This window comes from Polypterus senegalus, chromosome 5 (genome assembly GCF_016835505.1).
Source record: "Polypterus senegalus isolate Bchr_013 chromosome 5, ASM1683550v1, whole genome shotgun sequence".
NCBI classification, from domain to species: Eukaryota; Metazoa; Chordata; class Cladistia; order Polypteriformes; family Polypteridae; genus Polypterus; species Polypterus senegalus.
Window position 1 is genome coordinate 109,147,606 of NC_053158.1, and position 72,089 is coordinate 109,219,694.

Below are 72,089 nucleotides of genomic sequence, written 5' to 3' on the forward strand. Positions count from 1 at the left end.
CAAAGGTAAAGAAATATAATCCAAAAGAAATTGCTTTTTTTTATACGATTATATCAATTAAGAAAAATAGCAAATGTAAAGTTGTCTGTGCTCTCCTTCGTGTATTAAGAGGGAGGTAAAGATTTAAATCTTGGCTCAAAAGAGGACCTGAAAAAGCGATTTCTAGCGCAATAAGCAGGCCCTGCGGTTTGGTGGTTTGACTTGTTAACTTTAATATTAGTTGGAAGGTCAAAATGCAAACTAGAAATCAGAAGGAAAGTTTGAGCAAAGGGCAGGTGGTTTGCAAACATGAAGCAAATAACTCATGTAAATAAAAAAGAATGATTTATATTTTGCAACTTTATATGCACATATAAAATGATACTTTGTAATGAACTCTGAATTCTTGTAATCTACAATAAATAATTAATACCTCTTGACTTTTTGTAGTTTATATAGTGTGAAATGTAATATCACAAAAGTTATGTCATGTAGTGTGATGAAATGCAGTGAACGACTCCTTTCAGGGTTCATCAGCCGTGAGTGCAGGAGCTCTGAAAGCACAAAAGGGTCACCTAACTCTGTGGTGGCATTTGGGCAATTCATTTCAAATAAATATGAGAAACCTGCATTTTCTGAGCTGTCTTTTGCAATTATAAATGCTGCTGGTGAATGAATGTGGCCTGAAAAAGTTGAAAGCTGATGCTATCACAAGCGCTGATGGAAGGCCATATCAGGGTTTGAAATTCATCTTTAGGTAAAGGTGATGTATTTGGGGGTGGGGAACAATGAAAGTTTGACTTTATAATAATGTTAAGTGAAAAAGGACGAGATATGCTGTTTCAATCTGTAGAAAACATACATCCACCCTTGGGTGTAATAGCTGGTATTGCCCCTTCAAGTAGACATTTCCTAAAATGGTCTACCAGTGTCTAACATGTTGAGAGAATGTTCCTCCCGATCCTCATGAGCTGGGTGATGTTTGAGGGGTGTCTTTTCAAATTCCCCCACAGCATCTTGATCTGATTCAGATCTGGGCTTTGACATGACAACTCTAGAAGCCTCCGTGTCTTTCTTTTTAGCCACTCATGGGATGTACTTACTTTTTCACATGACTATAAAACTTGTGTGTTTCATAAGAGCAGAAGTCTAGGAATGCCAACCAGTTTCCTTGTCAGCATGGCGTTGTCCCCTCTGCTTGATCTTATTGTTTAATTAGCTTGTCTTTATTTTTCTGTCATGGTGCATTTAGAAAAGTGCAGCGATTACATTCATAAACTTTACAAATATTTAAACTTGTAAAAGTGGAAACACTGGCTTCAGTTCAGTTATGTGTAAGAAAATAGCTGAAAAGTTAAACTGTTTCAGAATAACGTGTGCCGATTGAATTTGTTGCAACTGCCTTCCATTCTACCTGTGTCTTGTCATGCGTCTCCCCTCCCTGCTGAGATGAATGAATTCCTTCATTGCTTTTCCTATTGACAACAGGATTGATCAGCGATATTTTCTATGCATCTTTAATATATATTTTTTAGAACATTTGACAAATGAGGGGACCATTGAGTCCATGACGTTCTGTCTCCATGTCCATCAAATAACAATGCTGTCACCCCCCCAGGCTTCTCCATGTGCGTGATGAGGTAATTTATGAAAGCCAGCAGCAGGATTTTCTTCGACCTAGAAATTCCGTTAGCACAAGTTGTTGAAACCGCATGTCCTTTCAGCTCTTCTCTAGCACTGAACCGCCACATTAGCTCAGCCTACTTGTGGTGACGCCATTCACTTCAGTACTGTTGGGAATTTCCTTTACATTTTCTGCACCCATCTTGAATTGTGAAAAAATGTACAATAACCTGTATATTCTGGCCAGGGTTAAGAAAGCAAATAGAAACTCCGTGTAGGTTATGACTGGCAGCAGGAGCTTACATGTGTGATGTTGTAGAAAACACAGCAAAATCAAAACTTGACAACATGTCTCCTATCTCTTCTTACTTGCAGTGAGAATGTCAGAAACCGGACACACTTCATTTATTTTACACATCTGAGCGGCCTGTTCCACAGACCATAGCAGCTTAATGAAGGCGGCTGACATTCCATTACATACAAATGTCTCTTTATAGTTATTTCTGTTCTGTCTAAATTTTTCAAATTCTGTGGCTATAATTATTATTTGCACATCTCAAAAGAATGAGTGGTGCCTAAGAAGAAGTCAGAGTTAACCTGAAATAGTCGAGGATAATGGAGTACCTTATCAAGTAACAATAGATTAAGATTTTCTTGTAAATACATCGTTAAAAATAATGATCCTCTTGACACTCAAAGTCAAATGTTTATTTCTACTGTTCAACTCCCTCTTCTCCATTACCAACATGTCCTTGTTCCTTCCTGCTTCCTCTGGTCCATGCCAAAGTGGCCACTATTCCAATAAATGGAATTAAATATTTCTGCGTCTTCTACCTTCCAGTTCCTCCAGACCTTCTTGTACCTTTTCCATCACTATCTCATCCCCAAGTTTCTGTGCCAGACTCAGTGCTTCCTTGTAGAATTGCTGAGCGGTGTCATGCTGACCTGCAAGACACAAAGAGACGGATCACAGTGAAGAGCGACAAGGCCAACACATGGACTGTTTTAAACCGATCTTAGGCCAACATTCGAGCAAACAGCTTCATAAACAGAGTTGCAATTTATTACTTCAAAACCATAAAAAAATGCACTGAACTCTGTGAAACTTTGTGCTTTATAATGTTCTTAAAAGCCTGTAAAAGTGTACACACTTTACGGAGAAGCCCCCTTTTTTTTTTTTAAGTGATTACATATATAAAACCTTGATGCATATTTTTAGGGAGTCACTGTGGACTGGGAATTTCCAAGGGCCTGGTAAATGTCAAATAGTATCCCATTACATAGAAAGGATGACCAGGCAGATCCAAGCACCTATAGGCCAGTAAGCTGAATGTGCACACAACTGAGCAACACGTAACAAGAACCGTTATCATGTCCTGGCGGAGCTGGACGTTGACTCTGATAATTCTGAGGTGGTAGGCAGGGTTGAGGAGCCCCAACGGGCCACCTCAAAACCAGTTCCCAAAAAGAGAGAGGTAGTGATAGTTGGGGACTCAATCATTAGGGGATTGAAGCGCAGGTGTGCTCCAGAGAGAGAGTCTCGACGGTGTGTTGCCTTCCGGGAGCACAGGTGGGAGACCTCCCTGGAAGGGTGGATAGGCTCTTGGCCAGAGCGGGGGTGGATCCAGTTGTCATTGTCCACGTTGGAACAAATGACATACATAAGGGTAGTCTGTCAGTTCTGCGATCCAAATTCAAAGAGTTAGGTACCAAGCTGAGGAGCAGAACTGACAAGGTAGTCTTCTCCGAAGTTCTGCCTGTGCCACGCGCCAGTCCAGGTAAGATTGAGGAGATTAGAAGGCTTAACGCGTGGCTCAAATCTTGGTGCAGGGTAGAAGGGTATAGGTTTATGGGGCATTGGGACTCCTTTTGGAACAGATGGGACCTGTTCGCCGTGACGGGTTACATCTGAACGGAGGGGCACCAATGTATTGGGGAGGCGTATGTGTAGGCTAGTCGAGGATTGTTTAAACTAGGGAATGGGGGCAGGGAGTTTAGGACAGGCCAGATTTAGATCTATACATGGAAGAACAAACAATGGTGTAGAAATAAAAATGCATAGTAATGTAAATTTTAAGCAAACACGTAAAGATAGAAGGATTAACACATTAAAAATAGCTTGCCTTAATGCTAGAAGTATCAAAAATAAGGTAAGTGAGTTGGAGTTGTATGTAGCAGAGCACAATTATGATATTATAGCAATAACGGAAACCTGGCTAAATAACAAAGATGGGGATGAGTGTAACATAGAGGGATACACATTTTTTAGGAAGGATAGACAGAACAGAAAAGGAGGTGGGGTTGCTGTTTATGCCAAACAGGAATTAAATGTAAGTCATCTTCAGTTGGATGATGAGCCCCATCTTAGTGAGGACATGTGGCTTCGCCTGGAAAATATTAGGGAAAAGGTCTCATTTTAGGAGTGTGTTATAGACCACCCAATTCAGACAGTAATTTCAACACACATCTTTTAGTAATATCAAAAGGCAAGTTTACAGGGGATATTATAGTCATGGGGACTTTAATTATCCAAATATTAACTGGGATAACCTTACAGATGGAGGAGCACAAGAGCAGGAGTTTTAGAAGTAATCAGCGACTGTTTTTAACACAGCATGTTAAAGCACCAACAAGGGGTGAAGCCTATCTGGATTTAGTATTCTGTAATAATCAGGATAGAATTGAGGGTGTAGAGGTGATTGAACCACTAGGGTCAAGTGACCATAATGTAATACAATTCTCAGTATTTTGTAAGAGTACAGATGCAAAGACTAAAATTGTTAAGTTGAACTTTAGTAGGGCTAATTTTGAGCAGATGCGACAAAGTCTAAGTAGGATAGACTGGGATAAGCTTTTAAATGTGGAGACAGTCGAGGAGCAGTGGAACAGGTTTAAAATGTTTTACATGTAATGCAGGACAGATACATACCTAAATTTGGAAGTAATAGGAAACTAAAAAATCTCCACGATGGATTAATAAAGATTTAAAAAGAAGTTGCAAAGGAAAAACTGCTGTATAAGGCATATAAGACTAATGACTGCAAAGAGAACCGTAGCGTATGAGAACATGAGGGCAACCATTAAGAAGGATATCAGAGAGGCTAAAAGACAGTTGGAGAGGAATATAGCAGATAAGGCGAAAGAAGACCCCAAGAGATTCTTTCAGTATTTTAGTAGTAAAAGAACAGTTAAGGAGGAGGTCAAGTTCATCAGGAATAGTAAAGGGAATTAAAAGATACAGACAATGAAATAGCAGATGCCCTAAACTTACATTTTTCTGAGGTGTTTACAAGTGAGCAAGTGGATAACCTGCCAGAGGTAAACACAACTACTAAGGAGGTACTGAGGGATTTGGAAATTGTAGAGGGAGAAGTGCTGCTCAGATTAAATAAGATGAAATCAAACAAATCACCAGGCCCAGATAATATTTATCCTCGTGTTCTTAAGGAGGCTAGTGAGTACATATATAAACCCTTGACACATATTTTTAGGAAGTCACTGTGCACTGGAGAGATTCCAAAGGACTGGAAAATGGCAAATATCATCCCATTATATAAAAAGGGTGACAGGGCAGATCCAAGCAACTATAGGCCAGTAAGCTTAACAAGCATCACAGGAAAATTAATGGAAGGAATTATTAAGGATAAGATTGAGCAACACATGACAAGGACAGGAGTTATTCTGAACAGTCAGCATGGGTTCAGAAGGGGAGGTCGTGTTTTACTAACATGTTGGAATTCTATGAGGAGGCAACAAAAGGATACGATCAAAGTGGAGCTTATGATATTATTTATCTGGACTTTCAGAAAGCATTTGATAAGGTGCCACATGAGAGGTTGGGCATCAAGTTAAAAGAAGTGGGAATTCAGGGTGATGTTTTTAGATGGGTGCAGAATTGGCTCAGACACAGGAAGCAGAGGGTGATGGTGCGAGGAACCTCATCAGAACTGGCTGATGTTAAGAGTGGTGTTCCACAGGGGTCAGTGCTAGGGCCGCTGCTATTTTAATATATATAAATGATTTAGATAGGAATATAAGTAACAAGCTGGTTAAGTTTGCAGATGATACCAAGATAGGTGGATTAGCAGATAATTTGGAATCCGTTATATCATTACAGAAGGACTTGGATAGCATACAGGCTTGGGCAGATTTGTGGCAGATGAAATTTAATGTCAGTAAATGTAAAGTATTACACATAGGAAGTAAAAATATTAGGTTTGAATACACAATGGGCGGTCGAAAAATCGAGAGTACACCTTATGAGAAGGATTTAGGAGTCATAGTGGACTCCAAGCTATCAACTTCCAAACAGTGTTCAGAAGCCATTAAGAAGGCTAACAGAATGTTAGGTTATATAGCACGATCTGTGGAGTACAAGTCCAAGGAGGTTATGCTCAACCTTTATAATGCACTGGTGAGGCCTCATCTTGAGTACTGTGTGCAGTTTTGGTCTCCAGGCTACAAAAAGGACATAGCAGCACTAGAAAAGGTCCAGAGAAGAGCGACTAGGCTGATTCCAGGTCTACAGGGGTTGAATTATGAGGAAAGATTAAAAGAGCTGAGCCTTTACAGTTTAAGCAAAAGAAGATTAAGAGGTGACATGATTGAAGTGTTTAAAATTATGAAGGGAATTAGTACAGTGGATCGAGACTTGTATTTTAAAATGAGCTCATCAAGAACACGGGGACACAGTTGGAAACTTGTTAAGGGTAAATTTCGCACAAACATTAGGAAGTTTTTCTTTACACAAAGAACGATAGACACTTGGAATAAGTTACCAAGTAGTGTGGTAGACAGTAAGACGTTAGGGACTTTCAAAACTCGACTTGATGTTTTCTTGGAGGAAGCAAGTGGATAGGACTGGCGAGCTTTGTTGGGCTGAATGGCCTGTTCTCGTCTAGATTGTTCTAATTGTTCTAATTGAGTCTTATTGAACAGTCAGCATGGGTTCAGAAGAGGGAGGTCGTGTTTTACCAGCATGCTGGAATTCCATGAGGTGGCAACAAAAGGATACGATCAGAGTGGAGCTTATTATACTATTTATCTGGACTTTCAAAAAACATTAGCTGAAGTGGCACATGAGATTATATATATTGTAAAAGTCGAATAAGGAGACAGCAAAAAGGTTTGGGGTTTTCCGGCCCCGTATATTGTAAATTCTCCATTGCAATAAACTGGTCAAAAGATATAAACAAAGGTTCATATGCGCGACGCCGGTGGCCATTTTATATGGGAGGAGCCGGAAGTGGAGGAATGCTGGGAAGGAACCATGAGGGAGGATGGGACTGCTGACGTCAGGGAAGATGGCAGAGGAAGGGCGGAAGTGGACGCACTGCGGGAAGGCTATGATGGCGGAGTGTCTCTTTTCCTGGAAGACAAAGGAGAAAGGTTAGTACCCCGCCACTCCCTGCCAGCGAACGTCTTTCAAAGCGGTTTAAGGTCCGTCCGTGGCCACCTACTCGCGCATGCGTGACAATATATATCTATATCTATATCTATATATATATATATATATCTCTATATATATCTATACTAATAAAAGGCAAAGCCCTCACTCACTCACTGACTCATCACTAATTCTCCAACTTCCCGTGTAGGTAGAAGGCTGAAATTTGGCAGGCTTATTCCTTACAGCTTACTTACAAAAGTTGGGCAGGTTTCATTTCGAAATTCTACGCCTAATGGTCATAACTGGAAGGTATTTTTCCCCATATAATGTGATGGAGTCTTGAGTTGGAGATGGCCGTGGGGGGCGGAGTTTCGTGGGACATCATCACGCCTCCTACGTAAAGCACGTAGAGCACAAGGAAGAACTCCAAACAGCGATCAGCACAAAGCGCCATTTCACAATTGAGAAGGCAGAAAAACATTATGAAGCAAATGATGCATACAAGCATATTCATAAGTACAGCTACTGCGGAAACAAAGCACGGCGTGAACCGTAAGTTTATATTAAATTAAGTTCATAGGCTACCGCTAGCGTTTGTAATTTAGTGCCTGCCCATATAAGGCCGTCCATAAGCGGCAATCCAATATAAACACTGCCGGTAAATGTTCACGGGTGAAGGACTGTGCTTATGCAGAGGAAGATGAGATGGTCAGGGTGGTGTTTGGCACAAACTCATTGAAACTGCGAGAGAAACTTTTAAGTGCGGGTCTTAGCTGACATTACGAGATGGCACCACTACAGCTGGGAACCTTGATGCAAGAACACCAAGCGGCTCACGTGAACTGGCGCAGTGCACAGACAAAAGCAACAGTTCCAAAGAGTGCTGAACAAAAACCGAATTACACAATTGAGAAGGCAGCAAAAAAATATGAAGCGTCTTATACATAGAATCATATTCATAAGTGCAGCTACTGCAGAAACAAAGCACACGGTGGAAAAAGTGAATGTCCTGCTAAAGGAAGACAGCGTAAAAAAAACAAAAAACCCGTGCATGCAGTTTGTCACATCACAGATAAAAAGGAAGACGAGCTGTTTATTGATGCAGTAAGAAACTAATCGATGAATGAAACCTCTTATCTTTACAACGATTGACAAACACGGAATGTAACTTGAACACATCACATCCTACAAATACGAGCCTGATTGAAAGAAATAATGATAATCAAATCCTTGATGACAGCAACATTCAATAACACTCACAAAACAATTACTGTATATTGACAGTCATGTTACATTATTTTTAAAATGTTCCCTTTTCTTTTTCATAACTTCTACTTCTCCACTGCGATACACGGGTATATATATAAATGTATATATATACCCGATCTACAATAAATACTCGCATAGACAAGCCACACGCTGTGGCTAATTGTAGAGTCTTAAGCCTCTACGCCGACATTAGAGGTTCGATTCGAGAGGGATGTACTGAGTATGTACGTACGCTACCCGATTCATTTTACCTTCGCATCTCCTTGGTTTGGGACGTATGAAAAAATATTAGGTTAACGCAGAATCATATTACGTTATTTTTAAAATTTTCCCTTTCTTAGCACAAGCACAGCTGAGAAGCTTTGATGCATGTACTCCATAACGCGTTAAAAATAACGCATTTAATCACACTTTCAATTCCAAGCAAACGGGAACTTTTGTCAATGCATGATTTCCTGGTACATCCATTACACTGATGCACACATCACAGCTACAAAAATGTTTCGACTTCCCGAGCGAAGCCTTGATAAAAGCATGGTTTTGTGCACACTGAAAACCAAGCAAAATTACATGCATTACAGAAAGGGGACTTTGTGGCTCTTACTGGGGATCATTGGACTTCCGTGACCGTTAGTAATTCTAAATACATCTAATTACAAAATGTTCAATGATCACACTGTTTTAGTCTAATGTACAAAATAATTTTGGCTAATGTTACTCAGAGTTTAAAGAGTAAGCTGGTCAAATTACCTTTTATGTTTCTGACTTTATTTTTTTAAGAAGAAAAACTGCACTTTATGGTGAAATTTTGGTTATTATTATTTAAAGACAATACTATTCTGCAAATGTACTTAAAGTACTTAAACTACCACTTTATTTTTAAGTCTGCCCAATTTTAACCAGGGATGATATTTTTGTTTCTGTTTTGAATTCAAATGCAGTTTAAAGGCTTTTTTCAGAAATTAAAACAGCTTCAGTTTACAATATTCATGTCCATGTCTATTATTTGATTCTGTAAGCCCACTAAAACCGTTTTAAATAAAAAAAAACATTTGCGATTTGGGGCAAATTTCGTGTCGATTACATACGATTAATCAAGATTAATTCTTACACAGCCTCTAATTAATTGGATTAATTTTTTTAATCGAGTCCCACCCCTAATATATATATGTAGATATATATATGTAGATTTGTATATATATGTGTATATACAGTATATATGTAGATATGTATATGTATATATATATGTATGTGTATATGTGTATATATATATAACTGTATATACTGTATATGTGTATAGATGTGTGTGTGTGTGTATATCTATCTATATATATATATATATATATATATGCCAGCAACACTCATATCAATGACAAAACAATTACATTAACAATCATCTTACGTTATTTTTAAAATGTTTGCTTTTCTTTTTCATAACTTCTTTTAACACACTACTTCTCACTTGAAGCTGGTATTCTCTAGTTATTATTATATATATATATATATATATATATATATATATATATATATATATATATATATATATATATATATCTATATATCTATATCTATATCTATATATATCTATATCTATATCTATATCTATATATCTATATATATTATCCAACCCGCTATATCCTAACTACAGGGTCACGGGGGTCTAATCTAATATATAGATATCTAATATAATTCATATAAATAAATGATTTGCATAGGAATATAAGTGACAAGGTGGTTAAGTTTGCAGACGATACCAAGATAGGTGGATTAGCAGATCATCTGGAATCTGTTGAATCATTACAGGAGGACTTGGACAGCATACAGGCTTGGGCAGATGATATTTAATGTCGGTAAATGTAAAGTATTACATGTAGAAAGTAAAAATGTTCGGTTTGAATAAACAATGGGAGGTCTGAAAATCGAGAGTACACCTTATGAGAAGGATTTAGGAGTCATAGTGGACTCCAAGCTATCAACTTCCCAACAGTGTTCAGAAGCCATTAAGAAGGCTAACAGAATGTTAGGTTATATAGCATGATCTGTGGAGTACAAGTCCAAGGAGGTTATGCTCAACCTTTATAATGCACTGGTGAGGCCTCATCTTCAGTACTGTGTGCAGTTTTGGTCTCCAGGCTACAAAAAGGACAAAGCAGCACTAGAAAAGGTTCAGAGAAGAGCGACTAGGCTGATTCCAGGTCTACAGGGGTTGAATTATGAGGAAAGATTAAAAGAGCTGAGCCTTTACAGTTTAAGCAAAAGAAGATTAAGAGGTGACATGCTTGTAGTGTTTAAAATTATGAAGGGAATTAGTACAGTGGATCGAGACTGTTATTTTAAAATGAGTTCATCAAGAACTTGTTAAGGGTGAATTTCGCGTAAACAATAGGAAGTTTTTCTTCACGGAGAGAACCATAGACATTTGGAATAAGCTACCAAGTAGTGTGGTACACAACAGGACCACAGGGACTTTCAAAACCCAACTTGATGTTTGGACTGAATGGCCTGATCTCGTCTCGATTGTTGTAATATATAAAAATAAAATAATATAAAATAAAAAAATTCCAAGTAAACTAAACAGTTACGACACCTTGGTGCATCAGAATGCCGGCCATGTTCACCAGAAACGCATGGTGCTGTGGGTGCCCAGTCTCCCCTACCAGGTCGAGCACCTTCTTCATCTCCTTATAAGCGTCATCATGGTGGCCTTGCAGATCCAGCACAGTTGCCAAGTCATTCATGAGCACCAGACTCTGTAAAAAGCCAGAAAGGTGCAGATTTCAACAGCATTTTTCACAACATGATTGTTGTTTAGTTCACCAAGCTCTAACTTTTTCAAAATATGTACACAGAGAAATAAAACTTCACCGTGATACTCTGCATTGGTGATTTCTATAGGTGGTAATGATGTAAAATGGAAATAAGGTGGCTCCCCAGAGGGGGTTGAATACTTTTTCAACCCACTGTATATTAGCAGACATAGGATACTCCATGTTTATGCCTATAATATTTGGCATTTAATTTAAAAAAAAAAAAACAACAGTAGCTCTACAGGAAAGACAAGAAACGCCATCATCAACACGGTTTGCCTCTTTTTTTACTTTGCAAAGGGAAGACCAGATAGGTGAGAAGTTGGCAGCAGTTGGTGGATTAGCTGCAGTAAAGAACTGAACCGAGGCTGTTCTGCATGCTTCTCGCACCCATCTTTGGTATAGCTGTGTGTACTGCTCAGTGGAAAACACCACACTGATTCTTAAATCTAGGAAGATAATCTCCCATAACTGATAAAGGGTATTAAATGAAACCCTCGAAATAGAAAAACACAGAACACAAATAGTCATATCAGACGGAGATAAGAGTATTTAATTTTTGAACATTGCTTATTGTGAGTTATGATGCACTCCTCTTCAGGTCGGTAGTTTTGCTGTCTTGTTACTTGCTTTTTTGATTTTGGGTAGAGGGTCTCTTTTTTGAAAACTACCATTTTTTTGTCTGGCTTTGATTTCTGCCTTTCACCTGATGCTGTCAGATTAAGAAGATCTGATCATGAATCGATGGATACATTTTTTAGAAAAAAGTGAATTCTGTTTATAGCAGGTGGTTATTTTTGCAAGTCCATACAATGTTGAGGCCCAATATTACAGAATCTTGTCATCTTTGAAATTATCCTGGTATTTTCATAAATGATAATATATCATTCACCTTTACTTGTAGGTCAGTTACTTGAAAACTAAAACAAATAGTATGAACACCATACATACATACATGGCCTCTCTTATTCCCGCACAGGGTGGAGGAGCTTCTGGTATTTCCTTTTATTCTTGCCTAGAGTGTTGGTCATATTCTGGTTTATTATATGCCAGTAAATTTTGTTTTAAATCTCCAGTATTATTTTGAACACAGATTCATCAGGAATAAACTCAAGATCTGCATTAACATTTATCAATGACCAGTTTACTAAACACCTTTTATAAATATTTAATGTCATACAATTTTACTCTGAACCATCAGAAATATTAATCAAATAGGCCACAGTAGTTGTCCTGGTCATGAAATCACTTTTATGCCTACTTTGTTAAACTTGGTCATTCTCTGTTATAGTTACAACACACCAGGAAAGATTCCTAAAACAATGCTACACAAACTTTGCAGATGCAAATACGTTTTTTCACAAATACACTGCCCTGCTGACATCAATAAAATTAAGTATAATGTCAAATCCAGCTAAATTTGGTGTTGAGTGTTACAAGAAAATATCATTATCCCAATGGTAATCTTTGCTGAGCTACACTAACCGTTTCCTGAATGGTGCTTTCAAAATGCTGCAGCAAGTACCTGTGGGTGGCTGAGTCCCTGCACCTCACAGGAGATCTGGATGGCTTTCTTATAGGAGATGCAGGCTCCTTCGAGCTGGCTCCGTGACATCTGATAGCGTGCATATGAATCCAGACATAAACCTAGCAGTAGTCGAGTGTTGTCTTGCTCTTCAGCTGCAACAGATGAAAAAACAAGGCGGCCACATTTAAAACAAACTCTGCCATTATCCACATGGCACCTGTTCTCAGAAAAAATAACACACATGCACACCGAGCCGCCCTGCTGGTTACACTTGGTACTGGCCTAAAGCTGAACTCTGAAAATAGAGAAATTTATCTAACAACCTTTTGGCAAACTGGCGAAAATCCAGATCAGCTCAAGAGACCACGATATTAAAATTACGTACCTGCAGCAATCGCAGCGTTACATCAGATTCTCACCAAGTGACTTCCAGCCTATCAAACTTGGTAGTATTCATCTTGTAACAGTATATGTTTTGATATATCAACTGAAATGTCACCATTGATTTTACTCCAGCCCTGCAGCTTACTCCTTTAACACCATTTGAAATGTGCACAAGGTCAAGGCATTGGCCACTTCGTGTACCTCACCAGTTCTGTTTGTTCAGCTCCCAAATGAATCTGCATCTGTCCAAATTTTGCTGACTTTTTAGGTGCCATCATATATGATAGAGAAAAGTTGCCTTTTTTGTGCTATTGCATTTTTTCAAGAAATCAATATTTGTTAAAAGTTCTGTTTTTATTAAATGTTGCTTTTCAGAAGATTGATGTATTTTCTTTGTTTAAAATATTGAAAGAGAAGTCCTTAATAGCTATGTCTGATTTAAACTGTGTATACAATATATTTCCAACACAGTACTGCATATATAAGTGTGCCGGTATTTCAAGTTGATTTCTCATCAAAAGTGCAGTCTAAATTTTGTTTTTGGACCAAGTTCAGTATCAGCACACAGTGGCATCCTGAAATGTGAAAAAGGATCAAGACTTTTCAAAGACCAGAGTCATGGTTATATATAAGATGAAAGCAATGTCACTATAACTTTACAAATGGAAGTCTCAGTTTCTAGTAACAAGATGTATATTAGCAGCCCACCTGCTGCAAAACTATTGACTGTAACAATAACAAAAGTCAACGCTCACAACAACAACATTTATTTATATAGCACATTTTCATACAAATAATGTAGCTTAAAGTGCTTTACATGATGAAGAAAAGAGAAGTAAAAGACAAAGTAAGAATTAGAATAAGACAGCACTGATTAACATAGAATAAGAGTAAGGTCCGATGGCCAGGGAGGACAGAAAAAACAAACAAACAAAAAAAAAAAACTCCAGACGGCTGGAGAGAAAAAATAAAATCTGCAGGGGTTCCAGACCACAAGACCACCCAGTCCCCTCTGGGCAATCTACCTAACATAAATGAAACAGTCCTCTTTGTATTTGGGGTTCTCATGGAAGGACTTACCAGCTGGCATGGAGTTTGAGGTATTTGGTATATAAAAGCCCTTCATGAGGACTGCTTGGACAAGTTAACTGATACAAATGTAAATAAAATTCAATTTTTTTAAGCAAACACCAGCAATGTTTATCAATAAAGCTGAATAATTATTAACATGATATAAGTTAAAGGACTGGGTGTAATTACTGGACTCGAGCAATCCAGGGCTGAGGTGCTAGTAGGGGATGGGGACAAAGCTAATGGCCTGTATCAGTTCTTTAATAGATATACTCTCCCACTGCCACCCTCTTCCAGTGACCAGACACCCAATACCATCCAACCACATCAACTGGAATGGCTAGTGACAAGTCCACCTCTGAACATCAGTGTCGACTGTCCATAAGTAAGGAGACAACGGAGGAAGCTTCACACAGGAAAAGCTGCGGGACAAGATAGCGTCAGTCCTCGAGTTCTTAAGGCCTGTGCTGACCAACTCTGTGGTGTCCTCTGTCCCCTGTTCAGTCTGTCCTCCCTAAGGAAAACATCCGGCACTGTTCCTGTCCCAAAGAATGCATACGCAGCTTCACCCAATGACTTTAGACCAGTGGCATTTACAGTACATCACTGTTTTCTCTTGGTAGTGTAATATTTTATTCTACTTTCCCCTTTTGTATTATTAATATGTAGCCTTCGTCAGAATGCCTCAAATCTCCCAGACTTAACACTGTTTATAAGGTACTGTACTATATAACTTCTCCCTACCTTCCCTTTTACATCTATAACCTCAGGCAGTTAGATGTAGTAAAAGACAACCAGAAGTTAAGTTACAATTTAAACAACGTATTATTGATAATAATTATTAAAAATTATTGATAATAATAACAATATGCAAAGTACATTTGAATATTGACAACCATACAACCTGATAAATGGTTATTTGTAGTTTCAGGTGGCACACAGACTTGCTAGTTACTTAAAATGTCTCTAGTTAAGACATCATTTGTGGTCAGCTTTCTTCAGAACAGGCTGCATGTCTTTCTCAGTATGGCTGCCGAGCTGTGCACTTCATTGTGTTGTCCTTTCAGTTCATGGTGTGAGATGGTCTTTCATCAGTTTGGTAAGAGAGTGAGAGCGGAGTAAAGCAAGCAAATTTACAGGTTTTCCGTCCAACCCCTGGAGCCAATAAGGCATCATGGCACTTCTAAAGGCTTCTGACACAAGCCAGTTCCAAACAGTCATACTTCAGGCCAATGGGGGAATACACCTGCCATCCCCCAAAACCACACGTTAAGGTAAAGTTTGCCATTTAGGCAGCCTGAATTTCCAATGGGGGTTGAGATACTTCAGAGAAACATTTACCAAACTTGTTTGAGGCACTTCCCTCAACTCTGTTGTAAAATTCATTTTCCTGACTTAGTCCTGGGGGGTGAGGGGGTACATGAATGCTTCTCACTAACGTACCACTAACATTACATTGCTTTCTCCAAATTACAAATAAAGACATACAAAATATTTACCAACTTGTATGCAAAATTTCACATCATGAAGACCTTTAAGAGGCTGGTCCTGGACTATGTGAGTCCTCTTGTGGTAGACCACCTGCACCCACTGTAGTTTGCCTATCTGATAAAGATTAGAGTGGAGGATGCAATTACGCAGCACTGTGAGGATTTATGTTTTTTGATTTCTCCGTCAATACCATCCAGCCATTCTTGTTAAGGGGTAAACTCAGAGACATGCAGGAGGATGAGCCAATGGTGTCCTGGATAATTGACGCACCGTAGTGTGTGAGACTCGAGGACTCTGATACACTGGAGCACCACAAGGAACAGTCCGGACTCTTTTTCTCTTTACTCTCACATTATATATATATATATATATATATATATATATATATATATATATATATATATATATATATATATATATATATAAAACAAACAAACATAAATTCTTATGAGGTGTATTGATAAAGGAGATGAGACAAAGTATAGGAGTTAGGTGGAAATGTTTGTTTCTTGGTGCAAAGAGAATTGTCTGCATCTTAACATCAGCAAATCCAAAGGAATTGGTTATTGACTCATCACACCAAAAGCCTCTATTTTCCAGTCTCTATTCAAGGAAGTGGGTGTAGAGGTGGTGCACTGATACCAGTACTTGGGGGTCCACATTAATGATTGTATTGGTCTCTGAACACAGAACTACTATATAAGAAAGGGTAGAGTAGGCTTATTCTTCTTTATGACACTGTATTCCTTCAAGGTGGGAAGTGACATCTTTCACATCTTCTATAACTCTGGGATGGCCAGCGTGATTGTCTACACTGTGGTGTGCTGGGCTGATAACTTCACTTCAAGAGAGGTCCACCAAACCAACATGCTAATTAAAATGGCAAACTCATTTATAGGATGCAATCTGGACCCCCTGGAGGTCGTAGCAAAGGAAAGAATTAAAACAAAACTGAACAAAGCATTATGAACAATGCTGCACATCCATTCTCTGACAAATTAACATGGACTACTTTCAGACAACGAATAATTCAGCAGAAATGTGTCAAGTAACGCTACTGAGGCTCCTTTGTAGCAACAGCGCTACAACTGCATGATGCCTCACTGTGATTGTGACAGCCAAGTCAGAACTTTTCTTTCTTTTAATTGTTCCAGTGTGTGTTCAGACCAATGAGTGTATGTGTACGTATTTATTTACTTACATTCTTACATATTTATGTATTTATTTACGGAGCTTCTGCAAAAAGCCAAAATTTTCCCTGGGGACAAATAAAGCTTGGTCACTCAATCTATCTATCCATCCAGTATTTTTAATGTGAACTCTTATGCTGTAGCAGTACATTTCCAAAGTAAAAATAAACAATTTTCTGTAGATATTTAACTGAAGAAGAAAAACTCCAAAGCTAATGTATAATATATAGTTAATAAGTATTTAAACCTCTGTGCTTTGGAAGCTCCAGGATTACACAAATGACACAAAGGTGACAGTCATCTAAAAATTAATTAAGCAACAAGATGTACTACTTGTGAGTCCTTTACATCTCTCTGGATATAAAAATAGCACCCTTTGTAAGGGTGATAGTCTTTGTTGGACTGCAAAAATAAAGACAAAGGAACATTCTGATGCGAGAACCAAAGTCATTGAAATGCACAAGGCAGGAAATGGCTACAAAAAATATTGAAGAGTTTGAATGCCCTGTTAAGCAGCATTGGATCCATCACCAGAAAGTGGTGGAAGGTTCATCACAGCACCCAGACTCTTACTAGAACAGGCCATCACAGCAAGATGTTGACTGGTGAGAGAGGCTAATAAAAATCCAAACGCCACTCTCATAAATCTGCTAATGCTCTTTGGCTGAAACTGGAGTGAAGGTGCAGGGGTCCACAATGTCAAGAGTTCTCCATAAAACAGTCATCTGCAAGATGATAGCAAGAAAGAAGCCTTTCCTTAAGAAGGTCCACATAAAAGCATGTATGGCATTTGCCACAAAGCATGAGAAAGAACCAGTTAAGAGAAGGTTTTATGGTGAGATAAGACCAAATATAACTTTTTGGCCAGCCTTCAAAGAGGCATATGTAGCATATAACTAACACTGCCTATTCCGTAAGAAATACTATACCTAAATGTGGGGCCAGCCTCATGCTAATGGGAATCCTGTCAAGAGTTGAAGACAAATACCCCAGCAGTCCACCAGTCGGCTGTGAACTTACAGCTCAGGAGAAGATTCAGTTTTCATCGTGACAATGACCCTAAGCATTAGGCCAAAGCAACACTTGAATGGCTCAAAAACAGAAAAGTGAATGTTTTGGAACTGCCAAGTCAAAGCCCTGATGTTAGCCCTACTGTGAATCTGTGGCACAATTTGAAAACATCTGTACATTGCTGTAATTACAAATACTGAATTTATAAATATGTGGACAAAATCTTTTGTTGTGCATAAAATTACGGTGACTTTCCAGGGGATTGAATGCTTTTGATGCCACTGCATATAGTTGAAAAAGTAGACAAGTAAAAATTAATTGCAACAGAATTTGGTAAATGAAAATGCTGCAATCGTCAATACTAATAAATGTTAGTCTGAAATGCTTGAACTTTAGTTTTGATTAATAACCACTAAGTTTAGGTGTTATCTCTACTAATGATCCACCCTTTTGTTGTCAGATGGAGTTTTAACCAACCACCCACATCCACAACCCCACCATACCCGTAGTCCTAAAGGGGGCCGTGGAGCAAGACAAGCAGTCAAGTGCACAGCTGATCTCCTTTAAAATGATGGGCTCTCATAAAAGTGTTCAGCTTTTTTCCTTCCTAAAGTAACATTTATATTTAAAGTTTTTTTTCATGTTGATCTGCGGTGTTCTTTACCTAAATTATAAAGCACAAGAGCAGGCCAGGTATTTTAAAAGATTTATCCAAAATGTTTCACTTTAGAACACAATTTAATGTAGCAAATTAATATATATATCGTGATTGAGAAGAAATAACTTTGACTTGAAAAATACCAAACTTGTACTTCAATGTTGAGGTTATGAAAAAGCTAGCTCATTTATTTGCATGGAGCAGAACAGACGATTGTATATAATGCTTTACTGTATTACCAGGCTGTTCAGATCATTCTATTTCTGCTTCAAAGTTTATTCAATATACTGCAACAAGGCAGCCAGGAACTGTGGTCTTTCTAACTTCACTTTGTAGCGGAGCTACATGATTGTAAATATTTTATGTGTCTTTTTTGCATCGTCCTGTTTAAGTCAGTCATGTGTCTACGTAAATATTGTCCCCAGGAAACAAACGGGGAAGGATGATGCATGGAGGCAGCGACCCCAATACTGGTATCTCCTGTTGACACACCAATGTCATCTGGGATATTTTTAATTAAACCACAGGAGGGAAGGATCAGGGGGGAGATCGAGAGGAGCCATTTCGCATTCATTTCACAAAATCATCGTTTACTTTCATTGCACAACCTTACCGTCTACTTTTTTCATTGACCAGATCATCAGTACGTCAGCCAGTTCGGAGAAACCGTGGGGTTTGGATTCATTTCAACCACTGCCGAGGACTCGCACAGTGAGATTGTTTTCAGTTATTTTGGGAAGGAGCAAACATCGAACAGAATTTAATTAATATTTAGTACATTCATTACTTTGGACTCATTCTATTTCATCCATTTATTGCAGTTTGTTTTTGATCTGTGTTCTGTGTTTATTCATTTATTGTTTAGGGACAAGGGAGGGCTTTGCATTGGTTTGATTGCTTTATATTTGTGTGTTTATTATGATTATGTGATTATATATAGAGACTTTCGCTTGTATCTTTGGGATGGTGGGAGAATTGTGTATATATATATATATATATATATATATATATATATATATATATATATATATATATATATATATATATATATATATATATATATATATATATATATATATATATATATAGTGACAGACGCCTGGGGACCTTGCTCCACCAGGAGAAGAGAAGGACTGAGAGAGGGGCAGTGTCTTCCCCGAAACGCAAGAGGGCAGCCTCCCTGGATTGCATGGGGACCACGGAGCTTAGAAGCTCAACCCTATGGGGGGATATGGCCACCGTCAGGAAGCGCCGGGACAGCCCCACATCTGAAAGTGCTGCCGGATGTTAATTGGGGAGCACCTGGAGCACTTCCAGGTGCTGTATAAAAGAGGGCGCCTCACTTCACTTGGGGAGTCGGAGTCGGGTGGCAGTGGACAGAGCTTGCAGGAGAGGAGTTGAGGCGGCAAAAGGAAAGAAGGACCGAGTATTGTGCTAATTTGTACACAGTGTTTGTGCTGTGTGGAAAAGGGAGAAATAAACGTGTGTGATTTTGGACATCATGAGCCTCAGTGTCCATCTGTACCCGGGCTGATCTTTCACTATATTGTATATATTTGTGTGGGTGTGCGTGTGTGTGTGTGTATATATATATATATATATATATATATATATATATATATATATATATATATACTGTGGTACATGGCCGGCCGTTCATCCCGGCCAATACCCCCAGGCCGCCTTGCAGCATAGAGGTGCCCCGAATGCCAGCAGGGAATTATGGACAATGCACAGCCCTGCTGGATGCCATGGGGGCAGCCAGGAGTCGCTGCAGGGAGGCCCAGAGACTATTTGCCTTACGCCCAGGAAGTACGTCATAGTCACGTGGACAAAGGGAACGATGTGCTTCCTGGGTGAAAAAAAGAAGGATTTTTATCTGACCCGGAAGTGTTCCAGGTCACGTGGACAGAGAGGGTGAAATGCTTCCGGGTCAAGGGGAAATCCCAGACGGATGAGCTGAGTTGGGAGGCAGGGTGGCTAAGCGTCTGGGAGAGGAGGATTGTGATTTGTTTATTGGAGAATTGTGGAGAGGAGCATGCTTTGTGCACATTATTATAATAAATAATAATTATTTGGACTTTTACCTGGTGTCTGACGTGTGGTCTGAGGGTACAAGGGAGTGAGAAAACCCTAATCTGTCATATTTTTTTTATCACTTTTAAATATATTTGCACTTAATTTAACACTGACTTGCACTGCCTGTTTAATCATCTTTTGGGTGGGGGGAAGACTGCTTATAAGGGGTATGGCTTGGTGTTGTCTTTAGATTCCTCAGTTTAGCCAGGCCACAGGTCTTGGTTGTGTAGCTGCTGGTCTGGAAGAGGTCGGCCGTTACAACTTCAGGAGCAAAGTTTACATACTTTCTTCTGAGAGATAAAACCTATATGACTCCTATGACATCTCTGCCCAATACCTTGCACAAATTTAATGTCTATAGTCGAGAGTGTACACTGCAAGAATAAAGACCTTAAAACTCCCGGAGTAATAAAGGTACCAGGCAGCAGAGCCTATAGGCCACTAAATTAGGATGGTCCACTTGCCAATGTAAGGAAGCCTTATCGGTCTCAGATGTGTTGGGTTATTTTACTATTGTGCACTACAGTTAAAGGTTGCTCAAAAAACTGCTTATAACACAGCTTTCTCAATTCTTTTTTTAAATAATTTTATACATTTTCCGTTGGACTATTATACTAAGGGACCCCCATTTTTTCTCATCTGTGCCATGTGATGATGCTCATCATTTCTGCCATCTTCATTAGGTGCTTCAGCTTTGAAGTACAACCTTGGAGTTGAGTGAAAATCTTGACATCTCCAGTGACAGAACTACACCTTCACAGATGTTTGTGATAATTGTGGACCCTCGTCTACATTGCAAACACACACAACATTTCCAGGAGGTTGCTCGATAGCCAGGTGTCCTAAGTAGACTATAACTTAACAACAGATACAGCAGTTTTATTTTGTCTGAAAACTGTGAAAACTGGAACTTTGCTTGTTGTTTGACGGCCTTAGCCTAATATATTTATAAAATGCCATTTTATTACATTATATTATTTAGAAAGTAATTATAATGTTTATAAACATGTACATATATTCTTCACATAGTATTTTATTAAATGTAGGCTTTATTTTAAGTAAATGTGCGTAGTTTAGAAATAATCAAATGAAACTATCTCTATCCCATATCTGATAACGTCCTTCATATAGTGCGATACACATTTATCAAGATTGTTTGTATTGTTTTGCGTCTACATCATTTTATAGAAGCTAAAATAATCCCCTTGCCTTTAATTAAGTTTTCTTTTCAATTCTCTCAATTAATCCTAAATGGGTCCCAGAACTTAGTTTAAATCCCAATTTATTAAAGTTTTCTATATCTGCTCAGTGCTGTGTAATTCCAGCTTTCTCAACACTTCTACAGAACATGTTTGCCAAGTACCATCCATCCATTACCCAACCCACTATATCCTAACTACAGGGTCACGGGGGTCTGCTGGAGTCAATCCCAACCAACACAGGGCACAAGGCAGGAAACAAACCCTGGGCAGGGCGCCAGCCCACCCGCAGGCCAAGTACCAATTTTTGTGAATTTAATCTAGCACTAGTCTTTGATGTTTGGCTTTATTCTCTTAGTGGAAACTCATACATATGTTCGCCTTTTATACAAATAATGTAGACTTTGCAAGATGGCTAGCAATTGGTTTTTGTATATACAGGGTTGTTCCACTATATCTGAATCTTTTACGATTCAAGATCTTATTCTAATGCAGCATTTAACAATACCTGAGAGTGCATCCAACTTTGTAATTTTCTCCTCTAAATTCGAGGTGCAGAATTCAAATCCCTGGACAGCTAAGTCATGCCTAAAGAGAAAAAGACAAACCAAAAGCAACTTTAGAATATCCAGCAATCCTTCAGAAATACATCTTGCTAACCCTGAAATCTAAAGAACCAATAAGGAAAAAGATGTCTGCTCTAAACAGCAGATCAAACTGGCAATTACAACATGGCATAATTATTTCAAATTCAAAATGCTGTTTTGTCAATTTAGCTTCTATACCTATTTTCAGTCAGATGTTAAATACAGTATTGCCCCAGAACTCGATCAACTTGGAATCCGAACAAAAATATGAGTAAATTTTGCCCTAGAATCCGGACACTGCTTTGGAACCCGAACACCTAGCACGTTGTTCGTGTGTGTTTGTGCGTACGTTTCCCCAGCGTTTGGGCCACCCATACACTTTGTTGTTCAATTGATTGTCAGAAGCTGTAGTGAAAGCATCTTGTGTGATTTTCACTGCTAATTTTACATTTTTGTGCCTGTTTTGTGTTATTTTTTTTATATAATAACAACATAGTGTATTCGCTATGGATCCTAAAAAGTGTAGTGAGAAAATAAGAGTAAGAGGAAAGCCTTCCAAGCAATAATCTCTCTCCTCCTCCTCCAGCTTCCTACATGTGCCATCGTCATTCCTTTTTAAGGTAAATACAGGTTTTTATATTTTTAAATTTTCCTAATTTATAATTTTATTTAAATATTATTATGTGTTAATATTTTACCTTAAAATCCAGTGTATTTAATGTTAAAATCATTTTGAAAATTCAAGTTTGTGGGACCCAGGAACAGATTAATCCAGTTTCTATTATTTTAAAGGGGAAAAATTGTCTTGAAACTTGAGCAGGGTTCTGATGCGGATTAAGTTTGAATTCCAAGGTATCACTGTACAGTATTTGGAAACATGAAACTACAGGGTCCTTTAGAAAAAGATGTTTTCTTAAATACAGTACATCCACAACAAGAAACAAAAGCAAAAGAGCAGGTATTCACTTAAATTCCTAGCAGTACACACTTTAACTTAACTGAAAACAAATCTTTGTAACAACATCAAACTAAGAAAGAATGGCTCCAGCAGAAAAGACAGGAAAGTGCAGCTTACTGTGGTGTGTGACTTTGTATATCTCTGAAGATTCAGGTTGGTTTTCAAGGTAAAAAAAATCAATTCATTTAGGCAAATATGGTTTGTTGTAGATCAAAAAATAAAATATGGGACCAGACAATACAATTAAAGGATTTTAATATGTTATATATGGTAATACCTTTGAATCAGGATAGCATCGACAGCACTTCTGCATTAAGATTTTATGCTTTTTAGGTCTGGGTGCCAGTCAAACAATATGGCACATGCAACAATCAACACTTTTTGCATGACAAACATGATCAACAAAAAGAATATGGCTATTGCATTCAAGGATGAAATATGTATTCTCAAATGTTTTGCTACCACCACAAATTGTTTTAACAAAAATATGCTTGAATCTACTTAAAACAGATTGTTTTGTACAAAGAGTGAACCATATATGAACTTGGTGTTTTGTTTGTTTTTGTTGCAGTGGTTTACCAGAAGATCCTCCCTGTGCCCTGATGATTTTTCTCTGTGGATTCCAGTTTTCAGTCATTCAGCGATATCCTCAAGTGGTTGGTGCCCGTTATTGTAATTGCGGAGTTTAAATTATCCTGTACAAGAGAGTCTGAGTGTGTGATGTCTTTAGACAAACTGAACTTGCATCAAGTTTCAATCCCTGCTTCTAATGCTGCTAGGACAGGATTTCACTATCTGTGGCCTACTTAGAATAAGCAGGTTTAAAAAAAATGGACAGATTATGGGACGTGTTGTCATCACGAGAGTGAACATAACAGGCCTAATTCTAAAAATGATGTAGGACCTTTATAATGGTGGTAAATACAAGTAAAAAAGGAGCCCGTGCTCTTCTAGATTGGCTTATCATGAGGGTGGTATGATGGCAAAGAGCATTGGGTTTCACTCCCTGCCAGGGCACTGTCTATGGAGGTTTTCTATGAGTACTACACAGATTATATTATTTAGCAATTTTAAATTGTTACAGTGTGATTGAGTATATAAGTGTGTGTGCGTGTGAGAAACAGAGAGACAGGGAAAGAGGGAAAAGCAATAAACCTTTAAATGGCTGTAATCTGGGTTTGGTTCCTACCTTGCACCCACTGCCAATGGGATGGCACTATCTCAACTTGACTGAAATGGATATGCTCACCATAAAGGTAAAATGCTTCTCATTCTAAACTAGAACATGAACAAACTTACCGGTTCTGAGCTGCATAAATACTGGCCAACTTAAGAGATATCTCAATAACAGCATTGTCATCCTTTGAAAAAATGGGAGAAGAAAAAGTAAGTACATCTAAACAGATCTCTCCATCTTATGTCTTGAAACATTAAAGACATTTCATAATTTATGAATATAACATAGCTTTAGTTTCGTTTGATGTGGTGCAAAGACAAGAGCGTAAAAGACCTGTAATGCAAAGCATGGACCAGGATCAGCAGTCCCTGTGGAATCAGAGGTAAAAATACATTAGTAGGAATATCTCACATCATGTCAATGTGGAAAGAAGGGGAGGTATGGCCTGTACCAGAAAGGCAGCAGAAAAACTGACACAAGTCAGAGTAGGTGGCATCTGGTATACAAAGAAGGCGAGCTGCTCCTGTACCTTTACTCTTTGTATATAGTGATAAACGTTTCAACCCCAAATCTGCTCACATTGCTGTACTGTTCATTCCCTGCACGTCTCATGCAAGTTAATCGAATATCCATTTTTCCTTCCTATTTTCATTGAAAAGGACATATGGTTAAACATTTCCAATGTGAGCAGGAACTTGCCCTACATAAAAAGGTGAAAGACTGGGTGGGATCTCCTACATAAATGCTCAGCCTCTGTTCATAACTATATGGAGAATGCATAGTTAGGTTAATTAAAGTCACATACGTTCAAATGGTAATGAAACTGGCTGATAATATGGTGCTGCCACAGGAGTCAGGGGACATAAGATGGCAAAGTCATGGAGGAGACACTCCCAGACTTAAATAAGGATTCAGCAGTCTCTGGAAAGGAAGAGCTCTGCTGTAGATGTTCATGTTTGCTCTTTCCTTATGATGGTCTGAGTCAGCTCCACGCTTTCTGGTTGCTTCCAGGAGCCTCTTAAACCATAAACCATCAAGAGTCATAAAGTGACATGAGCCGGGCAAATGAGGACTGGCACAGTCAGCAAGGGGTTGGTGCAATGTGTTCAGTGTAGTAATCTTCCATAAAATGAAGTCTGTAGTGGAGGTTTAAATCAACCAATAATCCAACAATAATGAGGTTAAATTCAAGCGCAAAAAAATTGAAATAAATCAATGTAAATATTGAGAGTCATGACAATGACTGGATTTAAATTCAAGGAGAAGCAGATAAAGAAAGAATAAAAGCACTTAAACACGGAATTATACTGACACTGTCACAAAGATTTTTAGGGCATAAGTACAAGTCTTTCACTTTTCAAACATTAACTGAATGTGCCCTAGTCTGATGACACTATTTATCATAAAAGGAGATGGACACATAATTTTAGGGAATGACTCCAAATTGAAGACTGGAAGTTGTGTGTGTGTGTGTGTGTACCATGAATGTAAAGATGCCCTGTCCAAGTTTAGTTCCCACCTTAGCCGATACTGCCAGATGAGCTTTTCCCAACACAACTATGAATTTAATGGATATTGGAATAACCTATTATTTGGGAGACAAAGTCGGAGAAGGCGAGATTGCTTTGGTTTGGATATGTGCAGAGGAGAGATGATGGGTATATTGGGATAAGGATGCTAAGGACAGAGCTTCTAGGGAAGAGGAAAAGAGGAAGGCCTAAGAGAAGGTTTATGGATGTGGTGAGGGAGGACATGCAGGTGATGGATGTAACAGACCAAGATGCAGAGGACAGAAAGATATGGAAGATGATGATCCACTGTGACAACTCCTAACGGGAGCAGCCGAAAGAAGAAGTAGTGGAATGCTGAAGAAAAAAATCCATGCAGAATGGGGAAGGCAAACTTGAAATCTAGGACTGTTAAACTGTGAGGCATGTTTGCATTGTAAACTAGATGTCCAGGAGTAAAGACGATTCATTCACTACTTACAAGAATCTCCCAAAAAAACACTCCATAGCCTCATTTATGGTATTGGAGTGGGTTGGTTTGCAGTTGTTCCCCATTTCACTGAGAAAATGAGTTTGCTTTGATATAAGCATATTGTACATATCCACCACTCGACAACTGACCATTTAGTGATGGTGCTTTAAGGGAAAACTAAATCAAAAAAACTCATACTTTCCTATATTGTCTTTTTCAACGGGCATGGCTGCCAAAGCCTATATTTTGCTGAGAATTTCAAAAGTTTCTTGAAAACCCCGGGCTTTTTATGGCATGGGCTTACACAGCTAGTAATGTATAAAACGGGGAAATAAAAGGGGTTCCAGTAAATTTTGCACCAGAGCACTTTCATTCATTGAGACCCTTAATTCTGGTGTTCAATAATGAAAGAAATACTTTACATGCATTTTCAAACCGTGCACTAGTAATGTAATTGTAAACTAAGGACATGCTGCTTGCAAGCCATCTAGATACTGACCTCTTTTGTTCCATTTGCAAGGAGGAAACTCAGAGTAGCTTTGAATAGCTTCTCTGCCTGTTTTTTAAATAAAAACAACAAAAAAGAAGAAAACAAAGAAATAGAAAGTCATTTTGTGAAAATACCAAGGAATTTAATATAAAGTCTGGACTAACAATTTAAGAAATCATTAATAACATATAAAACTGACTAAACTCATAGAAAAAGTAATGTGACTTTGTTAAAGAAAATATTTAAAGCTGTAATGAAATAAATAAAATCCCATGTTGGATAATTCATCTAAGTGTGTGACGTAATGGCTTGGTTCTGGGGAACCTCTGTAACTGCATGCTTGTAAATGCCCCGTATCCAGAAGATCCAACTTGTGGTGAGTCACTATCATGGCCTAACTTACACAGTTAAGACAAGAACACTCCACACAACTCCATGAAAAAGTGACCGAAAAGCACAAGTCAGGGGATGGATACAAGAAAATGTCTAAGTTGCCATATATCCCTTAGAGTGTGTTTAATAAATCATTGAAAATTGAAAAGAGTAAGGTACAGTCGTGAATATGCCTAGAGCAGGCTGTCTACAAAAACAGAGTGACCATGTAAGAAGAAGACAAATGAGGGAGGCCATGGAGATACCTATGATAACTCTGAAGGAATCACAAGTTACATTTACTCGGGACTGGAGAAACTGAACACTACAACTGTTGCCTGGGTGCTTCATCAGTGGCAGCTTTATGGAAGAGTGGAAAAGAGAAAACCACGCTGCACATGATCAAAAATACACCCTCCCCACTGTGAGGCATGGTGGTGGCAGCATCATACTGTGGAGATGCTTCTTCTCTGCAGCAGGCCATGGAAGGGTTGCAAGGGTATAGGGAAAAATTAGAGCAAAACACAGGGACATCCTGATGTGGTCTGAACAAAAAAAAAATAAACCTGTGCCTTGGGTGAAAATTTGTTTTCCAGCAAGACAATGAACTAAAGTATAATGTCAAAAGCTACACAGGAATGGCTTAAATAACAATGTTACTGTCCTAGAGTGGCCAAGTCAGTGACTTTCTGTCCGATTGAGAATTTGGGCTGGACTTCTAAAAAGGCTGTTCAGTCCTGATCTCCATGCAACTTAACAGAGCATGAACAGTTTTGCAAAGAAGAACAGGGAAAAACGGAAGTGTCTAGATGTACAAAGCACATGGAGACCTTTCCACACAGAATCAAGGTTGGAATTGCTGCCAAAATTGCACCTACTAAAATACAGAATTGAAGTAGGTGAATACTTAGGAGCTAAATTACTTTGTGTTTTACAATTGTAAATAACTAGGACCACTTTGCAGATATTTGTTTTCACTTTGACATTAAACCATCTTTCTCTGTCGATCGATGTCAAAAAAAGCTAAATTTAATCCACTGGAATTCAGTTGTGAACACTAATAAAATGTGAAAACTTCCAAGGAGGTGAATGATTTTTTACAGGTATTGTCGGTGCAAAGGTAACTTGTCCCATTATTTGACATTTGTTAATTCTTAAAATCTGGATACAGTTAGATGTAATTTCAGTAGAAAACTAGTATACATGACTTATAAAGCACTCCCTTAGCAAAAGATTCTTCATTCAATAAAGGATGTTCATGTCACTGAAACAGAATATTAACTTCTTACAAACATAAATAAAGGGCAGTGTATTTCTAAATAAAGAATGAGGAGGAGGAAATGAAATGCAACTACAATGAGACAGAAGTTAAGTCTCCGATTTTGAAATGGTCTAGCATGAAAACCTGCAGTTGTGGGAGTCTCCCAGGATCAAACAAAAGATATAGAGGACTTTAATATATTTAATATATTCTTTATCAGCTGATTACTCCTGCTAAATTTATCTAATGGTCTTCTTTAAAATTGTGCTGCAACATATATAAAGTGATTAATATTCTCTAATGCATGATAACTGCGTGCCTGCGATAACATTTCTTTTAAATTGTTTTGGATTACGTGGGTACTACCAATCTTCTTTTTTTGTAGTATGATGTATTTCCTCTCTTCAGTACGACTGAGACCAACCTAGACCAAATTTATCATCTTTATCCAAGGTTGGTCTCTTCCAGCTACTTTCTAATGATATGCTGTTTATATAGTATACACCTATTTTGCAAACTATAAGCCATGTCAGGGTTAATAAACCATGGATGTCACTTCTGCAAGTGTGCCGATTCTCATTTATATATTGTATTTATTTATTTATTTATTCCTCCAAACAAAACAAAGATTTTTAGGATCTCAACATTTTGTTTTAGAAAGGGTAGAGGAGTTTTGATTAAATAAGGACTTTGCAGTAAATAATGAACATTTAGAGCATCGAATGAGGCAAGGGTTAGAAAAGAGATGCATCAGCATGTTGTCCTAAAAGGAACAGAAAGGTCCGAGTTAATTCCATAATGAAAACAACAAGGCCCTGGCTGCCAAATATTTCTCAGGTAACACGCAACCAATGAGGGCACATTCATTTTCAACAACTATTAAAACTAACGTACATTCTTAACTCATTTTTCAGTGTAACACTTGTATGCGCAGGATAATTCAATCCTTATTGTGGTCTGTATATTTAATAAGCTTTGAACTTGTAGAAATGGCTGTCTTATGAAATATTATTCTGTTATACACAACATACAGTATTTGATTTTTACTTATTATTTTGTTACCAGTAATGGTGGACTGCACGATAACGTACAGTGAATACACTTGACTTGAGCGTTCATAGTTTTCTTCCTCTTTCTCTTTACAGTTAGCATTCATTTGCTCAGAGGTTGATGTGCTTGCTGCTTCCTGAGAAGCTATTCTTTTCTCCACCCTAGCGGCCCGCTTCTCTTCCATCTCTATCTCTTCTTTCGTCGGCATCTTTTTGCGTTAAAACTGAATAAGTCAGTGTTTGTGTTGCAATTACAGTGGAACCTCGGTTCACGAACGTCTCGGTACACGTACAACTCGGTTTACGACCAAAAAGTTTGCCAAACTTTTGCCTTGGTTCACGGCCACACACTCGGTATACGAACAAGCCAGTTTCCCTTTAGGTTTGTACATGTTCACTCTCTCCCTGTGCATTTCCTGTGCACCGAGCAAGAGAGAGAGAGAAAGCGACACACACACATACAGGCGCCTGTCTTTAACAAACTTACCAATTTAAAAGACCAACCCGGCTAGAGACAGACACTGAGGTACAACGATGTCCAAAAGCACACACTTTTTATTATATTTCTCTGCACACACAGCACACAGTGGACAAACCAATACAATAAACACAGCTCAGTCCTTTCTTTGCCTTTTTCTTCTTCTCTTTCGCCCTCACTTCTCCTCTCACAAGCTCTGTCTTCTTCTTCCTCCTGACTCCAGCTCTCCTAATGGAGTGAAGCTGCCCGTTTTATAACACCCTGGATGTGCTCCAGGTGCTTTGCAATGATCTTCGGACAGCACTTCCGGTTGTTGCAGAAGTGCAGCAAGTCCAGGGCTCAATAATCTGCTGGGCACCCCCTGGTGGTGGCCATAGGTCCCAACAGGGCCAAGCCTCCAACCTCCAATCCTGTGGGCCTGACGCAGACCAGGGCGGCTGCCCTCTCATGGTCCAGGAAAGGTATTGTCCCTCTCCCGGTCCTTCCAGACATCCCAGCTGGGTAGGGTCCCCAGCCATCCACCACACCATGGATAGGCAGTGTCAACTCCTCCCGCTAACAAGGCGTGCGTTACTTGTTTACAGACATTTAGTTTAACATGACATGGTAAAACGTGTAGTTAATGTGAAAGAATTCTAAATGTTAGTTACTGCTGTTTCATCAGAATTAAAACAAAAACATTGTGGCTGGCTCTCCAGTAGTTTCTGGTAATGGCCCTCAGGCCCAAGTATCACTGTACTACAGCAACACCCACCCTACCAATATTCATTTGGGGGTTCCCCTACAGACCCTGCGCTAAATGGTTCTTTAATGCAACCAACGTGAAAATTACTTGTGTTTTTTGTTGTTATAATTATTTTATCATTGTTGTGGCTTTGAATTAGCACTGCAAACAGAACAACCTTTCTAACACAAATGTGGGTCATTCTTGGAGCTAACATTCCATGATGGGCAAAATGCTACATTTTATATATTTTTATATTATATTTAGATAGTTTTATATATTTTATATGGGTGATCACAAGCTACCATCTCAGAGTATTTGCTCCTATTTTATATAAAAACTTTTAACAGAAGGTTCACTTGTGAGATTAATGTACAAACCAGGACACCTCCATGTCAGTTTTGGCACCATTACTGTAGTACTGTAGATGAGATATTCATGTATTCATTGTTATGCCTCAAAGTAAAATTTTCATTTGCTTTTGGTCTCCACAGCAGCAACAAACAGATAATGATAAACAGCAATGAATCACCTATGTACACAATGTGTTTAAGTGATTAATTTTATATTATATAAATAAATGTAACTTTATATAGTATGGCCCAGAAATTTCAAACCAGCCACCAGCTTAATAATTAAATAAAAAGAAAAACACATTTTGTATATAATGCCATGTGATCTTCTTTGAAATACCCAAAAAGACCTGGCTTTCTAATGAAACAATTTGCCAGCTGGCAGTGACTTCTGGGACTGCAAGGTCCCTGCATATGCTGCAAAAATGACAACTGGGATTTGTGGGACAGAAAAGAAACCATTTACAGCACTGCTTGGGCAAAGCGCCATTGAATTGCTGACACTTATAAAGATGGTTCTAACTGTAAATAAGAGAATCAGTCCATTTCAGAGAAAGCAAGGACAAAGGCATATCACTGCTGATTTTCTTTTTCTATAAATATTGACTTTCAAGGTTATTCCCCATAGACTATTGGTTTATTTATTAAGACTCCAGATTCTGCAAGGCTTAGGATAAGCATCTTAATACATATTTTGCAAATTTCATTCAATTTCTTGCAAATTTCATCATTACTCTTCACATAAATAAATTACAGCACAGTGACTTACTTAAATATTTCATGAATAAAGGTGGAGTTAAAATGCAGTATAAAAGTAATGTAATCTTGTACTCACATTGAGAAGATGCCCTTGAAGAAAAGCTACATTTGCCATCTGGAGAAGAGAAAAGAGCAATGACACTAATAAGAAAACAAATAGCATTATCAACAATTTTAAGAAGCCAATATTTCAAAAAACTCAACCAGCTCTTAACAGAATACTGATTACTTATCATAAAACCACATTCAGTTTGTTTTCTTTTTCTGCTAGTGAATTGATGATATTTTAAAGCGTCTTCATTTGAAGACATGTACCAGAAATACTGGTCCTTTAATTTATCTTTAAATCCTGTATAACTGTTATTTTGTTTATCTCAAATCTTATAAGGAAGGCCGTATAACAATTCCTAACTGGACACTTTGCAATTTCACTGTATGTTAAAGCATTACTGTAAATAATACATATTAATAATCAACATATGTTGTTTACTTGCTATACAACTGCCATGTACTTTCAGTCAGCTTGAATCTGTTATATGTTTATACAAATGCAGTAAAATATGCATATAAAAATACACACCACTAAATTGTCAGAAAGCTTTATTTTTACAGGCAGTTTAAATGAAAAATAATCTTTTTAGTACTTAAGATAAAAACCTTTATATATCAGTTGGTCTGTAGGTTTATAATCTCCAAAGACTAAGCTGTACTACTTTTGTGATGCTGTCTGATGGTGCAGTGGTAGCGCTGCTGCCTCACAGTAAGACGACCAGGATTTGCATCCCTGGGGCCTCATGTATAACGCCGTGGGTAGAACTCGCACTATAACATGGCGTAAGCACAAAAGCCGAAATGTGCTTACGCACAGAAAAATCCAGATGCAGGAATCTGTGCGTACTCCAACTTCCACGTTCTTCCGCTACATAAATCCCGATCAGCGTGAAAACTAACGCTCGTGCACGCGCTTTATGTAATGCCCCAAATCCTCCCAGAATTACACCTATTTGAATATGCAAATCAATATAAATCGCCCTTAAGCGCAGCCTTCTGTGAAAAGGCAATGGGAAAAGCACGGGGAAAATATAAGAATTTCAGCGAATACCAAGTGGAGGCAAAGGAAAAACATACTATTTGTTCAAATAAACCGTGGTATAATCAACAAAAGGAAGTTGATCGAGTGACATAGCGTGTTGGAGAAACTTGAAAGCTCACATTCACAAAATCGCACAGTGCCGGAAATAAAAAGAAGTCACATATCAAAGTCGCCGTGAAAAGCCGAGTTGTAAGCCCACTGTCTGAGTGTCATATGAAAGCTTATTAGGGTACAGAGAAAAAAGGCACACGGTGGGGAAAAAGCACGAAATGTCAACTTCAATCTCGACATTTCCACTTTAATCACGTAGTTTATTTTGTCATTTAGTAGAACATTATAAACTTCATCTTAAAATCGTTTAATTAACCAGTTTCTCAAAATTACATCGTAATTAAAGTAGCACGTTAAATGCTTTGTTTTGTATTTGATCTTCTACTTGTATGTGATCTATGTGTGTGAATCACTACTTGCTTCTTAAACTGGCTCTCTTCCTCCAACTGGACACAGAGTCCATTACATTTGTGATATTACAGCTCTCTGAATAACTAAAATACTGAGATGTATACGAGATATCATTTTCATGATGATAGGAGTTAAAGCACGTTATTAAACATGTGTTTCACTTCGATTAAATAATTTATTGTCGAAATTTGTCGCTGCGTTTTTAGCTGTGTTGTTATTTTCTCTTTCTGTTTTATATTCAATATATATCGGCGTAGCCGTCACTGCAGTCCTTGCTTTTCTTTCCCCAAGTAACCGATCGCCATACAATCAGCTCTGTAATAGACGTTAAGCCATCTGTAAGCTTAGCCGATTCTTCAAAACGTTTAAAGAACATTGAAATATCTTCGTAGTACATGTTTAATTATTCTATCCTTCATGACACTCCCAGTGAAGAATATAGATTATTTAAATGAAGTTAAAGTTTTATGTGTATAATTTAACAAACATATTTTGCTGCATTTCACCTTAAAAATGATATCGTCATCATATGTAAATACACGCTTTATAAAGTGGCTCAGGTTGTGTGATATTATAACTGTAGTGCAAGTTTACAGTGGGGTGATTGTATTTATAAGTACAAACCGTTCTACAAGGAGCAATTGATTGAGTGCATTTAAAGTTCTTGGGATGAAACTGTTTCTGAACCGCGAGGTCCGTACAGGAAATGCTTTAAAACATTTTGCAGTGGCTGAGACAGCGTGTCCTTGAAACTGTATGCCGATAATTCTCTTTCCGATCAGCTGCTGCTGTGATTCACACTCAGATACAGTGATATAAATACTCCGAGTCGTGCAGTGAGAGTAATATGGAAAAAGATGATCCGCTGTGGCAACTCCTAACGGGAGGAGCTGAAAGAAGAAAAAGAAGTGAGAGTAACAACGCTAAAGCAGTTATGGTATTTGGAATACTATGGCAGTTCCCTGAACCATTATATTGTTACGAGTTAATTACAATCAGATGCATTACACTAATAAACAATATGCGGTTAGTTTCTGTGTATTTATAAAGCCGCGTCATGAAAATAATGAGTAACCACACAGGAACAGTACCATTGCTTTGACGCTGGGTGCCGCCAGTTTGCAAAACCGAGCGGAGAACTTGCGTACGACAAGGCATGAGGTACCGTGGAAAAGTGCGTGGCTTTACGCCAAGTGTAGGTTTTATAAATCTCGATTTGAACGCGGAAAAGTTCTTACGCAACATTTCTGTGCGTACGCACCGTTTATACATGAGGCCCCTGGTGTTCCCTGTGTGCAGTTTCCATGTTCTCCCCATTTTCATGTTTTTTCCTACAGGTGCTACAATTTTCTCCCACAATCTAAAGACAATCAGGTTAGGTGAATTGCTGTTGCAAAATTGTCTCTAGTGTGTGGTTGGTGTGCGTGCGTGTGTGTGTTCACCCTGTGATGGACTGGCACCCTGCCCAGGGTTTGTTCCTACCTTGTGCCCTTATGCTAGCTGGGATAATCTAGAGCAAAATAAAGACAAAGTCAGAAGATCAAGCTTCAGCAGCACTAATAAAATAATAGTCTGTGAAACTTTACCAAGCACAAAGTTGAATCTAAAAATTCACCATGTCATATGTATAGATGATCGCTTGGGTGTTGTGAGATTCATGAGCCAGTCGTATCGCTTTGTGCAGAATTTTGTCTGCTGCTTCCAGCTCTCCTTGCATAATACTTAACTGCAATCACAAATGACACAATCATTTAAAATTACAAAAATAGAGAATATAAAATCTGCATAAAAATAATAAAATGCACACTTGTAGTGTAAAAACTTGCCAAAAAGAGATTAGTCAATGCACTTAGCATACTAGGTACTGTGGAGTCGGCCCCCAATTTAAAAATTGAAGGAATACACTATGCAATAGAAATATCATTCCTTCCACTGAGACATTGAATTGAACAAGCTGTATATATAGCATGCATTATTATTTGATGAATATAGTAAAAACCATCAGTCTGGCTCCATCAAGGTCTCAAAGTTGACACTGTATTGTTAATTAGGCCATTAAAAGATATTATGAGCTTAATATACACTACATACAATATATAGGGACATTAAAAAAAATCACTTTACAAGACTTACACAATTCCTACTAAATTTAAGATGTTCATGTTTATCCAGAGGTACTGTCCCCGATTCATTCAAACTGTCTATTGGAAGATCTTTAGCAAAAAAAAAAATCAAAAAGCTGATTAATTTTTCTCCTTTAACAACATCTGCCCCAAGTTTAAGGCTACTTTTGTTGAAATCAAACTTGTCAATTGAAGAATAATTCCTGTAAACCAGTGTTTGTTCTTTGACTTTCACACACATTATCAGACTTTGTCACTTATACTGTATCTGTCTATTAACTAATCCGGAATTAGCCACTGAGCTGAGCTGAACTAAACAAGAGCAGTACATGCCTATAACTGGAGCCCGCAGCACATCTGATCCCTCACTCCATTTAAATATGTGTTACACTGTACATGTAGTTGCTATACCAATGAACATTACTTTGGCTTGAGAATTAATTTGATTCTATCAATGTCAATTTCAAAGCGATTCCTAATTATCAGTTAGACACTTTAATGATTCTCTTATCAGTTTTTTGATTATATGAAGTATTTTGCCTTTACCAAGACTTTAACCAAAATATCTGCTGAATTCATTGAAATTCTGCTACCAATCCACAAATTAAAATGATCAGAAAATATGAGCTCTACATACCATACTGTTTTTAACTTTATTTTCTCTTATATATTTGTTTTTACAAACTGGCTGATATCTACTGTAAGTAACATTCACACCTGGTGTCTCCACAGCTTTGTGTCTAATGAATTACTTCTTTTGGCTTGAATACTTTTGGTGTATTGCATTCTGTCTGAAAACTACATATGTGGTTATGCATAACAGAGCTCAGTGATAAATTATACTGCTTGGGAACAGTAGCTCTAACTTGTCCAAAGCAAATACTGTATATGATATTTATGTTATGAAATATGCATGCTCTTTATTTTAAACAAAAAGAAGTACCTTAGCCTTTTTAAGGAGCAGAATAATCTCGTCTTCTTTCTTTTTTTCTTCATCCTCAGCTGACTTCGTAAAAAATGAAAATGCTGGAAGAATTAAGAAAATGTCCTCCAAACTTTCCTTCTTTTGTTTTTCAAACACACTACACACAACAGCATAAAGAACTATAGACAGTATTGCTCGGAAAAAGTATACATTTTAGCAAGTGATTTTGAAGGTTATGATCCTCGTGATATGCATTTGCTAAATGCAAATAGCCTTCATTAAGATAAAACAAGTTTACATTTTGCTTTAGTGCATCTGAACCATTGGAGAAAGCAGTATCTGAATCTTTTATTACATTAAATTAATTATGTATGAAGCCTTAATATATACTGCATTCAATCATCTGACATTTGGCAGATATAACATAATGGTAAGTGTCTCAGCATTTGATCTACCGTGCCATTACCATATTAGCCCATACTTAAGTCATTTCAGGGTCACCAAGGATCAAGACCAATTGCAACATTAAGAGATTCAAGACAAGAGCCAAACATTGACAGGGCAGCAGTCCATAGGCCAATTTAGAGTAGACAAGTCATGTAAAATAAAAACCTTTGGGAGAAAACTCAAACTACTTCAGGATAAACCCACACATGGGATAATCTGCCCTGGACCAGATAAGAACCTAGCACCACTAGATACAACACAACATAACTGCATTTTACGAATAATATAATATATAATATAATATAATATAATATAATATAATATAATATAATATAATATAATATAATATAATATATAATCCATCCATCCATTATCCAACCCGCTATATCCTAACCTCAGGGTCACAGGGGTCTGCTGGAGCCAATCCCAGCCAACACAGGGCACAAGGCAGGAAACAAACCCCAGGCAGGGTGCCAGCCCACCGCAATATAATATAATATAATATAATATAATATAATATAATATAATATAATATAATATAATATAATCTATATATATAATTCACTAAGGCAAGACACCCATGGAAAGCACGCCAGAAGGGGCATGGATTCACTGAGCTGCCGACAAGTGAGACACCTATGGCGCACGCAGGAAGGAGCCACGCCCACCAACTCCTGGCATTTCTGAGCCACGTTGACTGTTCATAGAGGCATGTTTGTCGCGGAGGTGAATCGCCATATGCAGCGTGTAAAACGGTTTGCGAGGGGTGTCCCATGGGATCCTTAAAACAATCCTTTACAACTGAGGTTAAAACACAATGAAGTAAGCAGTCTTTAAAAACCGAGTTTTCGGTTACGACGCACGACCGCGTGCTCCATGGCAAACTGTTTTACACGCTACATACAGCAATTCACATCCGCGACAAACATGCGTCTTCTTAGATGCTCCTGCAGGAACACGGAAAGTCTACATGAGTCACAGTTGCATCTGGACTGTGCAAAGATGACAACGACTCAAGTAACGAGTTGGAGGTGGGCACATGAGCGATGGCGGTCCGCCAGTTTTCAGTCACGGACAATTGTGTTTTGGTTCGTTCCGTGCATTGGTTCGTTCTGTGCATTGTTACAATGTTGCTTTTCTTGCTGATTTATTACATTACAGATTTTTCAAATGTTAATTTTCTCCCTGTGCTTAAAAATCATTAAAAAACCGGCCTGATTATGCAGCGTATGGTCTGCCGCGGGTTGGCTAGTATAATATAATATAATATAATATAATATAATATAATATAATATAATATAATATAATACAATACACTAATGTCTGTGTGTCAAGTGCCTCAGAGCAATCTGATTGGTCAGTCTGGCTTTGGCGATGTGACGAAAGAGGAAGTGCGAGGAGGAGTATAGGTGCACACTGAGAAAATCGCCTTCAAAGACAGAATGTATAAAACCTGCGAGGAGGTGAGAAAAGTGCCTCGAAAACAGTGACAGTCTGAGAAGCAGGCTTTTTGAGAACACACTTGAGAGAATGAGCGCTGGTGAAGAGAGTTTCAGACACACCCAAACACAAAGGAAATGCACTGAAAGTAAATAGTGGGCAAGAGAGAATAATTTAAGAATATTTACCATCTTCGACAGGTGCTGTGCCTAGTATATCATGTGATTTGTATGGACTAGGCAATGAACAGGCAGAATCACTGAATTTACTGATAATTTAAAAATAATACTTGGGAAATGCATTTATGAATGCTTATGTCAATTTCTCTCTAAACATACCTAGTAAAGCATGTAGGGCAGCTGGGATTAGTCCATCTTGGCTCACCCTGAATTAGATTAAGCAGGGTCAAAAATAACTGAAAATAAATCAGCATTGTGTGGTGAAATTAAAAAAAAAAAAAACATAAAGTAGAAACTGCAAGCTACATGCAAAATATAAACTGGAGTATTTTGTTTCCAAATAATACACAGGGATCAGTCATAGTTCTTTTGTAAATTCTGCCATCTTTCAGTGTTTGAACACAGAAAGACACACAAAAATGCCATAATAAAAAAAAAACATAAGAGTTTCACATCTTATGCCAAAACAAACTTTGTCTAAGAGTTTATTGCTTACGGTACACAAGTCACATTACTAGAAAAAAAATCTGTTGTCAAAAAGGCAGTATATCACAGGGGTCTCCAACTCCAGTCCTGGGGCCTCATGCATAACGCCGTGCGTAGAACTCACAGTATAACATGGCGTAAGCACAAAAGCGGGAATGTGCGTACGCACAGAAAAATCCAGATGCAGGAATCTGTGCGTACACAAACTTCCACATTCTTCCTCTACATAAATCCCGATCAGCATGAAAAGTAACGCACGTGCACACACCTGCTGTCCCGCCCCAACCTGTCCCAGAATTACGCCTCTTTGAATATGCAAATCAATATAAATAGCCCTTAAACTCAGCATTCTGTGAAAAGACAATGGCAAAACCACAAGGAAAAATAGAACAATTTAAGCGAATACCAAGTTCATCATATGTAAATACGCGCTTTATAAAGTGGCTCAGGTTGTGTAATATTATAGCTGTCTCACAAGTTTACAGTGAGGTAATTATAAGTACAAACAGTTCTACAAGGAGCACTTGATGGACTGATGGAGTGTGTTTAGAGTTCTTGGGATGAAACTCTTTCTGAACTGCGAGGTCCGTACAGGAAAGATTTTGAAGCATTTGCCGTGTGAGAAGCAGTTCAAATAGGAAGCATGGCTGAGGCAGCGTGTGCTTGATGCTGTATACCGATAATTCTCTTTCCGATCAGCTGCTCCAAATGGTGCAGTGAGAGTAATATGGAAAAAGATGATCTGCTGTGGCAACCCCTAACGGGAGCAGCTGAAAGAAGAAGAAGAAGAAGAAGAAGGTGCAGTGAGAGTAACAACGCTAAAGCAGCAATGGTATTTAGAATAGTTTGACCATTCTGTGGACCATTATATTGTTACAGGTTAATTACAATCAGATGCATTAAACTAATAAACAATATGCGGTTAATTTCAGTGTACTGTACAGTATTTATAAAGCCGCGTCAGCAAAAGAAAGGATAACCACACAGGAACAGTAGCACTGCTTTGACGCTGGGTGCCGCCAGTCTGCAAAACCGAGCGCAGAACTTGCGTACGACAGGGTATGAGGTACCATGTAAATGTATGTGGCTTTACGCCAAGTTTAGGTTTTATACATCACGATTTGAACGTGGAAACATTCTTACACAACATTTCTGTGCGTACACACCGTTTTATACGTGAGGCCCCAGATCTGAAGAATTAAACAAAACCAGCCTGTTAGTCTGCTAGCCTGATAATGCAAATGCCTTAGGATGAGATTCTGTTAGGCTATGTGTTTAATTACCCAGGAACACAGGACAATAGATCTAAACAAAATCTGAACTAATAGACATGTTTGTTCATTCGAAATAGCTCATTCATGATTTTGTAAAATTATTGGCATGAAGATATTAGTGAAAGGTGAAGGATAAGAAGTCATTTAAATGTAAGCATTAATTGTATGGTGATGGAAGCAATCCAAAATAACTTCTTTATTAAAATGTTTAAACCCACAATAAAAAACTGGGAATTAAACAATATATAAAATAGGAGGTTTAACTGCAAATATTTATCTAATCTGAACTGCAATTTTACCTCTCACATTAAATGTTATAAAATGTAACACTGACAAAACAGACAGGAATCGAGTTTGAATTAACAAAAGATACAGAAATTTATAGCAGATACTTATTTAAACTCTGCAATGATTTGAACTTTATATTTTTACTTCATTCTTTTAGAGAGGATTTAAAAACGGATAGCTAGATCTATTTCTTGGTTGGGGTAATTAAAATAAGAAGGGGCATCAGCCTGGGAAAGAAAATACTGCTGTATAGTAATCCAAACATGAAAATGATGTTAAGAGTACTGATTGTTCATGTAATCACTTGTAAATCTGCATGAAGAAAGGTCACTTTAGGTGGATTGCATTCTAAGCAAAAATGAGGAAACAAAGAAGTGAAAGAATGAGAGCACTCAGACAGGACATCTGCCATTCTAATCAAAATTGGCAACACACAAGTCATCTGTGGGTTGAATTAACTTTAAGTAGCTACATATCCAGACTTGAAAAGACTCGCCTTCACCATCATCTGTATCCTTGCATAAGTATATCAATAAGTCTCTTTTCAAATACATTTCCTACTGTTGCTACTATTAGATTTACTGCCTTATTAATTTTGCTTTACAGTAATATTTACTTTACATTACTTGGAAGGTATATGTAGAGAGCACCAAGTGTGGTTGATTGCCATATTCCCCCAGGGGCTGAGAAGAAATGTCTTGAAAAAGTAGCAGTGCTGTGTGTGGGCATCTGCTTTGGTGATTGTCTGAATACAACTGTTTGGTCTGCTTATGCCAACCCAGTAAGCTTCTTTGCTTAAAGCACTTGTACAGGTGCAGGTACACGTGGGGTGCAACAATGCAGCTATATTAAAGTACAGGGAACTTTCCACATCTTCAGTGATTTGATTTATTTTATTTATTTACAAAAATAAAGTCCTTTCTGTGTGTGTGGTGGGAGGTACGCTAGTTCATAACTTGTTGGGAAATGTGATTTTTTCCCCCCTCCCCATAGTTGGCTTCAATGTCTTTGCTATTTCCGTTTCGGAGATATTTAGCCTCAAAGTCCTAATGTCGTACGTCAAGCTAACTTTACTCCCGTAAATGAAGTGTTTGCTACACGGCGACAGATTTTGTTTTTTTTGCTCTGCCATCTCAAAGTCCGGACAGCTTATGGTACTCAATTGTTATCTTCAAGATTCCTAACCAACAATGCCGTCCCGACAATATGCCTACGCTACGCTGCACTGCTATTAAAATGTCAAACGGCAGAAGCAAGATTATCCTTTAATGTAAATGTGCTATTCTTCCGATAAATTAATAAGAAAATTGATTAAAGTGTGCCGGGAATGTGTGTTAAAATCAGTGTTCGGCAATGATCCCAAGAAAATAACATACACTTGATATATTAAGCCACACTAAAATTTGAGTTCAATACTAATTTGCTCTACTATAATCAACCTACAAGTAAAAGCAAATAAAATCGGGATCACTAACTCCGGCATGTATGCAAGAACTACTTCCGGAGCACAGACGCTGAGCCAGACCCCTCTCATTCACCCGACTTACCAAAAACACCCAGGCCGCCCAGCATATGCACAGATTTCCAACACGATAATGGGACCACCGACGAGGCAAAATTGGTCTTCGTATAGCTGCCTACTGTCCGAGCAATGCCTGTCTCCTTGCGCATGTTAAACTGCCAAAAGCGACGACAGCCCCAATGTCCAAAGCGGCGCCAAAGAAAAACCGCACTGAGTGCCGCCATGTTGTCAGGGCACCATACGGTAACATTTCAGTGACGGACTACTTCCGGTTCGAGCCGAAGAGCCGTTTTCTCTTTTAATATAGTGGGAAATAATTATAAAAAAATGTACACTTCATGTCTGCAAATACACTCAAAATGTATTGAACAATGTCGTTGCTTTGAATTGAGAATATTCTTTTTTGAAACTCGGACAAACAAAAATGTATATTATGAATTTTATTATAATTTTCGGGTTACAAAATATTCATAAACAGGCAGAATCTTATCCCAATTTCATATTGTGACCCTAATAGATATACAATTTAAAGTCGCTGAAGAATTTCAATTGCATCTATAGGTAAAGCGCGTTTAGTACATCGTTAATTCTTACTGGTACACTTTAACCTGTGAATGTTGTATACTGTTCTATTACTATTTTTACATTACGGTGCACTACTGCCATCTTGTCGTGTTGTATATATTTTACGCTGCTTGATTGCTCCACGCATTGGTTTACTGAACTTGCTTCATCCAATTCAACAGATGGATACACCACATCGTATCATCCTAGCACTGGGCACAAAGCAGGAGCAAATCCCGGGTCGTTTCTGGGCATAGGCTGTCCAGGCAAGTGTCTTAAGTCACTGTCGCTACCCGATCTGCGTTCCTACCCGATTTGCGCGCGCAGGCGTATTGAAAGCCAAACATGCCGGAAAGTGTTTTGCGCATGCGTTAAACTGATTGGGCAGCACCGTAAAGTGTGGGATGACATTGCCCTTCCATACGCATGCGCACGCAGATTGGGCCGGCAACGGGAACCAGGTAGTGACACACACCGCATGCGCTTAATGAAAAAACATTAAAAGCAAAAAAATCCACTTTACGGCAAGGCCTGATCAGAACTGTGCATGCAGTACAACTTGACATTACGGTATATACATTTTAGTTCCACATTAGTTGACCATAATAAAAACATTCATCCTGCAAAATAAACGAAGCAGCCTTTGTGGCGTAACTTTGATGTCCAAGGCTCGATCACTGTAAGATGAATCTTGTGTGCACACCTGATGAGCCCCAATTACGGCGAAACACATGCTGTGTACTCTTTGTATTATTTTGCAGGTACTATATATATATATATATATATATAAATATAAAGTATGTAGTGTTTTTATTTTCCCACTCACGTAATAAATCATATAAAGTTTCTTTTCCGTTTTGATCTATTGTTGCAATTTCCCTCTTATGACCAAATTGTGTTTGTTTAAAAATATCTTTAGACGTCAATTATTATTAATAAAATTGCCATTTGTCTTAAGGCATCAGGTTTACAAAACCTAATATATTTCTATAAAACTGGTTGGATACATGATACTTTTTTAAAAAAAAAGAAAAGAATTAACACTGTGTTGCATTTCATTGTGCTGACTGTCCCTGTCCTTAGTGTTAACTGTGACTGTCCACTTGTTAAAATTCTTTAATTCGTTCTGAGTTGTGCAGTCAGGTCAGACGCTGAAGAAATGAAGAGCATAAAGCCACTGGTTCAAATCCTCATTTATTCCAATGGCTATTAATCTTACACAGAAGTTTAACTTTATACCCACAGACCTAAATTAAGGAAGTGAGCTGTTATCACTTGAATCAATCTATTTGATCTTTTATTTTTTACAGTAAGTGCTTGTTGCTCTAGTTCATATTTGTAATTCATTTGTTCTTAGTGATGTGTTTTTAATGTTATTGCATTTAACTAGAACACAACTACAATGAAAATGGCCAACAAGGAGAGGTATTAAAAATTACTAGGGAAGGAGAACACAAATATATTTACAGATTTTTACCTTAGTATTAAAAAAAAAAAGTTAGCCAAGGTTTTGAACACAATAAAAGTTAATCACTAAATTTGTCAAAAAAGGAAAAATGCTATTTTAGCTTTATGAACAAGATGCTACTCAGAGTCAAAGAGTTGTTATCCAGCAATATTCCATAAAAAATGTGTTTGATTTAAACTGATATTTTTCCTGATCTGTCCTTTAATATTTGTTCACTAATAATATTTTACACCACCTTTGCTTACAATTGTTGCTCAAATTGCTCTACAAAAATATACAGTTACAAAGAAAACTGAAGGCATTATAAAAGTAAATGAGAAGCAAATGGAGGGGTTCTTGTCCTTAGTAATAAATACACTGCCTGGTCAAATGGCCAGGGACAAAGACAAACTTGCAGCCTTCAAGGATTCTGGAGATAATAAACGTCTGGGGGTCCCAAGCTAAAGCCCACATAGACCCCCCTCTGCACATCCCAGCATACATAAATGTGGCCGTCTCAGTCCAATCACAATTCCATTTCAGGACATCTTGTGAACTTTTCTTCTATCACAGAAAGTTGGGGTTGATTTATGAGACGGTGGAGACGCAGGGGGCACCATTGCAATAAACTGGAAAAAAACAACAGAGAAACACAGCAGAGGTTAGTGCCCAGTGCAGATCAGACAAAATGTACACAGTACCATTTCTAAACTATTACAACCAATGCAAGTAATTAAGAAAAAGCGAAATTAGAAAAGTGGGCTTGTTGAAGTTTTTTGAAACGCTTGACATTTGTAGCCTGGCAGTCCTCTATTGGCAAAGCATTCCAGAGTACAGAAAGCTGCCAGTTTTTATGGTTGATCTTAGAATAAAAAGCAATGCAATGTTTCAGAAAAGAGATGTTGTGAGCATACACTCCAAAATAAAGGCAGGGTCTAAAATACTCAAAGCCTTCTAATTATTTATTAGACCCTTAAAATCAATTCTATGTGAGACAGACAGCCAGTGTAATGAGACCGAGACAGTTTTCAGAAGAAAAAAAAACCAAAAGGCCAATACCTCTTGATCACTTGGCAAAGGCACAGCAGATCAGAGCAGGGATTGAGATGGAGGATTCTAGAAGTGCTGGGCAGGAGGGGCTGCCGCTACTTCAACATGGCACACATCTCTCTGTCCTTCTTGTTGAACGGCTGCCCCATAACACGACCGGACTCTTCTACTTCACTGCAACTGTTAAAAACATAAACACAGTAGATACACGATGTTCACTCACGGAGTTCAAATATCAATAAAGTGTACTCTTACTTCTTGTTCTGCCTCCTTTCTTGGTTCACCAGTAGATCAATTATTACCAAAGTAAACCATCACCATAGATAAAGGTCTGCTTAGAGTAAAGTCCGACTAATAATATTTTTTTAAATTACTGTGGTTTTTTGTTGGATGTTGAAAGAACCTCAGCTTAACTGTCATTATATGTAACATCATTTTTTTTTCCTTTTACGCATACAGTAGACATTGTGTTACAATCTCTGTATATCTGAACTTCTAATGTGATGTGCTCAGGTGTCGGTACTTACATGAAAATATCTTCCGTTTTTCTCTCCTGCCATAGTTTTGTTTTAAGTTCAAATTAATTCTCAGCTCTTTTAAATTTCCAACAACAAAAGCACAGTAACTTAAGAAAATAAACGTTATTTTGCAAAACAGAACAATATCCCTGTTTAGTGACTGCTGGGACTGATGCACCTCCGTCTCTGTGTTTGTGAGGATTCACACTCTGAGGCTTACCTTTCTAAAATTAAAAAGCTGCGTTGGTTACTGGACAGAGTGAGCAGATATACATAACAGTATTCAAGGCAGCAAAATATTACAGATCAAATAATAAATATAAAGACGCTTTGCAGGAATTGTGCACAAATTACTTTTGAAACAAAGCCTCAGTAGTCTTACCTGTAGAAACAGCAAATCTAACATGAACTGCACATCATCTCAAACTGGGAATCTTAAAAGCAGAAGAAAAGAACAACCAGTTGTGTCTCAGAATTCGGGTACATTGGCATCTGTTCAGCCACATGGAAGGCTGGTTACCACCGGGCATCCTGTAGGGTCAAAGAAAAAAAAATACAATAAAGGTGCATTGTTTTTCTAACTGCAGCAATAAGAAAAGTTATTTCTAAGGAGCAAGCCTTCTCCATTATATTCAATAAAATGTGTGTGTACTCCTCCTAAACCAACAGCTTAAATGATAAACCAATGACAAATGACAACAGCAGGTGCCCAGCCTGTCACTGTGCCACATCAGACGCACACCACACTTCTCTGATGGCTTTGGATATAAATTTTAAAATTGCCTGTTTTCTGCCATAGAATTTTTCTACCAAACAAGGTTAAAGAAATCCATTTCAAAATTATGAATAAATAGTACCCAACTAACAAATTAATTCATAAGTAGGACATTAATATATCGGCAAAATGTAGTTTATGTACAAATGAAAAAAAAGATCCCCTCAGATTTTTTATTTCTACTCCTATTCCATAATGTTTTAGAAAGATTTATTTCTGTTACTGTCTTGAATGACAAACCAATATCTCACTGTTTAAGTATTGTTCTTATTCTGTATACAATTTTGAAGACTAAATGTTAGAAAATGGAGTAACTGTGGTTTCATTGCTTCATAAATTTCATATTCATAAGTATAAAGTACTGAACGTTAGATCCTCTGTTACATCTTTCTGTATGGACATTAATATGCTAGAAATAGGTTTTAAAAACGGAAAACACACTAAAATAATTAAAATGTGTAATATTCTGATCTGCTTCATTAACAATTTGTAACGCTATTATCTGCATCTCGCTTTCTTGTAATAACTTAGCTGTTGCTACTCTTGTATGTAATTTAGCCTTCATTATTATATATATTATTTAACTTTATTATGGAAAAACTATTGTAACGATGTAATCTGATATCAGCATAATAAAAAATACCAATGGGTTTGGAGGGCACACTTTATATCGGTCGAGTGTCAAACGTGCACTCCTAATTCTATTCCTAATTCGACACCTCAATTACATTGTTTTGCTTAATTATTAGCATGCCGTTCACTCTTTTAAGATGAAAAATGCGAACAAATGTTAAAAGAAACACACCACCAAATGCTAATAGGGTGTTACGACATAAATGAAATGCATCTATTAACCCAAATACGGAAAATGCTGCGACATTCACATTTAAACCACGAGATTATGAATGTCGTACAGCAACTAAAAAGGAAAATCCTTATGGCCTTTTTCATCAATACGATGTACAGGGTGGGCCATTTATATGGATGCACCTTAATAAAATGGGAATGGTTGGTGATATTCCTGTTTGTGGCACATTAGTATATGTGAGGGGGGAAACTTTTCAGGATGGGTGGTGACCATGGTGGCCATTTTGAAGTCGGCCATTTTGGATCCAACTTTTGTTTTTTCAATAGGAAGAGGGTCATGTGACACATCAAACTTATTGGGAATTTCATAAGAAAAACAATGGTGTGCTTGGTTTTAACGTAACTTTATTCTTTCATGAGTTATTTATAAGTTTCTCTTTGTTTACAGCCATTGACATGTCGCAGAGGTTAACACGTGAGGAGCGGATAGAAATTGTGTTGATGTCTGGTGAACGCAGTAACCGGGTCATTGCAGCAGATTTCAAGACACCCTACGAGACCACCCATCTCCCATGCTACAGTTAGCAAACTGCTTGCTAAGTTTCGTGAAACTGGTTCAGTGTTGGATTTGCCAAAATGTGGACGCATGAAAACTGTCACTAATGAAGAAACATCAGTGGCTGTCCTAGCTTCATTCAGCAAGAGCCCACAGCGTAGCACTCGCCGCATGTCACTGGAGAGTGGCATTAGTCGAACATCCCTTTGGCGGATATTAGCTACTCACAAATGGCATCCTTACAAACTCCAGCTACTGCAGCATCTCAACGAGGATGACCCAGATCGGCGCACTGAATTTGCAGAATGGGCAAAACAAAAATTGGAACAGGACCCTCAGTTTACGCAAAAGATTTTGTTCAGTGATGAGGCAAACTTTTATGTGAATGGTGAAGTTAACAAACAAAACCACCACTATTGGTCTGACACTAACCCACATTGGATAGATCCCTCCAAGACTGTTGGAATAAAAAAATTGATGGTATGGTGTGGTATATGGGGTACAAAGATAGTGGGGCCATTCTTCATCAATGGAAACCTCAAGGCCACTGGATATGCGAAATTGCTACATGATGATGTGTTTCCCTCTTTATGCACTGAAACTGGCATGTTCCCTGAGTTTTTCCAGCAAGATGGTGCACCACCACATTATGGGTGTCAGGTCCGAGCATTCCTAGATGAACAGTTTCCTGGAAAGTGGATTGGTCGTCGTGGGCCAGTTGAATGGCCCCAAGGTCTCCCGATCTGACTCCCTTAGACTTTTATCTTTGGGGTCATCTGAAGGCAATTGTCTATGCTGTGAAGATACGAGATGTGCAGCACCTGAAACTACGGATACTGGAAGCCTGTGCTAGCATTTCTCCTGCGGTGTTGCTATCAGTGTGTGAAGAGTGGGAGAAGAGGGTTGCATTGACAATCCAACACAATGGGCAGCACATTGAACACATTTTATAAGTGGTCAGAAACTTGTAAATAACTCATGAAAGAATAAAGTTACGTTAAAACCAAGCACACCATTGTTTTTCTTGTGAAATTCCCAATAAGTTTGATGTGTCACATGACCCTCTTCCTATTGAGAAACAAACGTTGGATCCAAAATGGCCAACTTCAAAATGGCCACCATGGTCATCACCCATCTTGAAAAGTTTCCCCACTCACATATACTAATGTGCCACAAACAGGAAGTTAATATCACCAACCATTCCCATTTTATTAAGGTGTATCCATATAAATGGCCCACCCTGTACTTACAAAAAGCTATACATATCCATTATAAAGCTAACAGACACACGTCGCATTTCATTTCGCTCCCTCTTCATTTGACTGGAGTTAAATTTTTCAGGCGACACATCTTCCAAGACGTTCTAAAATTGAAAAGTTGCGATTTTTTCCAGTAACAAGTCCACTTACAGACGGAGATAAACGACAACACAAAAATGACTCGCAACTACAAGTCAAACCTGACGAGTGACGTGTGTCGTAAAACATTAGACATGCGCAGAACAAATCGGGCAGCATCTCTGCTTAATTAAAATTCATTTCACGACGCTGTCCGAAAAATGTGGAAATTTAACTCCAGTCGAATGAAGAGGGAGCGAAATGAAATGCGACGTGTGTCTGTGAACTTTATAATGGACATGTACAGCTTTTTGTAAGTACATCATTTTTAGTTAAACCACTTCGTAATCTCGTCGTTTAATCGTAAAAATCATAGCATTTTCCGTGTTTGGGTTAATGGATTAATAGATGTATGTCATTTATTTCGTAACACCCTATTAGCATTTGGTGATGTGTTTCTTTTAACATTTGTGCACATTTTTTATCTTAAAGAGCGAACGGCATGATAATTAAGCAAAACAATGTAATCGAGGTGTCGAATTAGGAATAGAATTAGGAGTGCACGACTGACACTCGACCGCTGTAAAGTATGCCCTCCAAAGCCATTGGTATTTTTTTATTATGTTGATATCAGATTACATCAATGCAATAGTTGTTTCCATAATAAAGTTAACAAAATACAATGATGAAGGCTATATTACATACAAGAGTAGCAACAACGAAGTTATTACAAGAAAGCAGGATGCAGATAATAGCATTACAAATTGTTAATGGATTTCTTTAACCTTATTTAGTAGAAAAAAGTTCCAAGTTTGAAAACAGGCAATTTTAAAAATTTATATCCAAGGCCATCAGAGAAGTCTGGTGTGTGTCTGATGTGGCACAGTGACAGGCTGGGCACCTGCTGTTGTCATTTGTTATAAGCTTATAGAAGTACACATACATACATTTAACTGGATATAATGGAGAAGGCTTGCTCCTTAGAAATAACTTTTCTTATTGCTGCAGTTAGAAAGACAATGCCCTTTTATTGTATTTTTTTTCTTGACCCTACAGGATGCCCGGTGGTAACCAGCCTTCCATGTGGCTGAACAGATGCCAGTGTACCCGAATTCTGAGACACAACTGGTTGTTCTTTTCTTCTGCTTTTAAGATTTCCAGTTCGAGATGATGTGCAGTTCATTTTAAATTTGCTGTTTCTACAGGTAAGACTACTGAGGCTTTCAGTTTCAAAAATAATTTGTGCACAATTCCTGCAAAGCCTCCTCATATTTATTATTTGATCTGTAATATTTTGCTGCCTTGAATACTGTACTGTATATCTGCTCACTCTGTCCAGTAACTAACATGGCTTTTTAATTTTAGACAGGTAAGCCTCAGAGTGTGAATCCTCACAAACACAGAGACGGAGGAGCATCAGTCCCAGCAGTCACTAAACAAGGATATTGTTCTGTTTTGCAAAATAACGTTTATTTTCTTAAGTTACTGTGCTTTTGTTGTTGGAAATTTAAAAGAGTTGAGAATTTTAACTTAAAACAAAACTATGGCAGGTGAGAAAAACAAAGATGTTTTCATGTAAGTACCGACACCTGAGCACATCACATTAGAAGTTCAGATATACAGAGATTGTAACACAATGTCTACTGTATGCGTAAAAGGAAAAAAATGATGCTACGTGTAATGACAGTTAAGTTGGGGTTCTTTCAAAATACAACAATAAACCACAGTAATTTAAAAAAATATTATTAGTTAGACTTTACTCTAAGCAGACCTTTATCTATTGTGATGGTTTACTTTGGTAATAATTGATCTACAGGTGAACCAAGAAAGGAGGCAGAACAAGAAGTAAGAGTACACTTTATTAATGTTTGAACTCCATGAGTGAACATCGTGTATCTACTGTGTTTATATTTTTAACAGTTACAGTGAAGTAGAAGATTCTGGCCGTGTTATGGGGCAACAGTTAAAGAAGAAGGACGGAGAGATGTGTGCCATGTTGAAGTAGTGGCTGCCCCTCCTGCCTGGCACTTCTAGAATCCTCCATCTCAATCCCTGCTCTGATCTGCTGTGCCTTTGCCAAGTGATCAAGAGGTATTGGCCTTTTTGCTTTTTTTTTTTTTCTTTCTAAAAACTGTCTCGGTCTCATTACACTGGCTTCCTGTTACACATAGAATGGATTTCAAGGTTCTATTAAATATGTAGAAGGCTGTGAGTATTTTAGACCCTGCCTGTATTTTGGAGTGTCTGCTTCCAACATTTCTTTTCTCAAACGTCGCTTTGCTTTTTATTCCAAGATCAACCATAAAAACCGGCAGCTTTCTGTACTCATGAAACAAAATCTGGAATGCTTTGCCAATAGAGAAGTGCCAAGCTACAAATGTCAAGCATTTCGAAAAACTTCAACAAGCCCACTTTTCTAATGTGGCTTTTTCTTAATTACTTGCATTGGTTGTAATAGTTTAGAAATGGTACTGTGTACATTTTGTCTGATCTGCACTGGGCACTAACCTCTGCTGTTTTTCTCTATTGTTTTTCCAGTTTATTGCAATGGTGCCCCCTGCGTCTCCACCGTCTGTTAAATCAACTCCAACTGCCTGTGACAGAAGAAAAGTTCACAAGACGTCCTGAAATGGAATTGTGATTGGAGTGAGATGGCCACAATGATGTATGCTGGGATGTGCAGGGGGGGTCTGCGTGGGCTTTGGCTTGGGACCCCCAGACGGTTTATTATCTCCAGTATCCTTGAAGGCTGCAAGTTTGTCTTTGTCCCTGGCCATTTGACCAGGCAGGTTATTTATTACAAAGGACAAGGACCTTACTTTTATAATGCCTTCTTTGTAACTGTATATTTTTGTAGAGCAATTTGAGCTGCACTTGTAAGCAAAGGTGATGTAGAAATATTATTAGTGAACAAATGTTAAGGGACAGATCAGGAAAAATATCAGTTTAAATAGAACACATTTTTATGGAATATTGCTGGATAACAACTCTTTGACTCTGAGTAGCATCTTGTTCATAAAGCTAAAATAGCATTTTTCCTTTTTTGATAAATTTAATTATTCACTTTTATTGTGTTCAAAACCTTGGCAAACATTTTTTTTAAATACTAAGGTAAAAATCTGTAAATATATTTGTGTTCTCCTTCCCTAATAATTTTTAACACCTCCTCTTGTTGGCCATTTTCATTGTAGTTGTGTTCTAGTTAAATGCATTTACTATTTATACATCTTTATGATTACTGAATTTTCTGCTCATAATATACAGTGTATATACATATAAATATGGTAGGGTGTATAATTTGTTTTTAAGAAACATTGTTCACAGATCTTTCACTTTTATTTTTAAAAATACCATTTATTTCTTCAATAAAAAATGTATGAATAAGTGTATTGTATTTCCTTTTTTTAAAGTTATAAAAATGAACTGGCTCTGTGTCAATATGGGTGAATAAAACCATTGACATGAGACGAGGAGTCTGCACACAAACAGCGCTGTGTTATGTTGATTAAACTTGTAAGAAAGAATATCACTGCCCTCCGTCCACATGGTGTTCGCCATAAACTGAACTACTTCATGCTGTTTAAATTCTACTCAGTTAGTGGAGAATATTTTATTTTACAGCTGTTAAATTCAGTTCAGTTTTATTATATTAATAGGTAAGTTAGTTTCTCAGCGAGTTTTACAGAGATGCCTTGAAATAACATTAAAAACACATCACTAAGAACAAATGAATTACAAATATGAACTATAGCAGCAAGCAACTTACTTACTATAAAAAAATAGATCAAATAGATTGGTTCAAGTGATAGCAGCTCATTTCCTTAATTTAAGTCTGTGCATATAGTTACATTTCTCTGTAAGATTAATAGCCATTGGAATAAATGAGGATTTGAACCGGTGGCTTTATGCTCTTCATTTCTTCAGCGTCTGACCTGATTGCACAACTGGGAACGAATTAAAGAATTTTAACAAGTGGACAGTCACAGTTAACACTAAGGACAGGGACAGTCAGCAACACAGTGTTCGTTGCTTTTTTTTGAAAAAGGACCATATATTTCTATAAAACTGGTTGGATACATTAGGTTTTGTAAACTTGATGCCTTAAGACAAATGGCTATTTTATTAATAGTAATTGATGTCTAAAGATATTTTTAAACAAACACAATTTGCACATAAGAGGGAAATTGCAACAATAGATCAAAACGGAAAGGAAACTTTATATGATTTATTACGTGAGTGGGAAAATAAAAACACTACATACTTTATATAGGCTAATATATTATATATTGTGGAGGTTGACCCGGACACAGACAGGCAGACACGTTCATGTCACCCACTAACATGTTTATTTACAAATATATACAATAATAATTGGTCACTCAGACCCCAAATTAGTGCACAAACCCCAAAGTCACAGTCCTGGCCACAATGCCTTTCTTCGGGCCGCCTCCACTCTCCTCTCTAGCCTCGAATGAAGGGAGACGGCCCCTTTTATACAGACCCCGGATGAGCCCCAGGTGTTCCCGGCATTCCTCTTCTGCCCACGCCCCAGCGTGGCGGAAGTGCCGGCTGTCCTCCCGGCAGCTCTCTGGGCGCTGTCCTAATTCTTCCCCCCAGTATTTTAACCCCTACAACCCATCCAGAATTCTGACTCCCACAGATTAACATACAAATTAGATACTGTATATGTTATGGTAATGTCTTACTAAAAACAAAAAAACAAACAAATATATATATATATATATATATATATATATATATATATATATATATATATATATATATATATATATATATATATATATATATATATAGTTACCTCCTCTGCAGCAACGATTGACTGAATTTGTTTCCTTGTGGCAACATCAACCCCGTGCCATTCTGCGTCCTCACAAGACCAAGTGAGTTTTCCACCTACACCTGCTCAACAGGATGATGATGATGGCACCTGGCTGTTTCAACATTGCAGGTGGGGGCTCAAGGCCAGATCACCTACGTCGGTTCAGGCAAGTGTTGAAATCCACAACTGCTTCGACCCTCTTTGCTCTTCCAATGTACAGGCAGATCTTGGTGATGTAGTTGTTATTGGGGGTTCTGTTGGATGTAACTTTTGTATTTCGCGCCCTAAAAAAATTTTTGTTTCTTATTTTCCCTCTGCACAAGGTCGAGATATTACAAGAAGAGCGCCATCAGTCTTCGATAAGCACCAGGACCGTGCTGTTGGAATCGTCGTCTTCCATGCAGGCATAAACGACATTTGTTTTTGACAGTTGAAAGTTCTAAAGGCAGCCATTACAACACTAATCCAGGTCACACGAGAGAGGACCCGAGCTGCTAGAATTATTTCAGCTCCTCTGCTGTTGACAACTCTCCTTGAACAAGTGGCCGAGAGGCTTCTGCAAAAGATGAAATATCGACTTTGTGAATAACTGGGATCTCTTCTGGGAGAGACCATGTTTCTTTAGACAAGATGGGCTGCATCTGAACAGATTTTGGTGCCTGGGTCCTCTCTGAAAACATCTCAAAGGTAATCTCTCTTCCCTTATTATGTAATTTTAGTTTTAATGTTTTCCATAACACCTTGCTGTCATGTGATAATTCTGTTCTGAATTCATCTTCAGATGTACATTGAATTAACACTAGAATAACTAACCATTGTCTAACTAAAAAACCCAGACAAAGGGGTATAAATGTGAATAATTTAATTAACATTTCATCTATAGATGTGCACTGTATTAGAACTATAACAACAGATTATCTCTCTATTATAAAAAAAAATCTTGGAAGGAGACGAGACGTGATTTTCTCAGAGAGACACTTTCATATCCCGTGAGATGAGTCTTTGTGCCAAGAGATTTAACAACACTTAGGGGCTGGAAATAAAAGACAAAGAGTAGATGACAAAGTAGAACATCATAAAGAATTCAGAAATGATGGCACGATACACTTGAAGAGCAGGTTAGAGATAATGGAAGTATGAAAATTTGAAAGTCTTAAAAAAAGGATAGTAAAGATCGCATTAGCGCTAACAAACGGAAATTATTACTCTGTGAAATAAAGGAACAGTGAAAAGAGACAATATACAGTTTGGATTTAAACTTTAAGTCAAAGACTTGTGGATTGTCTAATTTGTGTTGCCATCAAGGAAAAAAAGCAGTGTTTCTTCCCAATGAAGAGGCCTATTCATGAAAATTAAAATATTTGTTGTTTGATGAAAGTGAAATCCTGCAAGAGAAAATTTCAAGCCCCACGAGACAAGAGCTTATGCAAAGAGATTTGAAAAAGTTCTGCCCACATAACCACGCACACGGTTCAATCATTTCTCATTTGTGTGAATGCTATTGTCAGACACATTTCTTGTAGAAAGAAAGAAATGATATTCACTCATGGGTAGTTATACATTACGATGTAATTCCAAACATCAAAATGTAATATTGAAGAAAAGGCAAAAGCGAAGAGATCAAATATATGGACATAGGTGATATGACAGAGGTATGTAGATATTGAGACCCGGGTTTGCTTCCCAGGTCCTCCCTGCGTGGAGTTTGCATGTTCTCCCTGTGTCTGCGTGGGTTTCCTCCGGGTGGTCCGGTTTCCTCCCACTGTCCAAACACATGCAGGTTAGGTCCATTGGTGATTCTAAATTGTCCCTAGTGTGTGTGTGTGTGTGTGTGCCCTGCAGTGGGCTGGTGCCCTGCCCGGGGTTTGTTTCCTGCCTTGCACCCTGTGCTGGCTGGGATTGGCTCCAGCAGACCCCCGTGACCCTGTAGTTAGGATGTAGCGGGTTGGATAATGGGTGGATGTACTGTAGATATTGTTTGGCTTTAAAGTTTAAGTCGGAGACTTGTAGATTGTCTAATTCATGTTGCCATCAGGGAAAAGTAGGGTTTCTTCCTAATGAAGAGGCGTATCCACGAGAATTAAAAGATTTGCTGTTTGGTGAAAGCGAAATCCACATATGTGAGCGACAGAGGTGTGAAGTTGCTGGTATGAAATGAAGGGTTCTGCTTTAATTTTGTGACGCGATAGTTTATTTCAAATTTTAATGACTTTTTATGTAAAGAACTGCTTCATGGTTTCAGCCTTAAATGTGCTTCCCATAAAACTCCACCTGAAAATATTGAAATTTATTTGAAAGGAGTGTCATTTTAGTTTTGAAAATAAGAACATGGCATTTTAAACTGTAAAAGCACCTGCATATTATTTACTGTATAAAACTGTATGCATTTTCATAGTATGCAACAATATTAAGATGTCTGAATGAGTTGAGAGGGGCACATATCTAATAAAAGCCGACTATACTTTCTGAGAAGGTTGGCATCCTTCAACATCTGCAGTAAGATGCTGCAGATGTTCTACCAGACCGTTGTGGCGAGGGCCCTCTTCTACGCAGTGGTGAGCTGGGGTGGCAGCATAAAGATGAAAGATGCTTCACGCCTGGACAAACTTGTTAAGAAGCCAGGCTCTATTGTAGGATTAAAGTTGGACAGTTTAACATCTGTGGCAGAGCAACAGGCACTAAGCAAACTCCTGTCAATCATGAAGAATCCATTGCATCCACTGAACAGTGTCATCTCCAGGCAGAGGAGTAGCTTCAGTGACAGACTTTTGTCACTGTCCTGCTCCACTGACAGACTGAGGAGATCATTCCTCTCCCACACTATGCGACTCTTCAATTCCACCCGGGGGAGTAAATGCGAACATTAATTTTAATTCTTTTCATTTTTATTACTATTTAATTTAATATTGTTTCTTTGTATCAGTATACTGCTGCTGGATTATGTGAATTTCCCCTTGGGATTAATAAAGTATCTATCCATCTATCTAAAATGTAGCAGAGAAGAGACCCAGATGTGAGGTTTTTATTTTATTTTTTTTAATAAGATCATTAGCACAACATGTACAACAGAGACACGCGTACACACATGAGAGTTCACTCTGTAGGCACCTCTCCTGTGTACCAGACTGTGCAGTGACTGACACAAGAATAGTTACTGACAGTGCCATTTAAAAGAAGTGCCTGAATCAAAGTTCAGAGGTAAACTACACAGGGGTGTTACAGCGTAACCTAATGAAACCTGTGAATACCTAAAAGCAGCCTTTTGAATAAGAACAGACCAGAATGTCTGCCATGCTAACTTAAGAGTGAAACAATAGACCCAGTGTCAGAAAAGGGTTCAGGTGCTGAGGGAGCGAAGCAAGTACAAATGGCCTCCTACCATACTTTTTGATTTTTTAAAATCAGATATTGTATTTGTTTTCATTAGACATGTTTAATTATAGCCAGAGAACCTAATGTTTAACTTATCTTCCCAATACACTCGGTGTTATGTACCTTCAGTTTTTTTTCCTAGTACTGTTTAGTAAATTACACCTTCAGCAATTTTGGTATTGGAGAGCAGTGATTGCCTCCTGGCAATTCTTCCATTAAAGTAAACATTTTAGTGATGATGCATTCCTGTACCTTGATAATAATCACAGAACAGGCCCCTAAATCCCTTGATCCAACTTTACAATTCTAAGAGCATCACACAGTCTTGACTGTAAGTGGACTGGGGAATTTCACACAACCGTCACACAAGGACTGGCTTGGTAAAAGGCGGGGGTTTCCCTTCGCTGTGGAATGAAAGATTTCATGCTGTTTGGAAATCACTTTTTAGTCCCTCCAAGTCTGATAAACTGTAACATTTTTCCTACACCCTTTTGACTTGGTGATAATGCTCTACCACAAGTCTGAGTGCCAGAAATCAAACTCACCATATTTCTGACATTCTATACATGTAAAATCTCTTCACAATTATTACCTAATCATTTCAAATGTTTGCTGCACATTTATAGTTTTATTTATTGAGCCCAGCCATCCTTAGTCATACCAAAATTGTTTTAGGTTTTGCAAGAGAAAACTGCGTTAGAAATGGAAGTATGTAATGTCCTGACATTTGTATTTGCTATTATTAAGGAGTTTGTGTATCATTGTCTTCTGACCACATCAAAAGCCATATAAGACGAGGAGCTGTAATTTCCACCCGTATACTGTATGTGATCCAAGTTTACCTGCCTTACATGAGATGCCAACATCTCATTTCTAGCTTTGTAATTTAATAAAACAAAATATAACATTTTTATAAAATAATAAATTATTATTATTGCCTAACTTTTCCAGTACTAACTTCTTTACAGTTCACTTTCCCCAGGGTGTAGCAGGTTAGCTTGGGAGCATTGAAGAAAGGACTGATGTAAAGTAGCACCGAGCTCATCAACAATCAGACTACAAGAAAAACAGTCTTTAATAATAAACAGTGTGCTGATAGGAAAAAAACCATTGAATTTTGCTGTTCAAAGGCCATATTGTGACAATTGGAATACAGTATAGCTTTAACACCAAGTTCCAAGAATCCGTGTTCCCACTAGGATTTACACTTCTCCAAGTCATGTCCTAAGTATATTTTCCACCTTCTCCTTTTGGGTTTCTGGGGGTTTCAGGGCAGCCTGACTGGAATTAACCAAAAGTCCAAAGCTAGGCAGACAAAATGACAAAGAGGAACGACGGCCTTTGTTTTGAAGATCTTTTATTCTTGTGTGCCTTTACTTTAACTGAATGAAAAGAAACAATAGATTCTACAGTTTTGACCTGAATTAAATCAGACATATGCTTTTATTTACTTATTTTTATAAATTCTAACAGCTGTCTTTAAAGTCTAAAAGAGAAGGATGAATTTATATGGCAACACTATCAGGCTACAAGGTAAGCCTCTGAAACAAAACACTACATCAATGGGATGTTTCATTTGTCTTAACTTGGAGTAACCTTATCGGTAGTTAAGTAAAAGATACAACTATCACTATAAGAGTACTACGCACTTATTCATCATCAACACCTCTTATTTCCATACATTATAAAAGTTCAAAATGGTGAAAGCAGCATCAATTTATTGCAGCACTGTTACAAATGTAAGTACAGTATTTAAATTTCCACCAAGGACATAACATACTCATGTTGATTTTAACTATACAGTATTTCAAATTAATAAAGTACAAGAGAATATCAGTGTCCCAATAAATATGTTGCCTTGCTGTATGCATATCCTCACTGGAGCACCTCCTGGTTTGCATCACCACTTTTACAACACAGTAGCAAGGGGAGCGCCCATAGCAGTGGGATACTCAAGCTGACTGTTAAAAGTAAGTAAGAAAGGCAACTTTTCTTTAAAATAATTTTATTGCACAGGTTCATTTTATTGAACATAATAGGGTACATTGAAAAGTTAGATGGAATCAGCCATCTTCTCAACTCCATGCCACTATTAAACCACTTGTCTATGACACATTAAACAATTCAAGGAAAGGTCAAGGTTGCTACAAAGACCATGCATTTATCACCGCACATATATAGGATATTTTCTTTTCTTTTAGTGTACTGTCAGATTTTTTTTTAAATTTAAACATATGATACTTTAATACAACTTTTAATTTACCCTTCAACTAAACTGAAGACTTTATCCATTCACCATTAACAAGTATTGAGAAATAACTTTTACTTCTTAAATTATAACCAATATATACACTACTGGTCAAACGCACAGCTTAGCAAGTGTCAGTTTCTATTGTGAAGCGGGGACTCTGTGCTGCAGGTTTGACGGGGCAAGTGGCAGTAAGAAAGCCATTCCTTAAAGGGTAAAATAGAGTCTTGAAATACCGACTGTGAACTACTGAAGACTGGACAAAGTCTCCTCTTCACAGTAGAAACTGACACTTGCTTTTTTCAGCCACTGTTAAGCTGTGCTTGAAGCTGTTGTGCTGCGAGATGCCTATCATGCAAGTTGGTGACCCTCAGAAATTTGTCTGATTGAGCTGTGACTGGGTCTGCCAGAACTCTTCCTATCAGTTTCCAATTGCCTTTGGATTGTGTAGGACACCATACTCACTGACTCTTTGATTTTTTTTTTTACAGCTTACACTTCTAAGGGTAATAATGCTCTGTCTCATTTCATTTGTTAATTGCTGTTTTCTTGCCATTATCAGTCACTCAGTCATTATCCAACCTGTTATATCCCAACACTGGGTCATGGGGGTCTGCTGGAGCCAATCCCAGCCAACACAGGGCGCAAGGCAGGAACAAATCCTCGGGCTGGGTACCAGCTCACCGCAGGGCACACACTAGTGACAATTTAGGATCACCAATGCACCTAACCTGCATGTCTTTGGACAGTGGGAGGAAACCGGAGCACCCGGAGGAAACCCACACAGACACGGGGAGAACATGCAAACTCCACGCAGGGAGGACCCAGGAAGCGAACCCAGGTCTCCTTACTGCGAGGCAACAGAGCTACCACTGCGCCACCCGCCATTATCACTATTACTAATATTATCATATTGTCCAAGTAGTATTCCAGAGGGTGTACCAACACAGTCTGTTCCAACTTTGCTTTAAGACAAACACACGGTTTTTAAGTAATCCACAGAAGTTGGAACACCTGTGCAAATTGTTTACTTTAATTGCTGTTGAACATCTGTAGGATGTAACATATTAGTTGCTCCCTGAAGAAGGACCATTTGTAGTATTATGATATTTCCTTTTTTTCAGTTTTTGCTAACTTAAACTTTTAAACCTCTGGTTGTTTGTTACCTTTTCACCATTTTAGGTCATGCATTGCATTTCAGCTGAATAAATCTGAAGAAAAACTGAGGTGATCTAAAACCTTTGACCGGTAGTGTATTCAAAAATGTTATAAAACATGACCTTTCTAAATGCCCAGTCAAGTTCTGATTTTACAAAGCTGAGATATTACACAGAACACCATCGGTATTGTATACAGAATGTGTGAAGAGCAAAAACATTCATAACTTCCCACTCAAGTCAAACTTTTCCATTTAAAAACATTCAATTTGACTATTTTGTACCCCAAAGACAAATATTATTGCTGTCTGAAGCCTTAAATATAGTGTTTAAAAATTACATGAACAAGCAATAGTGGATCCTGGTGATGTGTGCAATTATGCAATGACAATGAAAAATATCATGTCAACTACTAACTAGGTTACTTAATTAAATGGTTATTGTAACTGGAATGAAATGTAACATACAAGGCATAAATCTGAAAATGCAATTATGGAAAAACAAGAAACACTAAAAGCCTAAAATAGCTGTGTGAATTAATAATGTAAAAGTTGCCAAAGATCAGGCAAAGCTATTATTTTTTACATGAACAATATCAACTGTATATAAATGAATATTGGGTGGGGAAAGGCGGTTGCGATTTCAGTTTGTTTTAATTTTTTTTCTTTGGGAACATAATGTCTGGGGTAGTGTATTGATAGTATGATTGTGTCTTTGAAGAACTGTCTTATTGTTTATATCTTTTTTTTAATATAAATACTGTATACATTTCTTAAAATAAAATGCAAATTTGTAGCCCTCATTCCTATCCTGCTAGTCTCCACTGCCTCATGATTGGTAATTGTAAGGTGCATCAAGGACACTACCATTGCATTTTGGCTTCATTTCTTAACACACTACCTTATTGAAGTTTAACATATTCTTAATAATAAAAATAAAATCACGAAATGCTGTTGTGGATGGCAAAATCAAACAGGAGAAAAGTTACATGTATTGTTTTAAACTTCAAATTGAAGAGCTAGTATTACTGCTTGCAAAACTGATTTTAAACTTTTGAAATTATGCAAAAATGAACTGTGGTACATCTGATCAAATTAAAAAATAATTCTAAATATTTATAGCATAAATTATTTTCAATTGATGTCTCTTGATAACAATATTTTCTTTTCTATGAACTCAAAATTGAATAATGCAACCAAAATCTTTATTAACTGAAACAAACTCTATGCAGATATTACTATCAAGTTGACATTTAAATCTGAGAGAATGCTTTAGTTTGGCTATATCAGGTATTATATATTTCTGTTAAGCAGATGTGTATGTGGGCAAATTAAAAGCAAGTCTTTAATGATTTGATTTATTCATGCCACCCATGATCAGAAAATCAATAAACAAAAAGTCAATCTAGCAGAACATCTACTGAACAGTAATAAGCTATTTACTAGCCTTCTCCATACATCCTACAAAAGAAAATTATTCTTAATAGCCACATAAATTGTAAATAGCATGGGTCACTCATGGTAGTACAGCAGGGCCTACAGCCCATTACAGTAAAATCAAAACTGGCAACGGTGGAGGGGTTTGGTCTTTTTCAAAACTGTATGCAAACAACCATCACAATGTGAAGGTAACAAATTCCACATAGCAAGGAATTAGAACTACTGTTGTCAAACGATAGAATGCAAAATGTTACTGTATATATATTACACTTAACATGAGCTTCAAATACCTTTTTTTTTTAAATGCTTCCAAGTGTTTCTCTACTGCATTACACTCCTCACTTACAATTTTGGGATCTGTTTTATGAAAAGGAATGTGCATTGTGAGAGTGTGCTTAGCATATCTCTATAGGTATTGCTAGGCAATAAGGGAAAATCAAACAGCTGAAAACTGTAAAAAGTTAAATTCATCCGTTATAACTTACATATCCAACTTCGTTCTCAGATACAGCACCACTAAAATCCATAAAATGTATTAACATTATTTAAAGGTTTATTTTTCTTCTTTCACAAAAGTTTTTTACTTAATTGACTCTTCACAAAAGACTATCGATTGATTGTTAATAGTTTAATCTCCTTCAAATAACTAACAAAAATATTTAAGAACTATACATTTATTAGGATGAAGTAGCCCTTTGTTACAGTGCCCTCCACACTGTTTTGGACAAAGACATATTTTTCCTTAATTTACCATTCTGTTCCATAGATTAAACTTACAAATCAAACAATTCAGACATGATTAAAGTGTACATTGCAGACATTAATTTAAGAGTATTTTGCATATATTTTGGACACGCCATGTTTATACAGGGTCCCCCACTTTCAGGGCACCATAATGTTTGGGACAACTGGTGCCACAGATATTTGTGATTACTCAAGTGTGTCTTATTGCTTCATGAGTGTAGTTATAAGATACCTAGGCTTGGTTCTACCCTTTAGAGTCTGTAATTGCCATTGTTCAACAACAAAAGCTGTGCCAATGAAAGTCAAAGAAGCCATTATGAGGCTGCAAAACAAGAACAAAACCTTAGGATTAACTAAATCAACTGTCTGGAATATCATTAAGAAGAAAGAATGCACTGGTGAGCTCATTAATCGCAAAGAGACTGGTAGGCTAAGGAAGACATCCATAACAGAAGAATCTAAAAGCCCCAAACACCTGTTTGACAGATCAAAAACAGTCTTCAGGAGGTAGATGTGGAAGGGTCAGTGACTAGACTTCAGCAACAGAAATACAAAGGCCACACTGGAAGATTCAAACATCTTGTTAGCCACACAAACAGGACAGGCAGATTACAGTTTGCGAAAAGTACTTAAAAGAGCCTGCAGAATTCTGGAGAAAGTTCTTGTGGCCAGACGAGACAAAAGATGAACCTGTATCAGAGTAACAGCAAGAGTAAAGTGTAGAGCCAAAAAGGAACTACTCAAAATCCGAAGCATACCACCTAATCTGTTAAACATGGTGGTGAGAGTGTTATGTCTTGGGCATGTATGGCTGCCACAGGTACTGGCTCACTTATCTTTATTAATGATGTAACTGCTGATGACAGTTGCACATTCAATTCTGAGATGCATATAAACATATTATCTACTCACATTCCAGTAAAGGCCTCCAAACTCATTGGGCAGCGCTTCATCCTACAATAAGATAATGATCACAAACATACTGCTAATGAAACAGGGGATTTTCAGAGCTAAAAAAAAGGAAAATACTTGAATGTCCAAGCCAGTCACCAAATCTAAATCCAAATGAGCATGCCTTCCATGTGGAACTTAAGGAGCCAAGCCTTCAAAACAAGCAGGAGCTGAAGATGGCTGCATCAGAGACTTGGCAGAGCATCACCGGAGAAGATACTCATCACCTGGTGATGTCTATGAGTCACACACTTCAAACAGTCATTGCATGCAAGAGATAAGCAAAAATGAATTAAATATGACTGCTTTAATATACTGTACTTACCATTGTTATGTACTAAACATTATGGTGCCCTGAAATGGAGGTACCATCTAGAAAAAGTATTGTTATTTCTACATGGTGTGACTGAAATGTATGTAAATACCCTTAAAGTCTACAATTTTAAAGTGTGAAGCAGAAGGGTAAATCAAGAAGAAAAAAAAATCAAGAAGAAATGTTCCAAACATTGTGGAGGGAAATATACTGTACATTTCTACTTTGACTTTCAGGCGGCGCAGGCAAGGCAGAAGAGAAACTTCATTTAAGATACTGCTCTGCTGAGTAGGCTAGGATATTCTGATTTATGATCATTAAAACAACTCACAATATTATAACATGCAATAATTATTAGCCTGATTTTTCAGTTGTGATGCAAATTTAGACAAAAGAGAAGACTGTAAGTAATACATGCAATGCATTTTTGGTTGAAACTGTAGCAGCTTTTTCGGGTTTCAAAAAGCACACTACTTTCAGACAACTAACAATTAAAGACCTTTAACATTAAGGGGCCATATCAATAAAGTGCATGACTTACATACAACAATACAATTTATATAAATATATATGTGAATATTAAGGTGGAGATACAAATTGTTTTTAGTTTAGTAGTTGGTTTATGAAGTACATACAGTGGTGTGAAAAACTATTTGCCCCCTTCCTGATTTCTTATTCTTTTGCATGTTTGTCACACAAAATGTTTCTGATCATCAAACACATTTAACCATTAGTCAAATATAACACAAGTAAACACAAAATGCAGTTTTTAAATGATGGTTTTATTATTTAGGGAGAAAAAAAATCCAAACCTACATGGCCCTGTGTGAAAAAGTAATTGCCCCCTGAACCTAATAACTGGTCGGGCCACCCTTAGCAGCAATAACTGCAATCAAGCGTTTGCGATAACTTGCAATGAGTCTTTTACAGCGCTCTGGAGGAATTTTGGCCCACTCATCTTTGCAGAATTGTTGTAATTCAGCTTTATTTGAGGGTTTTCTAGCATGAACCGCCTTTTTAAGGTCATGCCACAACATCTCAATTGGATTCAGGTCAGGACTTTGACTAGGCCACTCCAAAGTCTTCATTTTGTTTTTCTTCAGCCATTCAGAGGTGGATTTGCTGGTGTGTTTTGGGTCATTGTCCTGTTGCAGCACCCAAAATCGCTTCAGCTTGAGTTGACGAACAGATGGCCGGACATTCTCCTTCAGGATTTTTGGTAGACAGTAGAATTCATGGTTCCATCTATCACAGCAAGCCTTCCAGGTCCTGAAGCAGCAAAACAACCCCAGACCATCACACTACCACCACCATATTTTACTGTTGGTATGATGTTCTTTTTCTGAAATGCTGTGTTCCTTTTACGCCAGATGTAACGGGACATTTGCCTTCCAAAAAGTTCAACTTCTGTCTCATCAGTCCACAAGGTATTTTCCCAAAAGTCTTGGCAATCATTGAGATGTTTCTTAGCAAAATTGAGACGAGTCCTAAAGTTCTTTTGCTTAACAGTGGTTTGCGTCTTGGAAATCTGCCATGCAGGGCGTTTTTGCCCAGTCTCTTTCTTATGGTGGAGTCATGAACACTGACCTTAATTGAGGCAAGTGAGGCCTGCAGTTCTCTAGACGTTGTCCTGGGGTCTTTTGTGACCTCTCGGATGAGTTGTCTCTGCCCTCTTGGGGTAATTTTGGTCGGCCGGCCACTCCTGGGAAGGTTCACCACTGTTCCATGTTTTTGCCATTTGTGGATAATGGCTCTCACTGTGGTTTGCTGGAGTCCCAAAGCTTTAGAAATGGCTTTATAACCTTTACCAGACTGATAGATCTCAATTACTTCTGTTCTCATTTGTTCCTGAATTTCTTTGGATCTTGGCATTATGTCTAGCTTTTGAGATGTTTTTGGTCTACTTCTCTGTGTCAGGCAGCTCCTATTTAAGTGATTTCTTGATTGAAACAGGTGTGGCAGTAATCAGGCCTGGGGGTGGCTACAGAAATTTAACTCAGGTGTGATACACCACAGTTAGGTTATTTTTTTAACAAGGGGGCAATTACTTTTCACACAGGGCCATGTAGGTTTGGGTTTTTTCTCCCTAAATAATAAAAACCATCATTTAAAAACTGCATTTTGTGTTTACTTGTGTTATATTTGACTAATGGTTAAATGTGTTTGATGATCAGAAACATTATGTGTGACAAACATGCAAAAGAATAAGAAATCAGGAAGAAGGCAAATAGTTTTTCACACCACTGTGTGTATATATATATATATATATATATATATATATATATACTGCTGCTGGATTATGTGAATTTCCCTTGGGATTAATAAAGTATCTATCTATCTATCTATCTATATATATATATATATATATATATATATATATATATATATATATATATATATATATATATATCTATCTATCTATATCTATATCTATATATATATATATATATATATATACACACACATACACACACACATATACTGTATACATATATACACACACACAAATTCATGGAGAGCATGGGACTTTTACCTACACATAAGCATGAGAATTACTTGACAAAAATGTTCTGCTCCATCTCCGTACTCCAATTACATTTTATATAACACCACCTACTTAAGAAAAAAAATAAGCTACTGTAATTGTAATTCATGAGAAATGAATGAGGTAAATTGTCTAATCTAAAGCAACACTCTAAAAACAGGCAATACATAAATAAATAAATGTTGCTAAATGCACATGACTCTTCAGCCTTGACTGGCTTTGCATTATTATACACTGAATACTGAAATTTCATAGATTTACACAAAAACAGAGCAGGATGTCTTCACAGTGTAATGCATCTACTACATGGGCAATTACTGGTTCAGTTTTCATTAATGTATTTTAAGATATGCACTCCAAACCGTACAATTACTGTAACTCAAAACAAACATTAATAAAATGTTACTTTATTAATAAAAAAAATCAGTGAAATAATACTTTTCACTCTGACAGGATTACAATTAACCTATGAACTTGTGATTCACTATGTTGTCTTGTTTGCTATGTGCATGTTCAAACTGCTCACCTACCAATAATTTCAAACAGAAAATTAAATAGGTTATAAAAGAAGCAGCGCAGCAGCAGTGCTAGTGTTAATTTTACCTACATAAACAAACACAGTGACAAAGCCTTACTACTTCACTGACAATGGAATGCTGAGTTTTGACATCAGTCATGCAATTCTTGTGATAAGCTCATGGTGCTTTTTTAAATAATGATTCCTGAACATAAACAGTAAAACCATTTACTTGTGGCTTTGGAAGACGTATCAAATGAAATATGTGTTTTCCATGACAACAGCACATTTTAAAAAGAAGAAAGGTCACCTTGGTCAAAATGTTTCATAAAAAATCTTAAAAATACAACAAAAATCAAATAACTGGATTTCTTTATAACTGCCTTAAGCCTGATCAAGTTAAGAATATTATTATTTAAGTTTTCTATGTAACAGTCCAAGGTCCCTTTCCCTTGGATGATTTAGTTATGCAGATGTACTAAATACCATTTAATTAACAATAAAAATAAGTTTTCATTGTTTTATTTATTTAAAACTTCCTATTTACATTCATGTTCATTTTAAAATGTGCTATCTTCACTTTATTATTTTATTGTTTATTTTTACAAACTGCTAAAACTTAAAAATGTTTATTAAAAAATGCTTTTATTTTACTGGGAAGATTCACTGAAGGTGAAATCAGGCAAAATGGATCAATATGTACAGTATATGCTGACAACAGGAATGTTAACTGTAGCTTTGGACTGAGGTTACATTTTAAGTTTCTAATGAAAATTTGTATATACAGTATCTAAACTTTATTCCATACACTTCTTCTATTATTTCTCAGCATTTTGTGTATGTAGTTTAAAGAAAGCATTTGCTCTTGCAAAAGGGATACATTTTTGGCCTTCAGACTTGTGCTTATTTGTTAGTTAAGATAAAAAAAAAAAAATGTACTCACGGACACAACATCCAAATTGAAAATTTTAAAAAGTTTTGTAAATGAATAGATTTTAATCATTTACAATGCAAAGAATTTACTTTGAGTAAATTAAAAAAATTGAGCTCTACAGTAAATTTAAAAAATGACTAATAAATTAGGATTGTCCTTAGTTTAACAGTTATCTTCTTCATTTACTAACCATGCATACAAATTTTTTTTTTTAAATTAGGGTGAGTAAAAACACTATCTTAATTTACAAATAATGCAACTTTAATGTTAAGACTCTTAAAGATAGAGAATTTTAAATCTGACTTAAAAAGATTGTAACTTTTGAACTTCTCTTAAAATTCTGCTGTCATCTGAGGCTTATCTTGACATACAAGTGACTATTCACCATAATTTAATATCTAAATGGTAAAGTTTAACAGTAATCATTATTATTTGCCTGTGGGTCAACATTACCTGAAACCTTTCTACGTTTTATGCTGAATTTTTAAATTATAGTCATGTATTTCCAAACAAAACAGTGCTTGATGTACTCTTAATTGCAGCATTAGACAATACTTAGCCTAGTACAACTTAGGAAATAAACTGAGAAGACAATGAACTATAATTCAAATGGGAACAGAGAACCTACACCACTTAAAATTCCTGCATTAATTACACTCACTCACAGGAAAGTAATTTATCTTTTTCATGATCAAATATCGCTCACAGCAAAGCTGCTGATTCTTTTTCTTACAAGTTTACTAAATTAATAGACAAAACTCCACGAGACACCCTGAAGGCCTGCCTCCAGACTACTCTGTAACATTACTGCAAATGAAAAGTAGGTTATTTACTGTAAATATTAAAATTGGGAAAAAAATTAAAAGATGTATCTAATATCTTCCACATTCAAATAGAAAATGCACACTATCACTAACTTAGACATCTTTTAAATCAAATTACAACAGATGCACTGAGCATTACTCATTTTTTTTGCTTTTGATTCTCTAGAATCAGAAGCTGGATTGCATGTTGACTGATGCAAGGAAAAGAGTACCAAAAATAAATGTATTTCTTAAAGACTACTTGGGAAACTGAATATTAAGGTATTATCTAAAAATTTTTGCTCTGTAAGGTGTTGTTCTTGCATATATTCCTCTCCTCACAACTTTCACTTTCATGTGTAACAATGTCTAATTCCCACATTGTAAAAATAAAATTACCAAATGAGGGTGCTCACTTAAAATAAGCTGCACATGGTACATATACAGTAAACTAATTCTAGCTATTCAAACAAATAAAAAACAAAATAGTATTATCTATTTAATAAGCACACAAATTAAATAAAAACACTGTAGTGCTATTTACAATATTTGTAATACAAATAAATCAAGATAATTTAAATGTCAAGTACTGTAATATAAAAAGTTATTAAAACAAATCATTTTAATGTAATTACCTCTATAAATTGATGAAGGTGCATCATTCATTGAACAAAGTGCAAAATGTGTTTTTGTTCACATAAACTAGCCAAGTTTACCTATTATCTTGATCATTTATAATTTTGCAATTAATAGTCCTAGGTTTATTAAATATTTAATTTTGGAAGATTTAAAAATATTTGAAATCAACAACAACTATCAAAATAGATTTTTAAGTGAAAAAATATTTGCAAGTATTTTTTGACTTTCTTTTGTAATTAGCAAACTCAACTAGTGAGACTGCCAAAACCACTCATGAAAATGTATAAAGGTCTGAGGGGCTTAAAGGGTTCAGTATTGTATACCTATGGGACAGAAATCACAAAGAACATTTTACACTTGAATGAACTACTTGTATATCCTACGGTGTAAATTAACCTTACACTACATGGTGCACTGGTCCTATCAAGCACACTAATACAGAAAATTATGGTACAGTTACTTAATTACCTTCATATGAATTTCTATGCTATAGGCTTCTTTTATTACAGTTTTTCATCTAACGTTTCTCCATAATATGAACTGCCTCTTGAGTACAAACATATAAGCACTTTACAATTGATATAAATGTGTTTTGGACATTCATCCACCTCAACTAGCCATCTTTGAGTTAAAATACATAATGTACCATGAAAAACATTCAGACTGGCATCTGAGGCATTACTACCACTGTGTATTGGCCCAACCCAATCCACTATCTTTTTTAAATTATACCTCAAAACTGTGAGTGTAGATGCAAGATTCACAGTCATGAAAAAAAAAAATGAAGTAGGAATTTAAATGCCTGTACTCCCTAGGAAGTGCAGAAAATATTCAATATAAGAAACTTTTTGAATACATGAACTTTTCACTTTATACCTTCCATAATGCATTCTGACTAAAATCAAACCTTTAAATACAAAATACATAACATTAACATTACTATGAAGGCTAAATATACCAGCATAAGTGTTGAAGGAAACATCAAAATTCAGGATTATGTTGTGTTCATTAATTTGTTCTTTTGATAATGCAATTTATTATGAACACCGGTCAATAAAAACTCCTTTTGAATATTATCTGGAACAGCAAGAAGATATTAAATGTTTCTTAGTAAAATATACTCATTGTTCTTCCTGACCATAATGCTGCAATTCCCAAGAAAGAACATAGGGAATCATCAATAAAGGTTAGCTATATATTACATACAACACAATTCTTCTGTTCTTTACTTGTGCCTGTGCCTCATGCTACAAACATATGAGATATTAGATTCGTTTACATTCTTCAAAAACCAAAATTCAGGTCAGAAGGACGTATAATGAAAAAAGTAGCAAAATGTTTAAGGTAACCTTCCATTCATCTTGTAGGTATATGCATGTTTAAGATTTTACTGTGTCTTTTACAATGTAACATTTGACTGCCATGAACAGAAGGTACGTTGTTACAGTACACACACTTTGGATCTAACAACTGGTAAACCCTTTATCACCTAGTACAATAGGAAAAAAGACAGTCTGAGAAGAATGCAGTTTAGGTTAGAACAGGTTGTCCAGCTATTCATGGTGAGCAGTAAGAGTAACTGAATTAATAAAACAGGAAGGTATATCCTTGGCCTTGCTTCAAAAACCAAACCTGTTAAATTATTCAGTAAAAGAACCACAGGCTACTTCCGTGCAGGGTTCCAAAACAAGAAAAAGATTACTGATGTCTTCATTGTGAAGTGCAAAACTGCAATCTCACTCTCGACTTCCAAACAGCTGCAGCAGGAAGAAGAAAATATAGACAATGTCCATATAAAGGCACATGGCACCAAATACATGTTCTTCAGGACTCAGGGAGTATCGTCGATTTCCTGTCAGCAACTGGACATCAAAGGCCAGAAACTGCAATGACAAAATCATCTTTAGGCAAAGAAGAATAAGGTAAAAATGTTCCAAACAGATTTTGGAAAAGCTTTTGGAAGAGAATTTGAAACAGAAAATGTATACTATTTGAAAATTTATGAATAAAAATTAACAAAAGGGTCAAGTTAAAGATGACATATTAAAACAATATGTCTACACAATGCTTACAGATTAATATACTGTATAAAACATGTCAGATTCTACAGGTTGTTTCTGTTTTTGATAATTAAACCTTTTCATTTATCCACTTTTGACACTTAGAAAGTACAACAGTACTCTTATTATTTCCAAAAGAAGAAACATCTTTCTTCCTGATAATATCTAGAGCAAATACATGTCATTTTTGAAAGACAAAAAATAAATGCTGCAATGACAAGTGAAACTAGACAAATCACATTAAAAGCAGGATTAGAATTACACTGAAAAAATAAATAAAGGTGTTTCACTGATTGCTTTTACTCGCTTCATGAAATATAATCTGCTTCTCATTAATAGAAATTCAGTCCTACTTGTTAGTTACAAAA

General features: G+C 37.2%; 2 protein-coding genes across 3 annotated transcripts in view; both read right to left on the reverse strand.

The window, feature by feature from the left end:
- Positions 1–1,480: 1,480 nt before the first annotated feature.
- ttc19 (tetratricopeptide repeat domain 19) lies at positions 1,481–42,383 on the reverse strand. The gene is made up of 10 exons (XM_039753223.1): positions 42,131–42,383; positions 36,488–36,570; positions 35,037–35,147; positions 31,943–31,981; positions 26,880–26,936; positions 24,523–24,584; positions 22,187–22,266; positions 12,593–12,747; positions 10,848–11,010; positions 1,481–2,547 (listed from the first exon to the last, which is right to left on the reverse strand). The coding sequence occupies exons 1-10, from the start codon at positions 42,327–42,329 to the stop codon at positions 2,414–2,416; spliced, it is 1,083 nt and encodes a 360-aa protein (XP_039609157.1). The 5' UTR covers positions 42,330–42,383; the 3' UTR covers positions 1,481–2,413.
- Positions 42,384–69,617: 27,234 nt separating this feature from the next.
- The window catches only part of faim2a (Fas apoptotic inhibitory molecule 2a), a 113,567-nt gene continuing 111,095 nt past the window's right edge, over positions 69,618–72,089 (reverse strand). For both annotated transcript variants that reach the window (XM_039753224.1, XM_039753225.1), the window contains one exon: positions 69,618–71,544. In XM_039753224.1, coding sequence (XP_039609158.1) covers positions 71,398–71,544 — 147 coding nt within the window. In that variant the 3' untranslated portion in view covers positions 69,618–71,397. The remainder of the gene's footprint in view (positions 71,545–72,089) is intronic.

What these genes read in the sequence shown, in the direction of transcription:
- ttc19 (XM_039753223.1), bottom strand. Translation starts at nt 42,329, where the DNA reads ATGGCGGCACTCAGTGCGGTTTTTCTTTGGCGCCGCTTTGGACATTGG. An exon ending in TGCTCCTTAAAAAGGCTAAG is followed by an intron (nt 35,148 to 36,487) that starts GTACTTCTTTTT and finishes TTGTGATTGCAG; the next exon opens with TTAAGTATTATGCAAGGAGA. An exon ending in TTGCAAATGGAACAAAAGAG is followed by an intron (nt 24,585 to 26,879) that starts GTCAGTATCTAG and finishes ATTTTTTCAAAG; the next exon opens with GATGACAATGCTGTTATTGA.